This window comes from Lolium rigidum, chromosome 7 (assembly GCF_022539505.1).
Source record: "Lolium rigidum isolate FL_2022 chromosome 7, APGP_CSIRO_Lrig_0.1, whole genome shotgun sequence".
Taxonomy (NCBI): domain Eukaryota; kingdom Viridiplantae; phylum Streptophyta; class Magnoliopsida; order Poales; family Poaceae; genus Lolium; species Lolium rigidum.
Genome location: NC_061514.1, coordinates 109,034,344 through 109,103,885, shown reverse-complemented (window position 1 = coordinate 109,103,885; position 69,542 = coordinate 109,034,344). Strand labels below are relative to the sequence as shown.

General features: G+C 46.4%; 2 protein-coding genes and 2 non-coding genes across 4 annotated transcripts; 1 reads left to right on the top strand and 3 right to left on the bottom strand.

Annotated features, from left to right (window-relative positions):
• Window positions 1-6,577: 6,577 nt before the first annotated feature.
• On the bottom strand, window positions 6,578-6,650 carry TRNAA-UGC. The gene has a single exon. It is a non-coding gene; the product is annotated as a tRNA-Ala (tRNA).
• Window positions 6,651-20,546: 13,896 nt separating this feature from the next.
• TRNAA-UGC lies at window positions 20,547-20,619 on the bottom strand. Its single transcript has one exon. It is a non-coding gene; the product is annotated as a tRNA-Ala (tRNA).
• Window positions 20,620-23,708: 3,089 nt separating this feature from the next.
• On the top strand, window positions 23,709-27,576 carry LOC124676193 (ABSCISIC ACID-INSENSITIVE 5-like protein 2). Its single transcript, XM_047212265.1, has 4 exons — window positions 23,709-23,860; window positions 25,326-26,247; window positions 26,650-26,721; window positions 27,251-27,576. The coding sequence occupies exons 2-4, from the start codon at window positions 25,462-25,464 to the stop codon at window positions 27,332-27,334; spliced, it is 942 nt and encodes a 313-aa protein (XP_047068221.1). The 5' UTR covers window positions 23,709-23,860; window positions 25,326-25,461; the 3' UTR covers window positions 27,335-27,576.
• A 2,811-nt stretch (window positions 27,577-30,387) lies between these two features.
• On the bottom strand, window positions 30,388-36,689 carry LOC124674627 (protein enabled homolog). The gene is made up of 8 exons (XM_047210670.1): window positions 36,598-36,689; window positions 36,293-36,495; window positions 34,406-34,653; window positions 33,919-34,089; window positions 33,651-33,807; window positions 32,826-32,965; window positions 32,687-32,722; window positions 30,388-31,706 (listed from the first exon to the last, which is right to left on the bottom strand). The coding sequence occupies exons 2-8, from the start codon at window positions 36,414-36,416 to the stop codon at window positions 30,819-30,821; spliced, it is 1,764 nt and encodes a 587-aa protein (XP_047066626.1). The 5' UTR covers window positions 36,417-36,495; window positions 36,598-36,689; the 3' UTR covers window positions 30,388-30,818.
• Between the last annotated feature and the right edge of the window lie 32,853 nt (window positions 36,690-69,542).

The following is a 69,542-nucleotide window of genomic DNA, read 5'->3' as shown; positions in this document are numbered from 1 at the left end:
GTACTACCGGGTACTAGTAGCGGTAGTACCGCTACCCCTACTAGTACCGCCCACGGTACCGCTCCGTAGTTCTGCGTCTGGATTTGACCCACGGTACGAGTTACGATACCTCGCGGTACACTGGAGCGGTAGTACCGCTTGCGAGCGGTAGTACCGCCCATGGTACCGCCACTGTGTACCGTAACTAGTTACGGCAGTACCGCTCGCACCGCTCCGGTACCGCTTTGAGTCCAGTAAGGTTTGGACCCTATTGCGGTACCTCGAGCGGTACCGCGAGCGGTAGTACCGCTATGTGTCCACGTGGACAAGATCTGTGGGATTTCGAACTCAGAGCGGTAGTACCGCTTACCCAAAGCGGTAGTATCGCGTAGGCAAAATCTGGACATAACAGTTGGATTTGGAGGAGCCTTTTTAAGAGGCCCTTCTTCCCTCTCGTTTTTATCTCTCCTCCCTCTCTCTCCTCCATTGTTGCTGAGCTTAAACATTGAGAATCTCCCCAACCATCTGATACGTCCATTTTGCATCACTATTTTATATCATAATTTACTGTTATTCATTGATATATTTCATATTTAGAGATGATACTTATGTTATTTCACCTATTTTGCATGTTTCATGATTATTGGAGAATTATTCACCGGAGTCAGAATTCTGCTGGAAAAGGCACCGTCAGGATACAATATTTCTGAAGATCAATAATTGACGGAAAATATACCGAAGCTCCTATTTTCCCAGATGACGGAGCCAGCCAAAAGGGGAGGCCGAGGAGGGCCGCCATGGGCCCTCCCCATAGGCCGGCGCGGCCACCAGGCCTGGCGCGCCGCCACGTGGGGAGGAGGCCCACGACCCCCCTCGGCCATCTCCCTTTCGCGTACTTCATCTACCCGAAACCCTAAGGTGCGACAGAACATCGAGAATAGACACAACCGCCTCTGCGGGGCGGAAAACACCAGAGAGAAAAGAGCTCTCCGGCAGGCTGAAATCTGCCGGGGAAATTCCCTCCCGGAGGGGGAAATCGTCACCATCGTCACCGTCATCGAGCTGGACTTCATTGGGATCATCATCATCATCATCTCCACCACCGACACCGTCATCTCCACCGCTGCACCTCGTCTCCGCTGTAACATCTAGGGTTGAATCTTGATTATTTCATAGGGGAAACTCTCCCGGTATTGATTACTCCTTATTATTGATGCTATTGAGTGAAACCGTTGAATTAAGGTTTATGTTCAGATTGTTATCCATCATCATATCACCTCTGATCATGTACCATATGATGTCTTGTGAGTAGTTCGTTTAGTTCTTGAGGACATGGGTGAAGTCTAAATGTTAGTAGTGAACTATGTTGAGTAATATTTAATGGTTTGATATTTAAGTTGTGGTGTTATTCTTCTAGTGGTGTCATGTGAACGTCGACTACATGATACTTCACCTTTATGGGCCTAGGGGAATGCATCTTGTATTCGTTTGCTAATTGTGGGGTTGCCGGAGTGACAGCAATCTGAACCCCCGTTGGTATATCGATGCATGAGGGATAGCAGGATCTCAGAGTTTAAGGCTGTGGTTAGATTTATCTTAATTACTTTCTTGTATTTGCGGATGCTTGCAAGGGGTTTAATCACAAGTATGTATTAGTCCTAGGAAGGGCGGTGCATTAGCATAGGTTCACCCACACAACACTTATCAAAACAATGAAGATTAATCAACTATATGAAGCGAACGCACTAGACTAAAATCCCGTGTGTCCTCAAGAACGTTTGGTCATCATAAGTAAACAAACCGGCTTGTCCTTTGTGCTAAAAAGGATTGGCCCACTTGCTGCAATTATTATTCTCGCATTTTACTTACTTGTATTTTATTTATCTGCTATATCAAAACCCCCGAAAACTTGTCTCGTGAGCATTTACGATGAATCCTTCATCGAAACTGCTTGTCAACACCTTCTGCTCCTCGTTGGGTTCGACACTCTTATTTATCGAAAGTACTACGATACACCCCCTATACTTGTGGGTCATCACCATCCAACCAATCTTGCCCAAATTTTGAGGAGTGGTGGAGGAGACCCCGATCTATAGTTCTACCAAGAGAGATTTCACCAATACTTGCTACTCCTTAGTGGATCTTGGTGTTAGGGTTCCTATGGTGGGATCTTGGAGAAAGTGCACATATGGAGGCTAGCTTGGTGTTGTGCTAGCCCCATAGGTTGTTGGGAGCCTCCTTGTGGTGTGGAGCTCGCCCCAACCTTGTGTAGGAATCACCGTCTCGACCGGTGTCTTAGTGGAGAAGGGAGAGCCCCTTTGTCGAGCTCTCTTGAGGAAGAAGGTGAGGCCTTCCTTCATGGTGTGGCCGCCTAGTCTCTTGTGTGAGGCTAGCACCTCCTCAACGCAGATGTACTCTCTTTTGTGAGAGGAACTGCAGGAAACAAACCTCGCCTCGTCTCCGCGCCATCCGGTTGTCCCGCTCCTTACTCTTACTATCTTGCTTGTTCCTTTGCTTGTTGCACTTGTTCTAGGATCATTGTAGGAACACCAACACCACTAAAGCAATCACCTTTACCTTCCGCACCGCTAAAATTGAAAAAGATTAAAACTTGACGTAGCAACCATTCACCCCCCCTCTTGTTCGCTACGATCCATTCAAAGAACAAGCTCGGAAGGCTAGAGACTCAAGAAATGACTAGAGAAGAATAAGACCTTGTTGATCCTCAAGATGATATTGAACTTGACGCTCAAAGAAAGCAAAAAAGAAGCTTCAGAGGAAAATCAAGAGGACAAGTCAAAGGATCAAGATAAGCCATTTGACTCTGATGCTGAAATAGTTGATCCAAGATATTACGACCGTTGATGTTTTCATTGTTATATTTGGTTAAACATGTAAACTTTGATTGACTAAATTTATAAGCATTATGTTTTGAAACAGAAGATAATTATGTCGTTACATGGGTACAAAATGATGCTCGGTGACCGAACTTGTCTACATATAACCTGAGAACCAAGTGGCTATAAATTTATAGGTACACAAGAAGTCATGGAATCAACATGATATCTGAAATCGAATATTGGTAAGGATCATAATTTCAACTTATGAGTCGGGAGATAAAACATTAGATCGCAAATTCAATGTTTGCTATTGGATTTAGTTTCGTGGCCCGATGGAATCATCTTCATGGACACAAACTAGACAGGCCAGCAGATCGAAGTACATCATCTCATAATCTGGTTTGGGAACCGGTTTGGAAACTGAAAGTGCCAAGTAAAATTCAAACTTTTGTTTGGCGGGCTTTACATGGGATTGTCCCCGGTATGTCAATTCTTTAATAGACATATCCCAGTTTCAGGAGAATGCCCGGTATGTCACCAAGGAGCGGAAGATATTCTACACCTCATGTTCACATGTGATCGTGCTAGAGAGGTGTGGCGAGCACTTGGCTTAAGGCATGTGATTGAGCCGTCTCTTATTGATTGCTCTGGTTCAGTGGTGCTTGAGGGCCTGCTGTGCGGAGACCTGCAGGTGCCATCACCGATTGGTTATGTGGGGATCAAAGAACTCATTGCATGTGCAGCCTGGTACATATGGTGGCAAAGACGAGAAATTAAGAAGGGAGAGTCAGTAGCTACTCCGGGAAGAACAACTTTTGCTATTGCGGGGTTGGCACAGAATTACTATGGTGTCGAAACATCATCAGAGCCAAGGGTCCTATCCTGAACAAAGCCGGATTCTCACACATGTAAAATTAATGTTGACGCTGCTTTTTTCCCAAATGGTTCAGGTGCTATTGGTGTTATTCTTCGCAATCATAAGGGAGTGGCTTTGGCAGGAAGAAGCAGATTGTTTAATAATGTTCTAAATGCGTCAACTGCTGAAACTTTGGCGCTAAAGGATGGGCTCCAACTGGCTGAAGTTCTGGGTTGTATACATGTTGTTTTGGAATCTGATTGTTTGGAGATAGTCAATTCGTTTAATGATAATGATGATCTTTGGAGTCCATATGCAGCAATATTAACAGACTGTCTCTATCAAGCACAAACTATCACCAGAGTTACTGTTAGGCATTGCTCCAGGGAAGCTAATGAAGTGGCTCACTCCTTAGCTAAGCATTGCTATTTTAATAATTTGTGCTGTAATTGGGACGATGATCCCCCTAGTATTATGTTGGATAGGCTTTCACATGATGTAAGGAACGTTTGATGTCAAGGCGGCAAGTTTCTTACGCACTCTTTTCCTCACCAGGCTACCTACGGGGACTGAGAGGTTTTCAATGAGCCGGCTTGCTGATCTAATATATGATGATTTAAAAAAAAAAATAGTTTCGTGGCCCGATTGATGTGTGCCAAAAAAAACACGTGCTAAAGACTAATTTGACTATTTGAGCATCGATCAACCATGGACGCTATGCAATCCGTCCACATCTGTTCAGTTTCTGTCATCCGTCCATGTCCCGAGTCCAGCTTGACGCACTTAGTCGGCCGTCGACGATTACGATGATACGAATCTTTTGCGTGGCCTAAGATACGTCCTTTCTCCTCGTCGCAGGCGGAAATAAATATTGGACTAGTGAATCCCTCATTAAAAAAAAAAATTGGACTAGTGAATCTAAGGGGCCTCTGCTTAACGCTAAAGCTTGCAATTTGCATCTGGAAGCACGTCGCAAATGTTTGAGTGGCCTCTAGCTTACTTGGCTGTGGAATTAGTAAACGTAACAGAAGTTTAAGATCGAGATTCGTCGCAGGCGGAAATAAATATTGGACTAGTGAATCTCTCAAAAAAAAAAAGGACTAGTGAATCTAAGGGGCCTCTACTTAACGCTAAGGGCATCTCCAACCGCGCGACCCAAACCGCACCCGCGCGTCCGTTTGGGTCGAGCCGGACAAAAACGCGGTCCAGCGCGGGGACGCACCGCAAAAGCGGACGGCCGCGGCGTCCGGAACGACGCAAACCCGGCCCAAATCTGGGCTAGGTTTGCGTGGCCGCGGATGGCACGCGCCGTCCGCTCGCGTCCACGCGCTGGTCGCCTCGTCTCCCTTGGGCCCACTCGTCGGTGACCAGGGGAGACTATTAAATGGGGACCGGAGGGGATCCGGCCCTCCACTCCGGTCCCCACTCCACACCCCGAGCAAAACCGCCGCCATGGCCCCGAAGCGACGGTTCGCTCCCGGAGCGAACGACGACGAGGCGAGCAGCAGCCGGCGCCGTCGTCCGCCGGCGTTGCGGCAATCGGGAGGAAACCAGCGCGGCCTCCACATCGGAGAGGCCGCCGCGGCGGTGCGGCATTGCCGCAACCGCCGCCTCTCCTCCTCGAGCCGAGCCGGAGTCCTCGGAGGAGGACCCGGACCTCCGCGCCGCCCTCATGATCTCGGCGGCGGAGGAGGAGGCGCAATGGCCGCACCTCCATGCGGCCATTCGCACCTCCGAGATGGAGGAGGCGGCGCGGCGGGAGGTAGAGGAGGCGGAGGGCTGGGCGCTCTATGCCCAGGCCAGCCAGGCGGTGCGGGAGGAGGAGGAGGCGGCGCGGCGGGGAGGAGGCCGGGCGCCGCGCCGATGAGGACCGCCGCCGGGAGCAGCGGCGGCGGGGAGGACAGGCGGCGGCGCCAAGAGGCCGAGCGCCGCGCCTGGCGGGGAGAGACGACGAGCGCCTCGGGGAGGAGGCGGCGCTCCGGTGCGCCGGCGCGGCGTCGGGTGGCTCCGGACCCCCACTCGCCGTGGGAGGAGGCCACTGTGGTCTCCGTGGCCGGAGTCCCGGCGCGCTCCCAGCCCACAACAACGCGTCGCCGCCGGGGTGGACGACGACGACGTCGCCGACGACGCCCACAGGGGCTAGGCGGCGCACCGGCGGCCACCGCGCCGCCGACCTAACCCTAATAGAGGGTTTTAAATTTAGTATAAATTTAAAAGCCCATATAGGGGAAACCTTCCACTCAAATCCTTTTTACCAGAAGGGAGCTCGCCTGCCACGACATATAAGGGAAAAGGCAATGTGTGGAACTAGATAAAGTTTGATCTGCCACTTACACTGGAAGGGCAAGAACTAATGCTTATGCGTATTCTTCCACGGCATATAGAAGGTTAACTACTCCAACTCGATGGCTGAGATAGAGTAGGTCGAATCCCCGTGAAAATGTTCCCTTTTGTTAGTTATTTGCCCAAAATAGGGTTATGTATAAATTTGCCCAAAATAGGGCATATGTTTTAATCAAATTTCGTTTAAATTTGCTTTTTTTTTCTTTTGTTTTCGTGTTTATCGGATTATGCGATGCGTCCGCGCGTTGGGCGCAGCGCGCGACCCAAACAGATACGCGGACGCGGACCGCTGTCCGCGTGTCCGGCCGGCGACCCAAACGGTCCAAAACGGACGGCCCAACGCGTCCATTTGGGTCGCGCGGTTGGAGATGCCCTAAAGCTTGCAATTTGCATCTCGAAGCACGTCCCAATTATTTGAGTGACCTCTAGCTTACTTAGCTGTGGAATTATTAAACGTAACAGAATTTTAAGATCGACATCCATTGATTCAGTCGTGCAAGAAAAAACGACAGAATCAGGCCAAAAAGTAATCAGACGTGGCAACCCACAAAATTATAACTGGAGATGCGGGGGATCGAACCCCGTGCCTCCCGCATGCAAAGCGGGCGCTCTACCATTTGAGCTACATCCCCGTTTTGTTTAACAAATGTAGTAACTTCTATATTTCTTCTAAATGCACTGTTGATTCTCTTACGTTACTGCGTACAGATTTGCTCAAAATTAAAATTTATAAAGTTTCATCGAGTATGTGGTTGACTTTTGTTGATTCTATAACGCATGATGATTTGAGATAGACAGTAGTAAAAATACTAGCTTATTGAATACACCAGACCTAACCTCCTCCCGGTTAGTAGAAAGTATGTGTGCATCTCTTGCCTCCCGTCCTACTTAATTTTAGGTATGTTATGTTGGATTATTAGGCAATTTCCGTATGAGATTAATTACCGAAAACAACATTAGAGATGCACAAGCATACTTAACCATACACATCAGACTAAGCACATGCATCAGATCTGAACATGGAACAAGTAGCGGTGCAAGGTAGGAGAGGAAAAACACGTACATCGCGACCGGGAAGGTCGCACCAGCAGCACCACCACCATCATGGGAGTTGTTGATGTCGCCCATGGTGTAGTCGGATCCGTCGATGAAGCAGCCCGAACCGTCGATGAAGAAGACGAACAGCGACGACGGTCCGCGCCGAGACGCTCCCCAAAACCTTATCGCCCGTCTCCCGGTGCAGGATCTCAACGGACGGGGTTTCGGAGGCCTGCTCTCCCGGACGGCTGTGCACGCAATCGCCGGGATGGGGAAGACTAGAGAGTAGCACAGCAAAAGGAACTTCGCGAGAGAGAGATCTAAGAGCACTCTTCTCCAGATCTGATCGGTCTCCTTGTATACCCTGGGAGGAGAGCCGCCCTGACCGCGTTGACACGCGTAGGAAGCCAGGGACACGCGGCGAGCATGCACATGCAGGTCGACACGTACCCAACACAGTTGGTGCACCAAGCAAAAAAAAATTTAGGCTTCCTTGAGTGTGTCTCGAACTCGAACTCGAGTCACGAAACGCGACGTGCGTGACGTGACGTGCCGAGCCGAGACGGGCGGGCGGAGGAGGAGGAGTGCGCGAGGGCTTCTTCTATTCTCACTCACTTGGAATGACTAGAACAGCAGCCCTTATATACCACTCCAACTCTCTCCCAACTAGCAATGTGGGACTAAACTTTGTCCCCAATGCTTGTCCCAAGCTGCCAACGTGATGGGCCTTGAGATTTCGGGAATTGTAGACTATATGGGCTGCCCTTATCGGGCTGCACGCCCATCTACATTCAACAATCCCCCACCAGATCTCATATGCACATCGGATGACACATTAGTTCCATTCATCGTTTGATATACCCGCACTTCGGTGGAGACCTGTTAAGTTGAACTTCCACCTAGGCAAGGTGCTACGCTTGACTACAAGCGAACAATGGACTATGCCTTGAATTGTCGGTCTTTGTGCGGCAAGTTTCGCTCAATGCCGGCACGGTACTAGGCTACCTTAGCCTTCCCCTCGGGTGGAGCTTATAAGTCATACTCCTCGGCCCTTCATGAGCTTACTAGAGATTCACCCAAATCTCCCACACTATGACCAGTAGTGTCACTCATATAGGTGTGTTCTTCAAAAGATCGCCTCGTAGGACGGCGTCTTCGCTCATCAAGAGCCGCTCGTAACACATTAAGACATTGTCAACTCCGCTTTACGCGTAGCTATGAGAGAATTGCAATCGCAAGTGGAGTGGGAGTATTAAATTTTCTCTCAACTCGGTTGCTCCGGTTTGTTTTCCCGGGTCCTACTTCACGGAATTTCCGATCACATAGGTTGGGTTACCCCTCGGCAACTCAAGTGGGTCTCAAACCCATCTCCCTCGATGCTAGGTCTATCATATTTCTTGATAGTCCTTTTGTGAAAGGATCTGCCGCATTTTTAGCACTTTGGACATAATCCAATGCTATCACTCCGGAGTTCTTCGAGTTTTACGACGGACTTCAATCTCCTCTTGATATGTTTGGAACTTTTCATATTATCCTTAGAACTTTTCACTTTGACAATCACAGTTTGATTATCACAGTTCATGAGGATAGCCGGTATTGGTTTTTCAACCATAGGCAAGTCCATCAAGAGCTCACGAAGCCATTCCGCTTCGACGGTAGCTGTATCTAATGCTGTGAGTTCTGCTTCCATAGTTGACCTCGTTAAGATGGTCTGCTTGCAAGACTTCCAGGAAACAGCGCCACCACCAAGAGTGAAAACATATCCACTTGTGGCTTTCATTTTAGCATCAGAAATCCAATTTGAATCACTATACCCTTCAAGTCCTCTTGGATACCCGGTATAATGAATTCCATAACTCATGGTTCCCTTTAGATAGCGCATCACTCTCTCAAGAGCATGCCAATGATCATCTCCCGGGTTGGCCACAAACCGGCTAAGTTTGCACACAGCAAACGAGATATCGAGCCTCGTAGCGCAAGCTAAATACATGAGTGAACCAATGATTTGAGAGTATCTCAATTGATCTTTAGTTGCCTTTTCATTCTTTCGAAGCAAGACACTAGGATCATAAGGTGTGAGAGAAGATTTGCAATCGAGCATATCCAAATCTGCTCAACACCTTCTCAACATAATGAGATTGCACAAGTTTAATCCCATTATTCTCATCTCTCAATAGCTTGATGTTCAATATAACATCAGCTTCCCCAAGATCTTTCATCTCGAAACACCGAGATAAGAAGGTTTTTACCTCCTCAATCACTTTGAGACTTGTCCCAAAAATTAGTATGTCATCCACATACAAGCATAGGACAACTCCCTCACCCCCACCATGGCGGTAATACACACATTTGTCGGCTTCATTAACAACAAAGCCCACAGATGTTCTTTCGAACTTCTCATGCCATTGTTTGGGTGCTTGTTTAAGGCCATACAAAGATTTCTTTAACTTACACACCTTTCTTTCTTGACCTTGCAGTACGAAACCATCAGGCTGTTCCATGTAAATTTCCTCGTCCAACTCTCCATTTAGGAAAGCCGTCTTAACGTCCATTTGATGAACGAGAAGACCGTGTGAGGCAGCCAATGACGATGAGTACTCGAATGGTGGTCAATCTCGCCACAGGTGAGTAGGTATCAAAGAAATCTTCGCCTTCCTTTTGGGTATAGCCTTTGGCTACAAGTCGAGCCTTGTACTTCTCAATAGTACCATCAGCTCGAAGCTTCTTCTTAAATACCCATTTACATCCTACAGGTTTGCACCCATAAGGACGCTCTGATAACTCCCACGTTCCATTAGCTAAGATGGAATCCATCTCGCTTTGAACCGCTTCCTTCCAGTAGTCTGCATCAGGAGATGCAAGAGCTTCTGAAATGGTAGTGGGAGTATCATCCACAAGATACACAATGAAATCATTACCAAAAGACTTTGCAGTCCTTTGTCTCTTACTCCTTGTGGGAGCTTCATTGTTATCTTCATCGAATCTGAACTCTCATCATCGTATTCCTCATCGGACTCCATAGGAGTTTCATGTATTGGATCGGATTCCCAACTAGACATGCCATGCATATCTCTCATAGGAAATATATCCTCAAAGAATGTAGCATCTTTTGATTCAAAGATGGTGCCAACATTCATGTCGTCCACTCTGCATTTCACCACAAGAAATCTATAAGCAATGCTATGGGCAGCATAGCCAAGAAAGACACAATCCACGGTTTTTGGTCCAAGCTTTCGCTTTTTGGTGATTGGCAAATTCACTTTTGCCAAACAGCCCCAAGTTCGTAGGTAGGAGAGTATTGGTCTTTTCTTTTCCCATTCCTCATAAGGGGTAATCTCTTTATTCTTGGTTGGAACACGATTTAGGACATGACACGAAGTCAATATAGCCTCCCCCACCATTCCTTGGATAAACTCGACACGTCTAACATGGCGTTAACCAAATCTGTTAGAGTACGGTTTTTCCTTTCCGCAATCCCATTGGATTGTGGGGAATTGGGAGGCGTCCTCTCATGAATTATACCATGTTCCGCACGTGAATAAATTGAACTCATTAGAAAAGTACTCTCCACCACGATCGGACCGAACCCTTTTTATCTTTCTTTCAAGTTGATTTTCAACTTCAGCCTTATAGATTTTAAAGAAATCAAGAGCCTCATCTTTAGTTTTGAGGAGATACACATAACAGTACCTAGTGGAATCATCAATCAAAGTCATGAAAAATTTCTTTCCACCTTTTGTCAACTCACCATTCATCTCACATAGATCTGAATGTATGAGCTCTAGTGGTGCCAAGTTTCTTTCCTTCGCAGGCTTGTGAGGCTTACGAGGCTGCTTTGCTTGCACACAAGCATGGCACTTAGAGCCTTTGACAAAGGTGAATTTCGGAATTAAACTCATGTCGACAAGCCGCGTCATACAACCGAAATTAACATGACAAAGTCGTGAATGCCAAACATTAGTTTCATTAACACTAGTGCTTACATGGTTCACAACATTATCACGAAGTCTTCTAGAGAGAAACGCAACATTCCCTCACATTCATATCCCTTTCCAACAAAAGTTCCATACTTAGACAAGTACAACTTTATTGGACTCAAACACCAACTTAAACCCATCTTTCATAAGACGGGAGCCACTAACGAGATTCTTCTTGATAGAAGGGACATGCAAGCACGTTCTTCGGCTTGCACGATCTTTCCCGAAGTAAACTTCGCATCTACCGTGCCAACACCACGAACAAGTAGCATGTAACCCATTCCCCATCATTACTCGAGGAACCTCGGGCCCGATAAGAGGTAAACATGGAGATGTCAAGCACACACATGAACATTAGCACCTGTATCAACCCACCATTCCGTGGGCTGAAACACCGAAAGAACAGAGAGGTAACATATTACCATACCCCGTAGTTCCTTCCTCCGTGTTGCCAATGACCATGCCGACAGAATTTGAGTTCTGTCCAATCCCGACATTTCTTTCCTTTGCGTTGTGGACAACGATTGGCCCAAGGGCTGGTCTCGCCACACACCCAAGCAAGGATCTTTCTTCTCCGTTTTCCCCTTCTTCTTGAAGTTGGTAGTCCGGGAGACTCCCTTGTTCTTTCCCTTGGACTTGTGGGCATTTTTCTGTACCATATTGGCAGCAGAACGTCCCTCGGTTCCTCCGAAGGTGTTTGTCTTTTGCCCTCACCTTCTCCTCAACATCCGGAGAGCCCATGATATTCTCAACCGAAAAATCATGCCTCTGATGTTTCAGAGAAGTGGCAAAGTTTCTCCATGAAGGGGGAAGCTTAGCGACAATGCATCCCGCGACAAACTTGTCCAGTAGCACACACTTAAGGAGCTCAAGTTCCTTTGCCATGATCTGTATCTCATGAGCCTATTCTACTACAGATCGGTTCTCAACCATTCTGTAGTCATTGAACCGCTCCATAGCATACGGTTCACCTCCGACATCGGCAAGCACCAAACTTAGCGTCCAGATGCATCCCACGGCTTCCTTCCCATTTCGAATGTGCGGATAAGCATCAACCAACTTGTCTCCAAGCACACTTAGGACGGCACCCACAAAGATTACGGTGGCATCCCCGAACGCTTTATCCTCTTCAGGAGTAAGCGGACCTCTGGGAATACCTTCCGCAACTCGGTGCACACCCATAGAAGTGAGCCACAAGAGGGTCTTACTCTGCCATCTCTTGAAATGAGAACCCGTAAACGGGCTCGGTTTAAGCGCAGCAGCAAAACCAGACGGTGAAAATTTCCTATGCAAATAAGGTTTTTGGATTGTTGGATTATTAGGCAATTTCCGTATGAGATTAATTACCGAAAACAACATTAGAGATGCACAAGCATACTTAACCATACACATCAGACTAAGCACATGCATCGATCCGAACATGGAACAAGTAGCGAGTGCAAGGTAGGAGAGGAAAAGCACGTACATCGCGACCGGGAAGGTCGCACCAGCAGCAGACACCACCACCATGGGAGTTGTTGATGTCGCCCACGGTGTAGTCGGATCCGTCGATGAAGCGACCGAACCGTCGATGAAGAAGACGAACAAGACGGCGAGCGGTCGCGCCGAGACGCTCCCCAAAAACCTTATCGCCCGTCTCCCGGTGCGGGATCTCAACGGACGGGGTTTCGGAGGCTCTGCTCTCCCGGACGGCCGTGCACGCAATCGCCGGGATGGGGAAGACTAGAGAGTAGCACAGCAAAAGGAACTTCGCGAGAGAGAGATCTAAGAGCACTCTTCTCCAGCATCTGATCGGTCTCCTTGTATACCCTGGGAGGAGAGCCGCCCTGACCGCGTTGACACGCGTAGGAAGCCAGGGACACGCGGCGAGCATGCACATGCAGGTCGACACGTACCCAACACAGTTGGTGCACCAAGCAAATAAAAATTTAGGCTTCCTTGAGTGTGTCTCGAACTCGAACTCGAGTCACGAAACGCGACGTGCGTGACGTGACGTGACGTGACGTGCCGAGACGGGCGGGCGGAGGAGGAGGAGTGCGCGAGGGCTTCTTCTATTCTCACTCACTTGGAATGACTAGAACAGCAGCCCTTATATACCACTCCAACTCTCTCCCAACTAGCAATGTGGGACTAAACTTTGTCCCCAATGCTGTCCCAACCTGCCAACGTGATGGGCCTTGAGATTTCAGGAATTGTAGACTATATGGGCTGCCTTACTGGGCTGCAGCCCATCTACATTCAACATGTTAGACATGAGATGTGTTACGGTCTCTCTCTCTCTCTCTTTGCTAGAAGAACAAAGTTCCTATCCATTAGAGAATGACTAGAAGGTCTAGTGGTAGAATTAAACAAATTTTCCTGTAGAATTAAAATAGAAATGACATTGCAACCTACGTATTTTCTATTCCTGCATTTCCAACATTCTATGAAAGAGGCCCTGAATAGTGATGTTAGCTATCTAGCAAAATGACTCGGCGTAAATCGGCGGATAGGGGGTGTAAATAGGTGCATGATCAAGGAAGAAAAACACTCCACATAATATGCAAAGTTATTGATAGTTGAAACTAGCAAAACGCACTAAGCAAACTAGCTTGAAATGGACGTTGTCAGAAAGTTCAATAAGCTAAGAAGACATGAAAAGCCAGATATTGACCGATTCCAGGGTGAAGCAGGGGTATTCTCTTCGTAATTTCATTATCCTTTGTCACCATCCGCTTATAATCTCTACATAGTAAAAAAAATGTTAACCAACCATGGTCTTCATCGTCACAGATGCCCGCATAGTTGGAAAAACGGATGGGAGGATACACGCTATAAGGAACTAGGTGAACATTAGCGAGACACGGTCTGAAGTGGTTCGGGCCACGGCGACAAACCAAGTGTCACACTAGCCTTGAAGGCGAGCCATAATGTTAGTTTTTCAATCAAATACGTAAGATATTTTGGGTTAGTCTTGCTAATTATTCCAAGATTTGGAGTTAATAGCATCCCGCATACACGAACTTGTCTTGAACTTGCAAACACCTCCAAGTACTTGCCAAACTAGGGAAACACCTCCAAGTACGTGCCTAATCGTTCGTTTGCCTGGCTGATGCTTCTGTTGGTGTTTCTTCTATCGGGATGCTGCTTCTTGCTTTGTTGCTTTGTCTGATGTGGATGCACATGCAAGATATTCTGTCTGGCAAACAGATGGTTGACTGTTATTTAGGTACTCTTTTTTTCTACATGGTTCAGTCACTCTGCTTTTTCTCTCGACTTTGTTTTGTGACTTTTTTTTTTTTGAGAACTTCGGAAGGGGTTTCCCCCTACCTAAAAACTTTTATTAAATAAGGGGGAGCTAAGGCAGCTCAAAGTTATACATGCAAGAGATTACAGGGAGAGAGAACATCTAGAGGAAAATCAAAAACACACAGAGAAGGGAAATTAAACAGTCCAATCTGCTAGCCAATGTTGGATAGAAGCCTTCTCCTCATGTTTGGCTCTAAGAGTCCAAAGCTTGCAGGTGTCTATGCATTGCTTGGCAACTATGTGAACTGGAATTTCAACATCATCAAAAACTTTCCGGTTTCTTGCCAACCAAGTACTCCACAAAGCACTCGTAATGACTAAAGTCCAGGCTTTCTTTTTCTGAGGCGGGCACCTCTCTCTTACGGTGTCAAAGATATTTGTAAGCTTCTCGCAGCTGGTTAAATTAATCCCTAAGAGCGCAAGGATTTGAATTGTTCTACCACAATTCAGAGCAAAATGTTCAGTAGTCTCCCTTTCGTTGCAGCCAAAGGGACATCTCTCGTCATCCACAATATTTTGACGGAGTAAAACAACTCTCACTTTGATCCTTCCTTTGATCAGAAGCCGGGCAAAAATTTTACCTTTTTTAGGTGCTGCACATCTCCAAATAGATTCAGCACTTTCCTGCCTGATACCGCCCCAGTTCATGATGTTGTAGAGGTTGCTAACTGAAAAACAGTCTGTCTTGTCTAAGCGCCATCCCCTCTTATCACCTTGCTGGTTTTGCAAATTACACGTGCCCAAGAACCGAAACAACGCTTCCTCTTCATGATCGGCCCGGTCAGAGGTGATGTGGTTAAAAGGGATAGTCCAAACTCCGTCCCTCCAGCAATCCGCAACTGAAATATTTGGCCTAGATGTGTGTGAAAACAAAGCTGGAAATTGGAAGCAAAGAGGGCCATCAGACGTCCATTTGTCTTTCCATAAAGAGGTAGTAATCCCATCACCCAGCTGAACACATGTAGCATTTCTGTAGGTGTCAATCAGCCCCCACATCTGTTTCCACACTCTGGTTTGGGTGGTTGGCCTGTCTCCAAAATCTTTACCTTGCAGGTGTGTAGCCAGCACCCATCTGGCCCAAGGCGAGTTGGGCTGAGTTAAAATTTGGTGGACAAATTTTGTCAGTAAGCAATCATTTTGAATTCGCAAATTCTTGATACCAAGCCCACCTTCTTCATAGCTTCTGCAAACATAGTCCCAGGCAACAAGACAGTCGCTACCACTTACGTAATTTTTTCCTTTCCGAAGAAAGCTCTCATCAATCTTTCAAGCTCATCAATAACCCACTGTGGTAATTTGATACAAGACATGAGGTAGGTGGCAGTGTGCTGACGTAACAGATTTTGTCAAAGTGAGTCTCCCACCACGTGTAATGAAATGAAGTGAGAAGCCAATTCTGCTTTCAACAGCCGAAATATATGGTAGAAAGACCTCTTTTGGGAGCTTAGAGTCAGAGAGTGGAAGGCCCAGGTATACCTGTGGGAAAGAGGCCACATCACGGCTTAGAGCATTAGCAATCTCCTCACTTTCCGAGCACTCGTAAGATTAATTGGAACAAACGTTGATTTACTGAAGTTTATTTTTAGTCCAGTAGTGCTTGCAAAGTCATCTAAGATTTGCTTCAGAATTTTTGCCTGTTCCACGTCCCCTTGTATGACGATCAAAGTATCGTCTGCATATTGTAAAACTGGGCAGGGCTGGTCTTCTAATACTGGGTGTCGAAGAGATCCACTAGCTGCAGATTTCTTTATAGCTTGTTGGAGAACATCAACCACCACAATGAAGAGAAGAGGCGATAAAGGATCCCCTTGCCGCAGCCCCCTTTTGATATTGATCCAGTTCCCTGGAATTCCATTAAGTAAAATTGCTGTTTTAGCCGATGTAAGAAGCTCCTTCATCCATAAGATCCATTTGTTATCAAAACCTCTGATCTGCATGATGGTAAAAAGAGCATCCCAAGAAACCGTGTCGAAAGCTTTGCTTGAAATCTAGTTTGAGAATCATAGCTTTTTTCTTCCTTTTTTACAAGTCCGAACTAAATCCATTGCATACATAAAATTGTCCGCAATGCATCTTGTCTTGACAAAACCCGTCTGGTCCTCATCCACAAGTAGTTTGATCAAAGATTGCAGCCGTGCCGCTAAGATTTTGGTGATCCATTTAACCGTGCAATTAAGGAGAGAAATAGGCCTGTAATTGCTCGGAGAGCTATCATTTTCCTTTTTGCGAAGTAGAATCATATATGATCCGTTAATTCCTTCCAGCTTAGTATTGCCACGGAAGAATTGATCAAAGAATTTCAGAATATCTTCTTTGATAAGAGGCCAAAAATCTTGATAGAATCCCGACCCAAAACCATCCGGTCCAGGACTTTTGTCCCTAGGAATATCTCTAATAGCACTCAAGATTTCCTGTTCACTGAAAGGTAAAGTCAGCCGTGCTAAGTTAATAACGTGGGGGTACAACCCCTGAATATCAATTTGCGGAGTAGTCCTCACTTCCGTTCCCATGATGTTTCTGAAATAATCAGTCATGATTTTTTGTTTCGCCTCCCGGGTGTACTCGCGGATGTCCATCGAGCTGAATCACTTTGATCCGATTAGTTCTCAGCCTTGCCGACGCTCCGGCATGGAAAAATCTAGTATCTTCATCCCCAGGACACACCAGCTTGACTTTTCCTCGTTGCCCGGCTGCCACCGCAATGGAATGAATCAAGGTTTCTATTTTCTCGTTTGACCATTTCTCCGAAGAAACACTCAAGCTTTGTCGGTGGGCGTCCTTCCTCAAGCCAATCTAAAAAGGCCAGGGTGAATTTATTTGCCTCCAACACTACCCTATCAGCTTGAAGGGTTTTTCTCCACGTCCCAATATTTTTCCTCAACAGTTTCAGGTTATGGCAAAGACATTTTGCGGTGTCCCTGTAGGAGGGGAAGTGACTCCAAGCTTCGGTGACCAACCCAGGTGAAGCCAGCTCCGAACTTCCAATTATTTTCATAACGAAAAATCTTGGACTTTGGAATAGTAGTAGATGCTTGAATCTTCAAAGGAAAATGATCAGATGTTACCCTGGGTATAGTATGTAGAGTAGTATCCGGTAAACTGAGATCCCAATCTGCATTTATAAAGGCTCTGTCAATTCTTGTGAGGATGGGCGGATCTTGATTATTAGACCATGTGAAATTCCTGTCCAGCAAAGGCAACTCCTGAACTTGCAAGTCTCTGATCACATCATTGAACCGACTGGTTTCAGATAAGGAAGCTCTACCAGTGCTTCTGTCCTCCCCAGACCGCACAGTGTTGAAATCTCCCGCTATAATCCATGGTCCATCGATAAACGGCTGCAACTGTCTAATATCATCAAAGAACTCATCACGTTCAGAGTCAGCCGTCGGCCCATAAACATTGGTCGCCCAAAGGTGGAATTCTGAAATTTCCGAGTGTAGGTGTACTGTGAGCGATCTGCTTTTGACAATAGTGTTGCTGCATTTGAAGTTCTTCGAGTTCCAAGCAGTTAGGATACCACCTGCAGTACCTATGGCATCAATGTGTTCAAATTTGTCATGCGTGGTAGGGAGGAAAGAGTTCTTTTTGAAATGTGAGATTGACTGTAACTTTGTTTCTTGGAGGAAAATCACGTCAAACATATTTGAGGAGAGTGAGTCCCTGACTAGCTCACATTTCTTATCATCGTTCAGACCTCTTACATTCCAATCCCCCAAACTGAAATTTTTGAAACTAGTTGTCATAATGAAACAAAGGAAACTGCAGTGGAAACAGACTGTTCGACAGGCTGACTGACTAACAAACTAGCTATCATAAGATCTTGCCAGCAGCAATACAGATACTGACCACTAGAAGAAGAAACCTGAAAAAAGCAGACGCAACATGATGGAGCAACAACAACGATGCAAAGGGACACTTGGTTGCTTATACTGCAGGCGCAAGCTCCCCACTGAACCATGGAGTCTCTATTCATCTTCAAACTCTTTTGCAGCATCAGAGATTTTCAGGTTTCTTCAATGCGTGTTATTTGGAGCATGTCGTTCGTTTTGGCACCTTCGATTTATCCGTCAAGGAAAGATCAGGGACAATAGTAGATAAATAGTGATGAGATAGTATGTATTCCTGTTAAGGAGTTTGTGGAGGCATCAGTCTTCCCAGGCTGGTCAGGCTATAAATATTGAGTTAGCAGTCCCATTTGACAAGATCAGGAGTTATCTGGCTGACCTGAAAACATCACAATATGGTGTCAATGTGAAGCAACTACTCAAAGCTAACCTTAAAGGGGGTATTGCTCATGAAAGAAACTCATTGTGTACATATTCTAGGCAACACAAGTGACGATTCTAAGGATAAAAATCAACCAAATTTGAACTCTAATTAATTTTTTTGCTATCCAAAAGTATTTAAGTATCGTACAATTTCTTATTATTTCTCTTCAAATTTGCGTTCCTAACGTCATCATTTTTGATACTGCCACTTACGCATCACAAATGTAAGCAATATCTTGCGGGTGTGGCGTGTCGGGGCGCCACACTTTCTTATACTCCCTCCGGACGGAAAAGATCGACGCGGAGCTACACATCGCTAGCGTATAAAAAGGCACACTCCGGCGTCGATTAAAACCGACCGGAGGTAGTACTTGCCAAAACCTGTAATTTCTCATGGCAGCTCTATGTTGTTGTCTCAAGAATAACATCAAGGAAAGGTTTAAAAATAGTTGCAATAAATAAAAACAGTGGGACAACTGTGGATAGAAGGAACATTTTACAGGTGCAAGTATGTCAAGTTTTTGTTCTTACATACTTTGATATGCATAGAACCCTGATATTATTTCCTACTTTGTTTCTTGCGCGCAATTCAGGGGGGACATCAGGAGGTTTGTGCATCCTTCCACTATGCGATTTATTTTGGTAATATATATGCTACGAAGCTGCATGAATTATGTGTTGTTTGCACTGAAGTTTCATGTAACATTGATAATTAGTCTTTAGGCTTGCCTATAGTTGATCTTGTTGTCTATATGTTTGATAAAACTTCCTCAAATGTTTGGACAACTTGCATCCTATACTAATATCTTTTATAATAACGACAACTGTAGACTCAGCAATTTGCGGTTCATTGACTGATGAAAATCTGCTGCACCCTAATTGACTTAGTAGTGATGTGCTCCGACCACTTTGAAATACATGGTCGAGAAACAGATAGCTTCTGATTATTGACCGACTCTAAATAACATTACTACCGCTCGCTTATCCCAACCAGCTAAGTAGCTAATGGAAGCGGTATGGTTATTAGCATCTAATATCATGGTTCTTAAATGGATGTTAGACTCCTGGGCAACATGGAACTTGATCCGTAATTTCGTTGAGATCTATAAGCAATGATTGCTACTTGTTTCTCATTTTTTTCCTTTTGTCTTCATGGCAGCAACTTTGACATTTCTATTTCTCCTTCAGCAACAACAATATCAGCCTGATGCTAGACCTACCATTCTCTATCATCTATGATCTATGCATGCAAAAGTTGTTCTTTTTATCCTGCCTACATTTATATTGATGTAAGCAATTTCTTCTTATTGAGAGGGTAACGGATATCAATTTATAAGGTTAATTATTTGCCTAAGCTTCGATATATGTACAATATTTGAAACTTGGTTAGTACATCAGAGAACGGTGAAGCAAGCAAGGAGAAGTTACAGAAAATCAAGGAGATTTTAAATGAGTAAGGGTACCTTATTGTACGCTAAAAACAAGACGTGGTTAGCGTACCAGATTATATAAATCCATGTGTGCATTTCTGAAACAATTATCGTATTATAGTAGACTATGTACTGAAAAGTGCTTTTGGCTCCCGAGCTTCAGTGCTCTCGCCATTTTAAAAAATAAAAATTTATAAGATATTAATAAATCTGTAAAATAATCATGGAGATTGTCAATGATACATCTCACAATCATACAAAATTTCAACCCAAAATTATTTTTACTTTGTGCTAGACAAAAATAACAAAATGTGACAAGTTTTTGGAGATTTGAAAATGACTACTTAGATATACACTTTTATCATTTTTGTTTAGCTTAAAATATAAAGTATTTGAAATTGATACACGCCGCGCCATCCATGCTAGTAAGATTAAGATCGAGATCCATTGATTCAGTCGTGCAAGAATTTTTTTATAGAATCAGGCCAAAAAGTAAACAGACGTGGCAAAACCAAGAATAACTGTGGAGATGCGGGGGATCGAACCCCGTGCCTCCCGCATGCAAAGCGGGCGCTCTACCATTTGAGCTACATCCCCGTTTTGTTTAAAAGATGGTACGGAGTAATAAAGAACTGATTACGTATAAATGCACTGTTGGCATGATGGCCGTACTACACGGGCGAGCGGAATCCTCAGGCCGATCTGAATGCTGACGCCACTCAGGCACTCACGGAGAAACCCTCTTCCGTTTGACCGGGCTACTCCTCCGTGCCACACGCAGTGCTACACTGCTACGGGTTGATCGGGCTGTGGCTCACTCTTCCGTTTAATTTGTGGAACCAGATCCTCTGACGTAGAGCCTACTACTGCAGAGGGACGTTGATCATTCTCAGTCGTTCATTCGCATCGCACGGCAACACGTCCAACCTCTGGAAACAGAGTCTACGTCCAGCCCAAAAACCCAGTTCAGCAAATAGAAGATGAATTCAACGCTCTAGTTGAGAGAAAAAAAAGCTCCTATCTAGAATTCCTCTTTGTTCTGTCGACGTTCGTTCGCGAGCGGGATACCTCGGCAACATCGACTATTTCAACCGCGAGCTCACCGTGGACAACGATGACGACGACAACGACGACGGGACGAGGACGAGGACGAGGATGACGACGTCATCGAGGACGACGACGACGGCGGCGACGTGGACGAGGACGACGCCACCGCCGAGGCCGAGTCCGTGGACATTAGAGAGGAGGAGGCTATTGCGATATAGCGAGCTCGACCAGCTTGCCATGTGGGACGACCTCGCCATCCATCTTTGCGAGTCGTCGCTGGCGCAGAGGAGTCCGTTTTGGCGTCCGATTTGCGTTGTCCTGTGGAGACGCCGGCGGCTCCCGTGTTCGACAATGAGGCGGCGGTGGCCACTCAAACGGGAAGTATCGGTCGCCGAGGAAGCACCCGCGTCGTATCGATGGGGAGCGGCCCCTGTTTGGCCGCAGATCCTTTTTCACGCCGCTGTCGAACGCCTCGGAGTCGTGCTTCTTCTTTCTCATGGTGATGCGGCGGTGCGGGGTGGTGACTGGTGAGGGTGGGAGCGGAGGTGTCGATGGTGTAGGGAATGGCAGGGCCGATGCCGTCGCCTTTTAAAGGTTGGGAGCGCGTGGAACACGATGCCATTGATGGCAGCGCAGAAGCCCGGCCGCCGCCCGCCCGCCAGAGGAAGCGACACCATTGATGACGAAGGTTGCGGCACCGACGCGGAAGGGAAGTCCGCCGAAGCAACGCCCGCGGAAGCGATACGCTTGAAACAGGTCGCTGCCAAACGGGCCCGTGGGAAAAGCGTGCTGACACTCGGCGCACAGCATCCGCCGAGACACATCCGAGGCTCAAATATGCGCCGCGTTTACGTCTGCGCGGATGGCTCTATCACTATACGTCGGACCCCGATACTAAACACATTTTTCAACCGTGCGATCGCAAACGGTAGCTTCATGTTCGTGTCGCGGGATGCCCTTAGAAGATCACGCGTCCTTTTTTTCCTCTTCTGCGAGCAATGGATTATTTGCTGAACTGGGCTTTGGGCCGGATAAGCGCTCTGTTTCTAGGTTGGACGTGCTACTGTGCGATGCAAACGAACGAACCAGAATGACAACGTCCCTCTGCAGTAGTTGAGTCTAAGTCAGAGGATTGTGTTCTCCATCGAGCTTTGATTCTCTTACGTTAGTGGCAGATATCTATCTAAAACTACCATGCCATACAGATTTTCTCAAAATTAAATTTTGTTCATTCTGACCAACGCTATAACGCATGATAATTTGAGATAGACACCAGTAGAAAATAGTTTATAGAACACACTATATTGCCAAACCTAGCCTCCTCCCGGTTAGTAGAAAGTATGTGCACATCTCTTGCCTCCTGTCCTTCTTTACTTTAGGCTGTTCGACATGACATGTGTTGCGGTCTCTCTCTCCCTCTCTCTTTTCCACTTTGCTAGAAGATTATAGTTTCTATCTGTTAAAGAATGACTAGAAGGTCTAGTGGCAGAGGATGAACTAAAGTTGGAGCTTGAGTTTGCTGACGAGGAAGGACTGAAGTTTGAGTTTTGATATGAGGAAATTATGAGGGACTCTTTGATTCAAAAAAAAAATCAATGGAGATTTTATAGGACTCAAATCTTTGTAATTTTTTCTACCGTGCATGTTCGGTTGTATGATTGAATACCATTGAATTTTTTCTAAGGAGCCTTTTGCACTATATTTTCATGGGAAATCTAAATTTGTAGGAATCTTTTGTTTTTCCTGTGATGGAATCAAACAAATTTTCATGCATATAAAATTCTGTAGGATTAAAATAGAAATGATATTGCAACCTACGTTTTTCCTATTCACGCTTTCAGGATTCTATGAATCAAAGAGACTCTAATGTTAGCTTGCTAGCAAAAATACTGGACGTAAATCGGCAGATAGGTGTGACCTCAGAAAAAACACTCTCCATAATATGCAAAGTTCTTGACGGTTGAAACTAGCAGAATACACCAAACAAACTGGCTTGAAATAGGTGTTGTCAAAATGTTCAATAAGCTAAGAAGACATGAAAAGCCAGATATTGACGAGTCTAGGGTGAAGCAGGGGTACTCTCTTCCAAATTTCGTTATCCTTCGTCACCTTCTGCTTATAATTTCTACATAGTAAGAAAATGTAATAACCAACCAATGTTCGTCATCGTTACATGCCCCCCAGTTGGCATAGTTGCAGAAACAGATGGGATGCTACGTGCTAGAAGGAACTGGGTGAACATTACGGAAACAAGGTCCGATTCGACCTTCATGATCGAAAGTGGTTCGTGACAAGCCAAATGTTATGCAAGCCTACCAGAATGTTAGTTTTTCAATCAAATCCGTAAGATATTTGGGTTAGTCTTGCTAATTATCCCAAAAAATTGTTGGTCCGTGAAAGTTTGGCCACGAGTTAGGACAAACTGTTATAAAGTGATCTGAAAGAGTGAAAGAAATGCCTATACCCAAAATAGATCAACATTTGTTTGGGCTCTGATCGATCAGGTGACATCAGGCTAGCTAGCAGCCGACCCAGACAAAGCTGGCTTTAGGCCCAAGTAGCACACGTCCACGTCTTGACCTCCCATTAGGCCCGCCATCACTCTCCACCTCCGCCTGTCGTCGTCGTCGTCTGCACGCGAGAAATATTCTCCCCGATGCCGGTGCTTTCCCTTTCCTTCCATCTTTCTCCTCTCTCTGCAGACTCCACAACAAGATTCCACTCTCGATACCTCGGAGATATCGCCGCCGAGCAGCAGATTCCCCCTGCCGGCGCGGCGCTGCTTCTCCAAGTAAGTGTGTCTGATCCCAATCGCAGCTGCGGCTCTGTTTTCTTTCCGTCTCGAGCCAAATTTGTTTTCGGCTGATCCATCAGCCGTGACCTGGTTGATTGGATCAGTTACCCCATTTCCCTTCGAAGCCAGGGCAGGCCATCAGCCCCGGCTCCGGTTTGTCCAGATAATTAAGCGGAATTCACCGATCTCTCTCTCTCTCTCTCTCTCTCTCTCTCTTTTCCCGTTTGCGGGCGTTTTCTTGGGTCTCTGTTTGAGCATTTCGGGGGTACAATAAAATTGGCTGGAGATCCATTAATTTAGGATCTACCGCGTCTCCATTTCATTATGCTCCATATGACTGTCGTCTTGGTTTAGACTTCAGAATTTCGTGTCTAATTTACATATTTCGCTAACAGGTTCTTCCACCGTATTTCCTTTCCACTGCATTTTTCTACTGCTTGACACCTGCCATTTTGGTGGGTGTGTTTATTCTTTTCTTGTAGTTACTATGATCAATGGTTCTTTGATTTTCTTTAATCTTACTCTGTTGGTGAGAATTTATGAAATGTTGGTCCAATACTCAGTTCAGGACATTGAACTGAGGTTTTGGTCCCCGGTGTATGGAAATAGTTTCCTTGGTGCCATACAGGCATGCTTCAAAATGATTTCACAAATTAAAAGGCTCGTAGATGTAACAAAAAATGTGAGATGAAGATGAACCAACAAATTTCAGAGAAAAACATGTCCATTTGTTTTTTACTCAAATATTCCTACGATTGTGATTTTGTATCAGAGAAACACCATATTAACAAAGTAATTGTTGGGAAATGCCTTGTATTAACGAATCAATATACAGCCTACAAAAATAAACGGAGGGAGTTAGACTTTTAAGTATGCACAATTGTATTTTAGGTGTAACACACGCAGATGTGAACATTTTGTGCCCAACATTTCCAGGTTCATACTTCATCCCATGATGTATGTGCCAAAAATCCTTAATTTTTTTGAAGTGTGCAACGCACAATATGAAGAATGGTGCAGTGACATATGATCGAGTTCACACATTTGAAGTATATTTCTAGTATTTGATTACCATGTTTTTTTCTCGTACTGGACCATATATGCCATTGTTTGCTTCATTTTTTTACTTCTTCAAGTCAGTCTGTCGGGATAATGCTGGACCTGCTCTTTGGGTTTGGTTTCAGTTTTGAGTTTCTAGTAGGTGGCTAGTCAGTCAGCATGCACAACTATTGAGATGGTATTTATGCACAATAATTTGAATTGGTGGGTCTCTCCTTCCCTTTTGCTACTTAAATTCCATGTTGAACACTTTTTTATTTAACAAAGATACATATGCTAGTGCGCTTGGAAATATGGTATTCACTAATTGATCATTAAATTCCGTGAGATTGTGCGTGTTAACATCATGAGTTTTTCTCTGTCTGCATATCAAGTCTTATTTAAATATATTTTCTAATTGCAGGAAAGTTGCCTCCTTGAACAAATCAAAACCTGAACAATTTGTGCTCAAGGATTTTACTAAAATCAGAAAGTTTCTCTTTCATGTTATGAATCACTGATCATCAAGATTACAGTCGGTCAATCCTAAATCACGAAAAATGAGCTCCCATGGCGGTGGCACCGCCGTCACGGGCAAGAGGCAGCACAAGGCCCACATTCAGACACTAGCCAGAGAAGGCTCTCTCTACAACCTCACCCTCAGTGAGGTAGAGGGCCACCTCGGTGCACCACTGTTTAGTATGAACCTTGATGACCTTTTGAGGAGTGTGCTTCCAGATGACATGAACCTTCCATTACCAAATGGTGTTGGGAATTCTGGCAGTCAGAGTGCATCAGCTTCTGGTCTGGAGCGTCAGGGCAGCAGTATTACTGTGCCCCGGGAATTGAGCAAGAAGACAGTGGACGAAGTCTGGAGAGACATCCAGCAGGATCAGGAGAGTAGTGACGAGGAAAGGAGTTCAGGTTGTGAGGCACAGATATCGCTTGGGGAGATCACACTTGAGGACTTCTTGCACAGGGCTGGCATTGTTACCGGGCAGTATCAGAAGGATGCTGATAAGTTAGTTGCTCCTGCAAGAACTGGAGAAGGTGCTCATTTGATGACTAGAGTGCAGGATTTCCCACAGGGAACCAGCGCAATTGATGCGTACATTGCACGTCAGTCAATTGCGCAGCCGCTGAGTGTTGCAATCCCTTCAACAATGGATGCCATTTACCCAGATAGTCAAATGAGTATCTCACCATCACTAGAACTTTCTGATCTTCAGACTCCTAGTCGTAAGCGAATGTCTTCGGGTGATGTGGTATACAAGGTTGTTGACAGGAGGCAAAAGAGGATGATCAAGAACCGAGAATCGGCAGCACGTTCAAGAGCTAGGAAACAGGTTATTTGTTTTCGCTGCCTCTTTGCAGTTCAATTCATGGCTATAGAACTTTTTAGCAGTTTGGCATGATCAAAATTTCTTCGATGGGATTTAGAAACATACCAGGAGAAGAAAAACTGAATTAGCTCTCACATTGGGGCAGGATTCAGTTAACAAGGAGCCTAGCAAGCGGTCCTCTGCAAAAGAACAGAACCAACAACCCCTCTTTACTAGATTATAACTCACTACAATAGGCTAGTTCCTATATTACACCTGAATAACACATTTATTGCCCTGATTTACTCATTCTAGGATTACGTTGGTTCTAGCTTCATCTTACTTCACGTCAGCTCTAGTTGATATGTTACTTTGTATAGCTGAGCCAATTTTCTCTTTTGGGAACTCACCTTTAATGAAATTTAGGCCTACACAAGTGAGCTTGAAGGCAAGGTGGCTTGTCTGGAAGAGGAGAACGCGAGGCTGAAGAGGGAGAAGGTAGATCATATTCTCTCTTTTTTGTACAACCCACTTAATTTCCTTTTAGATTGCTTATTAAAACCATGATTTTGTCTGATGTTCTTGGTTCATCTGTATACTTTGCGCTTCTAGTGTCAGGATATACTGTAGTACCTTGTTTTACCAAGTAATTTACTCCTTGAACTGTCCCCTTTTTCCATTTGTGTTCAACAAAATTTGAGCATGGCTTTGCATGTGGTTCGCAAATACCAGTGCAGCGATGGTATTCATGAAGAAATGGCTGCAAGAATAAACAAATAAGTATGATACTGAAAGAAATATTTGTTGAATATTATTGCTTAAGGAATCGTTGTTTTTCCCTGTTCTGTTGACTTGATCTATGTTTCCGTTGCAAGATTACACATGAGTACAGAGTACATACGTACATTATATTTGATACGACATGCATGTACAACAACTGTTGCTGCTTGCTATTGGAAGCCTGAGCTTGTATTTGGTTGGTCACTATTCCCCGCACCTTACTGACGACAGCCACATTCGCTTGCAGGAGTTGGACATGCTATTGAAGTCTGCTGCACCCCCTCCAGAACCAAAAGCGCAACTTCGGAGAACAAGATCAACTTCCTTCTAACTGTGTACATTGTTCTGGTAGATTTGTCTCTACTTTGCTTTCTCTTTTCTCGCATAATTATGCAGTATGTGTAGCTTGCGTGTATGTAATTTGTAAAGGCCTTGGGAGATGGCAATCTTGTGACATATCTTATCCATTAGATTTCAGATTTGTATATTTGGTTGGTTCAACTATTCTTGCAACACAAATCCCAGAGTTTCGTGCTACTCGCTGATGTAACCTGCAGCCAAATGGTGACCTCAGTGAACCTTTGTACCTGAGTCAAGAGTTTCATAGCAGTTTAACTTTAAACTGAACGACAGATCAGCAGATAGCTAGTTCTGTTTACCTAAGAAAACCTCTTTTGCAGTCATCCCCATGCCCCATGTTCCACATGCCATCTACCACAGTGGTCCAAGAGAAGAGGCTAAGTGTGTCCCATTTGATTGATTGAAGAGGAAGAAGCAACTGGGCAGTTAACTTGGCCAATTATTAGCTGGTCAAGCTAGTCTTGTGGACTTACGACTTGAGAGACAGATGGTCCATGGCCAGCCTCTTCCATGTGGAAATCAGGCACTCTGGTCTCCAAGCTAGGACTGCATGAGCATTATTTACTCTCTATACTGCATGGTCTCCAACCAAAAACATGTAATTCTTGCTAGGATCATGTCAATTTTCCCTTTAATTTTTCTGAGCTCATGTCATGGGGATATGAGATCTATCCAATCGGTCGCCTAGTTTGGGATGTGGAAACCTTTCTGGGATCCTGCAGGAATTGAACTGTTTCATGTGAAGTTCATATGAACTTCCTGCGTCTGTAAAATGTTTTGGCATCTATGAACTACATGCACATATATATGTGTGGTTTGGTTAGAACAAAAAAAAAGTCTTACATATCCTCGGTGCAGCACTGAGAACAAGTGTGAATGTCTGATCTGATCACATGCCATGACGCTGCTTACACTAAACTAACTTTAATCAAAACAGTTGTCTGTATATTAGTCAAAGATGAACGTCACATGGTATACACTCAATCAGGGAGTCCAGACTCCGGCTTCACTGAAACCGGCGTGACCAATCCACCACAATCAGATGAGCACAATGCAACAAACAAAAAAGATGCGATATTTTTCTTAGAAGGCAATCATATGCAGGAAAATGTACGTACGGAAGCATACATATGCTTAGTTTCAGTGGAGTGTGCGTACGGGTTAGACGGTGGCCAGCCCACGAAAAGTGGCTCATAGCTCTAGAGGCAGTCATAATAAAAAAATACATTTTAAATATATTCACATAAAGTTTGGCAAAAATAGACATTTTCCTTGGCATCTGTAAATAGACAAAAAAGAACTATCGTGAAAATATATCTCGGAGCACAAAAAAATTTCTTTTTTACGAAGGCCACAATACATGTCTTTTCCGCGAAATTTGGTGTGCCAACATATAATGTGTGGATGCACACCCAAATATCTTCTTTTCCAGATATTTTGAGATACGTACATTTGGCAGCGGCATCTACACCTATAAGCCAAAGTGGATTTCCGGATGTTTGAGGGCTCAACTAAATTTGCCGTAGAGACAGACGAATTTCTGGAGTAGTACTATTATTTACGATCCCCTTGGTTAAGTATTATACTCCCTCCGTTTCTTTCTATAGTGCCTATAGATTTTTGGCATTTGTTTCAGAATATAAGGTTGTAGCTTAGCTTTTTTTTCAATTACCCTCTCCCCGTTCAGCTTCCAAATTTGTTATGGTAAGTTAGGAAGATATGGATTTCCCAAATTTTAGGTTGATCTCAAATCGTTCAACTAGGGATCTTGTGTAAAAAATACTCTTGCGCTAATTTCCGTACCAAAAAACTATGCACTATAGAATGAAACAGAGGGAGTAAGATATTGTAGGTTTTTTCGAAAATGCTATGTCTTCAGTTGTGGCTCACATTTCGGTTTGTATCTATTCTGGAGTATATTGAAATATACTACTGGTAGTAAGTATAAAACATCTTATAATGGTGAACAATGAACGTAGGAGTGTAATTTTAGACGTGAGCCAAAATTTTCCAGATGAACTGTACTAGTTAAGCTGCTTCCTTTGACCAAACGCGGCGCGACAGCCGCACGCCGGACTCGAGTCAGAAAGAGAAGCTACACTAGGTTCCACATAAGATTTTATTCGAGAAACTGGATCCAGACCTCGTGGTGACACGTTTCCATATGCCTCATGACTCCTCCTCCCTCCTCCATTCCGTGGCCAAGAAGAAAAAAGAAAGAGAATGGAGAACATGTTCTCTGCACGTTCCTTCCCGCCAAGTAGCTAGCCGCTACCGAGAGTGTGATGGCCAACGCATAAAGACACACACGACACTCTCATCTATCAACTCCAACTCGTAGATCATAATGGCTCCACGCAGCGCGCTCCTCCTCCTCCTCTCTACCATCTTCTTGCTCCAGCTCCTCCTTCCGGGCACCAACGCCGCAGCCGCATCAGCGCCGACGACGACCGGCATTGCTGCAGCAGAAGTCCCCATGCGTCGTCGTCCCACGGCCAGGAGATTGCTGCTGCAGCCGAGCGGCGCCACCGCCACCAACTCCTTCGATGTTCGTCGTGCGGTGGCCGCGGCGGCTAAAGCCAAGCCGAATGTGGAGTTCAACGCCGGCAACAAGCCGGTGCCTAAGCAGATACCTAATCCCGGGAAGAATTAGTTAGTCGATCATCAGATAGCTAGCTAGCTATGTCATCAGCCTTTTGTATAGCTACTAACTAGGTATGAGCAAGTTTTGTATTTTCTGTTTAGCTCAAAGTTCAGCATGTAAATCTTGGGTTTTCTAGATTTCCTACAACAATGAAACTGTTCCCCCATGGATTTTCTGCGCTCCTAAGTCTTCCCAATTTTAACTCTCTTGAATCATTGCTCTTTCACCATGTTTTGCTAATTTCAGCTCTCTTGAATTGCCATTACCTTCAGTTGGCAGCGCATCCACAACCTCAAAACGAAGCAACCTATGTAAGATAAACAGAAAACTTGTACGAGAAACAATATATTAAATGAAATATTATATCAAATCAATAAATGTAAATCAAATGCAAATACTTATATTAAACAAAAAATGATGATCTATCATGGATCTATGAGAACTATATGTCTATAACATCTGTATCAAACCACTGCTAAGTTCTCAAGTTGAGGAGCCCAATGTTCCATCATCTGGGCAACTCTTCAAGTAACAATATTTGTTTGCCGCAAGACTAATTAAGGAGCTACTATATGGAACAACGAAGAAGAGTCTAACTACTACTCCATATGACCAACCTCCCCATACAAAAAGAACAGTTATTAGTTATACATCACACAAACCACAAAGCCTATTCTACAAATCTTTCGAATTCTAGGCATTGATGTTCCTGCTTGCCTCCGGACCTGCCAACTAACACTCTGCAACTATTGCTTAATATACAAAATTAGCACAAAGGTGCCACCTTTTTGACCTGACGATTCCTATGTGATCATTGCCTCTGGACTGAAGGCGATTGCTGCATCTGAACTGGAGGGAAGAACCCCATGCCTGGTGATGGAAAGAAACCGCTTGATGTTGGAGATTGCTGCGGTGCCTGTGGAGACTGCTGCTGCTGGCTCTGGCTCTGGCTCTGATTCTGAGCTGGTGAAAGAGGAGGTGGAGGCAGCATGTTGGGCAGTGGAGGTGGCATGTTGGGCAGTGGAGGTGGCATAGAGCTAGCCATCATCCCGAAAGCTCCCCCCATTCCAAACATTCCTCCAGCATTTTGACTGAACTGCTGCAGAAGTGACGGCAGGGCAGGTGGCAGTGGAGGGGGAGGTGGTACAAATGAACCTGGTGCTTGATTTATCTGCGCCAATGGCTGCATGCCTGCAAGAGAAGTAGGTGGTGCTCCATTCTGTTGTGCCTGTTGCAATTGCCCATAGAAAGTGGGAGCACCCATATCACCGGCCTCCGTGTGATTCTCGATTCTAGGCCTCTTTGGTGTCGGGAAGCCTGGAGGCGCTTCAGAGAGCTCTACAGAAGGCGAGCCACCACTCATGGAAGCAGCTTGTTCAGCAGCAAAGGAGGCCAAAATGGAGGAGAGCACCTGCTCTGGAGATGACAAAGATGCAAGTTTATCTGCCATTGCTGCTGCTGTTTTCTTGGGCTCATCGCCTGCAGCACTGGCTGTAGCAGAGAGTGAGGTTGCCAGATGCGGTAGTTGATACTGGGGAGATATTGGGCTTATTACTGCATTCTGCATCATCGCTGCAGTTTGCTCTGTAGGAGTTGTAGTCATGAGTGTACTAGAAGTAGACCATGCCCCACTAGTGACATGAGCACTACCAAATCGTTGTCTTAGTTGCACGGCATGTTCAGCCTCTGCTCGAGCAACCTGTGTCAATTAACTCTGATTAGCCGCAAGCAATGCTGAAGAAAGTTAACTGTAACTACATAGAAAAACTCCACCAATAACTGAAAAGAATAGAAATGGATACAACATACGTAGAGAAGGTACATGTTTGGATTGTGAACATTTAAGCATATACCGCCCAAGAGAACCACTGAGCTGTCTAATACAAGCTGGTCAGCTTCGCAGCTCATAAGAACCCGTAACTGGTACAGCAAATATGACTACGGCCCCATTTTTCTATGGCACATGTCCATTAAATTGTTGGAACGGGAAGCAATCTAATGGGAAGTGGCTTGTTGTATTGAAAAAAAAGCCTTAGGGTGACAATGGGAGCTTAAGAGCTGTAAGAGGCAGATTTACAGGTGGGACACTAAATATGTCAGTCAACTTTTGTACGCACTTGCACAATCAGGCCATGGTTAGCCCACTCCCTTCCATTATAAGGCTGAACTCTACGGCAGATTCAGTAGTTGCTACCTAACTTATTAGAGAGTTCAACGCTTTAAGCAATACAATTATATCAGAGGATTCACCTTTGCACATGTACATGTGCTGTGCGTCTACACTCTAAATGTGTTTCCTATGTTCATTTATCAGTCAACTCAATACTCATCCAGAAATCTGTAAACAACTTCAACTCTGAAATGTCAATCATACAGGAAAAGGCTAGATATATTCACTATCATGGGGCTCTTAGACAGCATCAAGTTTCAAGAATGGCGCCCAGATTATCACAAGATGGAGAAATGGCTCGAACCATAATGAGGATCTGATGAAACCAATAAAATGCACAACACAATCATGTATTTAACCTAACAAACATCTCGCTTCTATTTGGGCAATAACAGCAAAAGCATCAGAGAAAATACCTACCTTGGATGTCATTTCCTAGGGAAGATCAAGAGTTCATGACAGAAAAAAAAGGACAATAACAAGTAAGAGGGTATGAGAATATTACTTACTTGCAACTGATTGCGGATAAGCTCTGACTTTATTTCCTGTTACAAATAAACAAAAAAGAATATAAAGCTTTGTTTGTAAGCTAGATAATTTGCATTCAGGATAGAATATTTGGAAGATGATAAGAAAGGTGCTAAGGACCTGTTCACTAAGAGCTTCTTTTAGGTGATTGATCAGGGTTATTCTAGCCGCATCAACACTTTCAAGTTGCTCAATGCACTGCTTCAGATTTGCTTCCTGTTCTTGAAGCTTGGAAACCAGTGACGGCGCTTGCTGGATATCTATGGGAAAAATAACTTGAGCATTAGTACTACATATCAGATACTTAAGCTCAGGAGATCAGGTGGAATCGTTTTATAATGCCACATTGTATTATAATGTCAAAAGCATCAGAACCTTTTCATGTCCATTTTCTTCTTACTTTGGAGACATAGAAATCCAGTGTAAATTTGGGTTCCAAATTTTCAGAGATGAATAGCTCCAAAACATGGTAGGTAACTATTAATATGAGCATAATTTTGTATGCTAAAATATGAGAAAGATATTTTGAATCTGATATTAGCATGCAACCATAATTATGACAGAATAGACAACTATTATTTTGATGCATAACAGCATGCAAAGCGCCTGGATGTGATGTAATAAAGGAATACAGATGCATGGACCATCACTTATGACATCAGATAATGTATGTCTGATATTGTTTCTTCCATTTAATGTGCCCACGTGATCATGACATTATGATGACTCATCAATGGACAGATTCTCTCAGTTCCTCTTTTTTTTCTCAAGAACACCTACTAAATAGCTTAAAATAATGCTGGAACTGGATGCCAAACGTACTGTAACAACTATGACACAAGACACAACAAGATAACAGAGCGCAAGAAATAAAATAGAAACATTCCACAATGGCAGTCGGTTGTCCCTGATATTCGGAACTAGTGAAGCAAGCAAAATCCTTACCATTAGTACAAGCCTCATCTACATCTTTATCCATCTTCTCCAAAGCACTCACGGTAGTCTTGCATTTGTTTAAAGCCGTGTCTTCGTCAAAATATTGATCAAATACAGATTGGTACGCAGTTATTATCTTTTCAGGCATCCCGCTAACAGTTAGTTTCTACAGTGAAAAACAAACAACAAGAAGAGCTGTCACTCTCAAATTCATCCCAACATACTGAATCAATGTAAGAACAAGGAACAAAAAATCTGTCACTGGAGGGCAATTTACTTTTATTATTGGACTTGGATCCTTCTGAGCACAATTTGAAACTGAAGAGGGCTTGGAGGTAGGATTTGAACTTGTGTCGTTTTTATTCAATATGGGGGGGTTATCACTAAGAATGTCTTTCAGACTTTCACTGCGCGTTCCAAAAACTTTCCGCTCATCCCAAATCCCTATCTGTAGATACAAACCAACAAAATTGAGAAGTTACTTTATGGCCTTGCACTCACATTAATGAATTCATTTCTTAAATTCACCACAAAAGGTAATTTTGGCCACTTAGTCAGAATATAAGGATAATAGACGAATTACATAACATAAAACAACAGCAGGATATGCATTATAATACTTCGCCAAAACATGTAAGTCATGGTAACTGTAGCACGATGATGGCACCAACACATTTTCACCCCTCAGTGTTCCTGGACAAACCTAGAGAACAGATAGGCTTTCTGGATTGAAGGAAATTAATTATGAAAGAAAAGCAACTTACTAGTCTTGCCACCACTTTCTTTCCATTTTGTCCCCCATTTTCATAGAAATCTTTCAGTAACCCAGGAAGAACCCTCCAGAACTCATTCACAAATTCACTTCCCTTGCGTTTGCTATTTTGCAGGATGTCATTTGACAGATACAGGAAAGACACTTTCTTATCAGTTGTTGCATTATTAAACTGCTTCTCCCATGTATCGACAACCCTTTTGGCTCTCCTCCGATGAAATATGCACCAATTTGAAAGTGCTGCTTTGAATAAAGGAATACAATAGACAACCAAAGGCAGTATATATTGTACGGCCATAGTATAAGAGGAAGCAAATAAATTAAGTTGACATTTGATACTCCAGAAAGGAAGCGATCAAACAATGTGATATGAAGACATGATAAGAGCACACAATGTACATAAATCCAAGCTGAATATACAATCATATAAGAAAGTGGGACATATACTCATACATCCACATGTTAATATAGGCTAGATCTGCAACCCAGCCAATCACATGTTAATATACTGCAATTTAATCACTCAGTTTGACTTTGATAATTAATGTTCTTGCATATTTAATACCTGAGGACCTAAAAGGAGGGGATATTATGCTTAAGAAAGTGATTGAAGCATTTGCAAGAAACACACTTTGGTAACTTCACAAGATTTTATTACAAGATTGATATTGATAGACAAATATTAACTTGAGTATAACGTAGCATATAGCATATCATGCCAACCCTTCCTTATATAAGAAACAAGCACAAAGCCATGCAAACAATCTTATGATCCACATTTTTATAGTCCATATGGGAAAGCATCTGCATGATGAATGCTCTCTTCTTACTCAAACTCCAATTATTCCTTTTCCAACAATTTTCTATTGTAGTTTGTGTAATTGAGATATAATTCACCGAACTGGTTCATTCATCAACAACATTAAAGAATGTTGAGATGCTTTGCCAATAGAATGGATCAGTGCAGTAAAATGCAACTTCTAATCTGTTTTTGACACAATATAGATACATACCATCAGAAAAAACACCACAAAGATTGTTCAAGCAACTAACCAAGTGGGGTGGGGTAGGTCGACTGGCAAGCAGAAGGAACTAGTTTGATCTTTCGAACCAGATTTGTACTTTAATCCCATATTAAAGGAAGTGACAACGTATCAATAATTGCGCTGGCTTAATTTGCTAACCAAGCTACGACAAGCCCAGGTAACCTAGAGTACTGCACAGCAATTTAGAGTCCTAGGAGTTCCTGCCATCCCATGTCATTTCGTGTAGAAACCATCATTAAAGGCAGAGTGCCAAATATCTTTATCCCGGGACTAAAAACAATAGCGGAAAAAAACATTGACTGTGCAAACACAAGTAGTCAACAAACCGAAAATATAACACAAACTTTTTCCAGACCAAAAAATCTGACACAAACTTGATACACCACAAAACTCACTGGACAAACAAAACGTGTGCCCAGGCTCATTTAAATACATTTCAAATAGACAAATACACGGAACTAATTCTCCTATAAGAAGCCCGAGAAGATACATGACCGAGCTACAGCAATATTAGTCAGGTAACCTAATACACATGTGCAGTCTTATGAGTTCCACTCGTGCACACCAACAAGCAAATAATACTATACAAATTTGTGGGGAAAAGAAGACCCCGCAAATTAACCAATAAAATGGTGCAGGGAACGGTAGATGGAACACCAAACGGGACATTCCAGGTTAGTTTGTTTGCTACTCTTCCACATTGCAGTTTAGGGCTCTATTTCACCAGAATACTGAATCAAGCAAGACTACAAGCAGGAGAAACCACGAGCTGCGCTGCTGAATTTCCTAGCGTGCGATAAAATACGTTCCAAAATAGATTGAAAGAAGGATACTCTGGATGCTCGCAGCGGAGCTGCTGAGCTTATCAAGCTTATCGGAGAGCCTCTCCTCCGTGAACGAGCCGCCGCCGCCGCCGCCAGTCGGCTCCGCCTTAGCATCCGCCTTCGTGGCCGCCATCACGGCGGGTCCGCTCCGTCGCGGACCCGATAAACCCTAGAGGAATATGTACTACCTCGGCGGGCAAGATCGAGCCAATCTTGGCGCAGAAAAAATCGCGGAAAAAAATACATATCAGAAATCCCGGAAAGCTGAGGTGAAGGAGGAGCTTATCGGAGATCCTAGGGAGAGAGGTGCGCACCACGGTTGCGAGCTCCGGAGCTTGAATTTGCCGGCGAAGGGGAAGAGATGGGGCGGGGAAGGGGGAAGGGCGGGGCTGGGCGAGACGAAAGGGTTTCCTCTGGTTTTGGGGTGGTTTCTCTGTGGGTGTGTGTATTTCTTCCCCTTTTGGGGAGTTTTTCTGCCTTTTCTTTGCTGATGATGATGATGAAGCTGCTATAAAATTCAGGATTTAAGGTTTTTTATTTATTAAAATAACGAGCAAATAATTGCAAAAGTGTACTAAGGAGATAGACATGATTAATCTTGTGAACTATGGAAACACGTCCACGACACTATTTAGAACCGTCTACTTTTGGTACGGGTTTTTGTCTAGATACCAATTGCGTGATAAGAGTTGACTCGTGAACTATGGAAATATGCCTGGAACAAGTTGACGGTGTTTGCATACACGTTACGGGTAATATTTTATACTTCCTATAATTCTTAATAATTGTTGTGGCTTTGGTTCAAACAAAATTATTTAAGTTAAATTAAACTCACGATATTATGAATCAGAGGGAGTAACTATTTTCTTCAAAGCTCTGGGAGATGATCATTATCTTTGTTACTAGCATCACACCAAGATCTCTCTTCCATTGCTCGAAGAGATTAGCCATCACAACCAAACAATACTTAACTCAATAAGGTTTTACATACATGGTTAACAAAGACTGGTTAATTCCTCATCGTAGCTAGGCTAAAAATTCGGCCATCCATAAGAAAACAAACCATACCGGGTAGCAGAATAAAAGAGGGCACATAGATATGGAGATGTTGGATATATTATCAGTTTTATCCATGATTTAATCCATGGAATCAGTAGATAAAACATGACTAAATTCGTTGAGATTAAATTAATCATGCAAATCATCATGGAATAGATAAGCAGCAAATCCAAACAGATTGCAACACGATCAAGTCACAAAAGTTCACGTTGCAATATTTATGAAAGTGTAGTGACCTAATCCTTAGACCGTGAGATCATATCTAATCTCCATCACCGGAGGCTGCTCTGAGTGCATCAACCCTCACACCATAACTGGGAGATCATAAAAGTGTTCCCGGGTATTTTGAAGGGGTAGGTTAAGGCATACGTGTCAAGATCGGAATTTGTTCATCCGCGTGATGGATAGATACTCTGGGTCCACTCGGTGAGATTACATCCATGAAGCTACGTAGCGTATGGCTAGGTCATGAGGATGGAATATCATGGGACCGAGTTGAATTGTCTTGTCGGTAACGAGATCGAACTATAGGTATTATCATACCGCCGATCATATCGCGGACGACTCCTGGTATTGAAGTAAGAAAGGGAATAGAACTCAACAAAATGGTTCAAACAACGATATTCTTCGTGGAATTCACAGGGGTCATTATGGGCGTCCCGGTCCCGCTATTGATCATTGATCTGAGAGGTGTCTCGATCATGTCTGAGGATTCCCTAATCGCTAGAGTAACACACTTAAGGGTTGGTGATGCATAGAGATCAATCTAGATATTTGGAAATCACTGGAGTAAAGATAGAGAGAACCGAAAAGGGTTCCAGGAGAATCCGAAAGGTGTTCGAAGTGATTTGGGAGGTGTCTCCAATCATCATATATTAAATAATATGTATTATATATTAATTAAGTGAATTAATATTAAATATATTGATTTAATTAATAATAAAAGGATGGGGGTGCCCATTAAGTGGGCTAGCCGGACACCCCATGGGCCAAGACGGGCATGCTGGGCTAGGGTTTGGGAGCAAATGTGGGCAACCTAGGCCGGCCGCACCACCCCCGCCTTTTGTCCCACTTTGGTTGGCCACCACGTCCTTTCCCTCCCCATCTCCCTTTATAAGGTGGAGGGATGTGGAGGACGGGTGCACATAATTCCCCTCGAGGGGAAAGGAGATCCCCCTTGAGGCGCCTCTCCGCTCCCTCTCTCTCCCATTTTATCTCTCGCGCGCGGTTCCTCGAAGAGCTGCTGATGCCCATAAGTATAGGGGATCGTTGAAATCTTCGATCGGAAGTATTACCCAAATTTATAGTTCAACTCAAGGGGAACACAAGAATGCCAAGAAGACCTTAGCAATTGAGACATCACTCTCAATCGCACTTGCATATCAATAAACTCACAAAGCAAGTGGTGATTTTATATCAGTTGATTCAAAGCAGTAAATAAAACCAGCTGATTTCCAATGTTCACCGGAATAAATAATGCGAAACTTTCAGTGGCTAAAAGCGTAGGCATGAGGCAACAATGGGGTAATGTATGGATGATATTGATGATGTAATGTCATCCAACTAACATAGCATTCATCTCTAATTCAGTTGTGTGTAGGTGTGTGATCCTAATATAGTTATGTGTACTAATTAACTAAGAGAATTGGCATAACATCTTTTATCTTGCTTGCCCATTTTACCAGGGCCAACTTGGAACTACAAGCAATTAAGGTCTACCCTTTCGAATAGACCAGAACAAAACATTAAGATTCATGAATACACATAATCCTCGAACTACCACATCTTCCCCTTAGTTTTCCCTATCTGTCACCTTAGGGATTCACGGGGTCAACATTGAAAGGACACGGATGTCGCCTAGAGGGTGGGGTGAATAGGCGATTTAAAACTTTTGCGAGATGGGCTTAACAAATGCGGAATAAAACTAGCGTTTACTTTGTCAAGCCCAAAGCCTATATACTATTGTTCACCTATGTGCACCAACAACTTATTCTAAGCAATGGTTCACCTATGTGCACCAACAACTTATGCTTAAGCAATACAAGCAAGTATGTGATAGCAAGATATATATAACTTCAAGCACGATGGCTATCACAAGGTAAAGTGCATAAGTAAAGAGCTCGGGTATAGAGATAACCGAGGCACGCGGGAGACGATGATTTATCCCGGAGTTCACACTCTTGCGAGTGCTATTCTCCGGTGGAGAGGTGCGGTTGCTTAGTGCTCCCGAACGCCACAAGAGGCTCACCTTGAGGTGTGGTTGCTCGATGCACACCAACGCCACAAAGGCCTCACCCCAAGATGCGGTACTCACACCACACACCGAACGCCACAAAGGCGCCTCACCTAAATCTCCGGTGACCCTCGCCACAAAGGCCTAGGTCACGGTTCCACTAAGGGATTTCCTTCGAGGCGGAAACCGAGCCTTACACAAAGCTTGGGGCACGCATCCACAACTTAATTGGAGGCTCCCAAGAAATCGCCACAAAGGCCTCAAATCCGTCTAGGGTTCCAAGAACCCAAGAGTAACAACTTTCTTGCTTTCACTTCCACGAATCACCATGGAGAACTCAAACCGATGCACCAAATGCAATGGCAAGAACACCACAAAGATGCTCAAGTCCTTCTCTCTCAAATTCCAACAAAGCTACAAAAGCTATTGGGGGAATAAGAGAGGAAGAACAAATAGGAGGAGGAACACCAAATTTCTCCAAGATCTAGATCTAGTGGATTCCCCTCACAAAGAGAGGGATTTGATTGGTGAAGATGTAGATCTAGATCTCCTCTATCTATCTCTCAAATAGATGCAAGATTCATGGGAGGGAGAGGGAGATAGCAAGCTCAAAGAGGGTCAACAATGGGGGCAAAAACGAGCTCAAACTGTTGGAAAACTTTGGGGAAGAAGACCCCCTTAAATAGGGCAAGAGAAATCTGCCCGTTATGCACAAAACTCGTCAAAACCGGAACTTCCGGTCATTTGGGGCGGAACTTCCGCCCCCCGGAAGTACCGGCCAACTTCCGGGTGAAGTCGGGCGTCCCCGGAATGCTTACAGTATAGTTTCTGCGTGCAGATTCGTCATTTCCGGAAGTTCACCGGAAGTAGGGCGAAAGTTCCGGTCACGGCCAACTTCCGGCCAAAAAACTGCTTCACGAAAACTTCAATAACTTTTGCATCCGGACTCCGATTTTGATGATCTTGGGCTCGTTTCGAAGCTAGTAAAAAGCTCTACAAGATCATGCAGGGAACCATCATAGTCCAGTAAGGTAGGATAGAAATAAATGATGAAAGGTTTGACCTATCTAAAAATACATGCTTGGTAAAACCTCCAACCTCGAAAATGCAACAACTTGAGTTAGGAAACTCGGATTTAGGTGAAACCAATTTTTTTGTAAAGAAGATGACAAGAACTACCCCACAAAGAGTGAAAAGCTTAAGAACAAGTGGGGTAGGTTTTTCTATGTATTTTAGAGTGAAACCTCTCAATACGAGAAACCGAGAAAAACTCCAATATCGAAAACGCAACAATTGATTCATGCGGAATCCGGTTTCGATGAACTAGAGCTTGTCATGAGAATAAGCACAAGCTCTAAAACACCATATGGATAAGATCCAAATAACAACCAAGAAAGATGATGCAAGGATGCAAAGGTTTGAGCTCTCCGAAGGATACGATTGAGTTACTCACTCGAGAGCCCTCTTGATAGTACGACAACTAAACTATAAACCGGTCTCCAACTACACCATGAGACCGGTGAGAAAGAAACCCTATTGTTCGACGTGTTTTTGTACACCATGGTAGCTCACGACAAAGTTCTGAGTCCGAGAATAAAACAGTACTCAGCAAGTAAAGCTGCCATACATGGTGAAGCTAATCGTTCAATTGATTAATTCAACCTGCAAGCATTGAGCTTGTAAATCAATCGATCCAAGCTATATATGAGCATGGCACGCTCAGGCAGCTAGCACTATCACGTGCACGAGCGCCAAAGCAAGTTCAAGATTGAGAAGGCAGATAATTAATTAGGGTATTTTGCAGCTGTATGTGTATATAAGCTGACCAAGTACGTACATGTGTGTGTACATGGCGTCGGTCGGCCCGTTCGCGCATACACGCGAGAAGCTGTATACGAGCTGATCAGTTTGCCTCAAGTACACAATATATTTTGGCTAGCTGACCCGAACGATCGGATAAGCATCACATGTTCGTACGGGTGAGATTCTTCTGGAGGCTTAGCGCGTTCCAGCGTTGAGATAAACATCGCTGCCGGCTTCATCGCTAACCAACCCAGCGTCGCCCCGGCCGGTGTCTATAAAAGGAGGCAGAAGAGAGATCGATTAAAAAAGGACGAAGACACAGGAGACGAACACGGAGGCCTCACGCACACTCTCGTCCCCAAAGAACAGCAACCAGCCAAGCTCACGGAGTGAACTCACGGCAAGAGACGCAGAACACCCGGCCGGCCGCGGGGATCTCACGCGAAGAGGCGCACGCACGGCTCTCAGCGGGTGGACGCCAGAGGCCCTCGTCCACCGACGCCGAACGCCGACCAGGAACAAGAAGTGGAGACCATGGCCGCCAATGGTGAGAACAGTGGTTGATTCTCTCTCTTTCTCTCTCTTAACATGCATACCACACCGTGGAGCACGGAGCTCGCGACGACGGCGTTCGAGTTGCTGGCCGGCGGGACGCGACGGCGGGCAGCCTGACGCCTCTACTCCTGCAAGCCATCGCCAAGGCGCGTGTGACGGGCATGCCAGCGTCCAACGCGGCGTCCTCACCACCACTTGAGAGTCGTGACAACGACGCCCATGTCGGGGCTGCAGGTGTGCACCCGGCGTCATCTCCAACTCCGTGAGTGACGCCCAACGAGACGGCGTCATGGTGATGGGGCTGCCGGCGTGCAGCCCAGCAACATCTTCACCGCCCCCGAGACGTGACGACGACGACCTTGACGAGGCTGCCGGCGTGCGGCGCGGCGCCACCTCCATGGCACCCGTGAGGCGCGACGACGCCGACCTTGACAAGGCCAACGGCGTGCGGTGCGACGCCATCTCTACGACGTCCGCGAGGAGGCTGCTGGCGTGCAGCGCGGCGCCATCAACACCACCACAAGCCGCGACGACGACGTCCGCGAGGAGGCTGCCAGCGTGCAGCGCGGCGCCATCAACACCACCACAAGCCGCGACGACGACGTCCGCGAGGAGGCTGCCAGCGTGCAGCACGGCGCCATCAACACACCCACGAGCCGCGACGACGGCGTTCGTGACGAGGCTGCCGGCGTGCAGCACGGCGCCATCAACACACCCACGAGCCGCGACGACGGCGTTCGTGACGAGGCTGCCGGCGTGCAGCGCGACGCCATCAACACCACCACAAGCCGCGACGACGACGTCCGCGAGGAGGCTGCCGGCGTGCAGTGCGGCGCCATCAACACACCCACGAGGCGGGACGACGCCAACCTTGACAAGGCCAACGAAGTGCAGTGCGACGCCATCTCCATGGCGCCTACGAGGCGCGACGGCGCGGCGCCATCTCCACCACACCTATGGGGCGTGACGACAACGTCCACACCACCGGCAGCGCGACGTCATCTTCAACTCTACACCATGTCACCGACAACGATGTCAGGGCTGCCGGCGTACAGTCTGGCGCCATCCGCCATAACGAGGACGACGCCGACCTTGACGAGGCTGCCATCGTGCAGCACGGTGCCATCTCCACCACCAGCGAGGCGCGATGATGACGAGTCCGTGACAGGCCGCAGGCGTGCAGCGCGGCGCCATCTCCACCCGCAAGGCGCGACGACGACGAGTCCGCGCCGAGGCTGCTGGCGTACAGCGCGGCGCCATCTTCACCACACCACGAGACATTGCGACAACGTCCTTCACGAGGCTGCTGGCGTGCAGCAGGGCGACGACATCCGTGTAAGGGCTGCCGGCGTGTAGCCCGGTGTCATCTCCAACTCTGCAAGTGACGTCCAAGGAAACGGCATCATGGCGGCGGGGCTGCAGCCGCGTAGCCCAGCGACATCTTCACCGCCCGCGAGACGCGGCAATGACGTCCTTGACGAGGCAGCCTGCGTGCAGCGCGGCGCCATCTCCACTACCTATGGGACGCGATAACGACGTCCGTTCCATGGCCGCCGTCGTGCAGCGTGGCGCCATCTTCACCACCGATGAGGCGGGACGACAACAAGTCCGTGCCACCGCAGCCGGTGTGCAGCGCGGCGCCATCTCCATCATACCACGAGGCGCGATGATGACGAGTCCGTGCCCAGCATGTCGGCATGCAGCCTGGCATCATCTCCACTACCAAGACGGCGCCAAAAGGATGGCGCGGCATGATGAGCTGCCAGCTTGCAGCTCTCTACCTTCTTCACCATGGCGAAACGGGCTAAGGACATGGGCACGTACGTTGTTGCCACACGAATCCTGACCACCACATCTACACATAAAGCTATGCATGTTTGTATTAGTACGTATGTGCATGGAAGGTTATATACATTAACCATGTATGGCCGGCCAAGCCATGGTCATGTGCCACAACATCCACTTATCTAGAAGCCATCGGAGTCCAGCCAAGAACCAACGTTCACACTGTTGGCCACACGGAGATGGCCCTTGACGGGCGGGTACTCTCTCCGAGGCGCGACGATGCTTTCGGCGCGCCATCGACTCCACTCCATCGGCGGCCGTACCTTCCGACACGCGACGGTTCCTTCGGCGCGCCATCGACTCCACTTCCCCGCGAGCCCGTGAGACGGCGTCCTTGACTACACCGACAGCCATAAACTTGGCGTCAGGCTAAGGACGAGGCGCCGACCACATCGGCTACACCAACTTACGTGCGTGCGTTGGTTTTCACACCAACGCCGGTTTCCTCCATCATTTTACTCCCGCGAGGCATACCCCTTGCGCACCCCGACGAGGCTGCTGGTCGTCGAGAAGTCCCAGCTGAGCGGACCCATGCTACTTCAACTCCAACTACATCAACATCGTCAAGACCGACGAGGCGCGACAGCGAGGGCGGGCGTGGCCGGAGCAAAGGCCACGCTACATGCGGCGCGTGTACCGACGAGGACACGGGCTCCGCCGCCGCCCATACACACCACCATCACATCATGCATGGAGAACGCGAAGCGAAGACGACGAAGACGACCACACGGCTTAATCGGAGGTGTCTCGCGGCGTAACCCGCGGGAGTAATTAACCGGGTGCCTTCCGAGGCCCCGGGAACCAGGAGATCACAATCGCCATAGTCACGCCGGCCGCGCGAGCAGGCCACGAGCGCTTTGTATTCGGGAACTTGTACTTTGTTTCTCCAAGAGAGATTAATGAAATGCATGCTTCCCTATCTTTTTCTTGTGTACTACGGTACACTGGCACGCCCGCATCTTTTATTTTACCCCGGCGCATGAGAGAAACACGCTACCATCCTTCCCCTCAACGTAGCCCATCTGTCCTTCCGCGGACGTTTTTCTCGTGTCAAACAAATTGGCACGCCCGGTGGGACCTGGTTCTCCTCCCATCTTTGCTTCGCTGTGGTCGTCAAAGTCGTCTTCGCCGGTTCATCCAATCCACACAGCATCCTGCATGAGAAGCCACTAGCGTGGATCTCCGCTGATCAAGGATCGTCTTCATCCATGAGGACTCTCCCGCGCCAACGCCTCGGAGCCTTGGGTGATCCACTTTGGAGCCATGTTGCTGCCCATGGTCGTCATCACGCATGACGCCAAGACATACATGCACCAGGCCCAGGAGCCAGCGCAGTTCCAAGCCGTGCGATCCAAGAAGGCACAAAGGCGGGTATCCGCCATGGCACTGAAGGAGCTCCGCGAGCTAATGCTCGAGGCACGCGCCCTCTGTTGAAGGAGTCAACGAGGGCCAACATCAAGGGAGACGCGGAGGACTCCCAACACCTCCAAGCTAAGGCCGAAAGCAAGAAGGCGGGTGCGGCGTCATTTAGCGCTCCTACGCCGACTTGGCGCACCGAAGTGGAGCTCCTCCAAGACTTGGAGGATGCTTCGTGGGATTTATGGAGGCTTGCAACGAACACACGTTCGTCTGATAGCCCACATCCACTACGCAACTACAAGAGGAAGTACCTCAAGGTACAACGACTCCACCAACAAATGAGCTCTCGCATCACTCAGAACACGATGCTAGAGGAGGATTGGTCCTTCGGCGCTAAGGACCTCGCGGACAAGGTGTTCGCGCATAACTTGCCTCCCGGCGATGGGGGCGAGTGGGTCATCAAGAGAAAAGGAGGTGGTGAGACGAGTCGTCATGAAGGAGTTCTGGAAACGGCGCTCCCTCAAAGAGCCTGTTATGACAGGCTATACGGTTTCCACCAACTCCGAAGATGCTCGGAGAGGCATGTGTGCACCATGCTTCCACACTTCGGAGGTAGGCGGACGTTCCATCCGCAACGACAACAGGTTCGCCGTTCATCAGAGCGAGGTGCCCGCACCACGCGGAGAGGACTTGCGACAGGAGTTCCGTCAGCTACAGGAGCATATGAACCATATCCAAAGGCGGCTCCGCGAGCAAGTAGCGCCAAGTTCTTCATCAGCGGAAGCGGGGGGAAGGATGAGGCACCAGTTCCCTAACCATCATCCTCGGCACGAGCGCCAAACATGGAGGGTCTCGACGACAAGCTTCACCCACTCGACACGTTCAGCGGGGGCATCCTTACATGCCCCCACGTTGGAACCGGTGGTCACGTCACCAAGAGGACGGGAGGAACCCTTGTCCCACTCTACGTGGAGACCCCGGGATCCTCCACAAGCTCCACTTCCTCCTCGACCTTCATCACCTGCTAGGCGTGGCGACCGACTTCAGGTGCAACCTTTGAGGGTAGCACCCACCTCATCCATGAGGGAACTACACCGCCGCATCCACCTACGACGTTGGTGCTTCCAAGAACCCATGGGGTTCCCATGCGCTGAAGAAACCGCCGAGTTCTATACAAAGAACTTGAGGACTTGGTGCTTTTGGAGCCGCGAGAACGTCGTGCATAGAAGATCTTCCTCGACTACGCAAGAAAACTACAAGCCCTCCTTCCTGGTAGGGATGGGGAGTTCTGCTCCAATCTCGCCGGGGCAGCTCTTCTACGCCCGCCCCAACAGCCACATTGCTTCTGAAGGCGAGGTTCCCACCGTCAACGCAAATCACGTTGAGGTGTCCCGGAAGGTCCGAAGACGTTGATCGGCAGTAATAAAGCGCCATCAACCATCACGCTACGGGTACGCAACGCTCCAAAGGAGGAATGTGTACCCGCACAAGGTGGCGTGGTTAGAAGAAGAATCAAGGAGATAGAAGAGGCCGCAAGGGGAGCTCGAGACATGCAGCCCCCACCCCTCTACGTATCGGTGGCTTCTCCATTGGAGAAGAGGCTTCGTCAACAATGAAGGCCGAGCCCAAGGTGGCTCGCCTGCTGGAGAAGGCTGGGTTTACCCTTCAGCGAAACAACAGAATCCCTCCGCCCCCGCAGTGTGCGAGGCGTGGTGGAGGCAATCCGAGGATCTCATCAAGAAGAGGTACAAGGCTCGGCCCAAGTTCGGGCTCGGTTACATCGACCTTGGCGGCTCCGATGATGAAGAGGAGGGGCCATCCTACGTCCCACGAGCTACGTGCCATGCTACGTATGTCTCTTCAGGAGACGACACCGAACCTTCACGTCGCGGTCTTCATCGACGAAACTACAACGACAACGACCTAACCGAGGTGGGGGAGCTTGACTCGACATCAGCCCCACAAGAGCTAGAAGACGGTGGGCAGCCCACAATCGACGAGCTCGTGGAGGTCAACCTTGGGATAGAGGATGATCCACGCCCCACTTCCGTTAGCGCCACGCTGATGGAAGAGGAGCGCGAAGGCTATCGAAGCTTCCTGATGGAGTATCGAGATTGCTTTGCCTGGAACTACAAGGAGATGCCGGGGATGGACCCTCGTGTGGCCACTCACAAGCTGGCGATTGATCCACATCAGCGCCGGTCAAGCAGCCTCCACGACGCTTAGGCCCTGAATTTGAAGACCAAGTCATCGACGAGGTAGATAAACTTATCCTTGCAGGTTTCATCAAGGAGGCCAAATACACTCGGTGGCTCGCAAACATCGTGCCCGTAGAGAAGAAGAACGACCAGGTGCGAGTCTGCCAGGACTTTCGCGACCTAAACCGAGCATGCCCCAAGGACGATTTTCCCTTGCCGATCACGGAGATGGTCGTCGACTCCACCACGGGTCATGGCGCACTGTCCTTCATGGATGGTTCGTCCGGCTACAACCAAATCAAGATGGACCCAGATGACGCCATCGACACCGCCTTTAGGACCCCGAAGGGCATCTTCTACTACACCGTCATGGCGTTCGGCTTGAAGAATGCTGGTGCAACGTACCAACGGGCCATGACGTACATACTCGGAGACCTCATCCATCATTCGGTGGAATGCTACGTCGACGACATGGTGGTCAAGACCAAAGAGCGCCAAGATCACAAGGAGGACCTGCGGGTTGTCTTTGAGCGTCTACGTCAACACCAGCTCAAGATGAACCCGTTGAAATGTGCCTTCGCCGTTCAATCAGGGCTCTTCCTCGGCTTTGTCGTGCACCACCGAGGCATAGAGATCGAGCCCAAGAAGATCAAGGCCATCCTCAACATGCCACCACCCTGCAATCTCAAGGAGTTGCGGGCCTTGCAGGGGAAGCTAGCATACATTCGCCGTTTCATCAACCTCTCCGGACGCATTCAGCCCTTCTCAAGCCTTATGAAGAAAGGAGCTCCGTTCGTATGGGATGAGGCTTATCAAATAGGCTTCGACGACATCAAGAGCGTAGCCTGCTTCGATAGGCGCTCTACTCGCTCAGCACAATGATGAAGGGAAGGAGGTGGCTTGCTACTACCTAAGCCGCACCATGGTGGGTACTGAGCGGAACTACTCTCCAATAGAGAAGTTATGCTTGGCGCTAATTTTATCCTTGAAGAAGTTGAGACACTACATGCTAGCGCTACAAATCCAGCTCGTTGCAAGAGCGGACCCTATAAGGTACGTACTAAGCCAGCTTGCGTTGATGGGGAGACTAGGAAAATGGGCACTCCTCATGATGGAGTTTGACCTAACCTTTGTCCCCCAGAAAGCGATCAAGGGGCAAGCCTTGGCAGATTTCCTTGCAGCGCACCCCATCCCCGAGGACTCTCCACTCATCACCAACCTCCCCGATGAGGAGGTGTTCACCGCTGAGCTCGAAGGTCCATGGGAACTCTACTTCAATGGTGCTTCCCGCACGGAGGTCGACCCCGATGGAACTCCTAGGCGGAGAGTGGGGGCAGGACTGGTGTTCAAGACACCACAAGGAGGGGTGATGTACCACTCATTCTCCCTCCTCAAGGAAGAGTGCTCCAACAACGAGGCGGAGTACGAGGCACTCATCTTCGGCCTTCTCCTAGCGCTCTCCATGGAAGTCCGTTCCTTACGGGCCTATGGGCATTCTCAACTCATCGTTCGGCAAGTCAACGACATCTACGAGGAATGCACCTGCCGATGCATTGGCGAAACTGGCATCAGCGCTGGTTCTCCCAAGTGACAAATCCACGCATGTGATGGTTGAAGAACGGTGGCTTCTTCCCGCTGTCTTGGAGCTCGTCCCGGAGGAAGCTGAAGTCAATACCATCGCGACAAACGCCGTGGAGGAGGACGAGTGGCTGCAACCCTTCCTCGACTACTTCAAGCACGGCAGCCTCCCCGACGACCCCGTCAAGAGGCGCCAACTGCAACAACGACTCCCATCCTATGTCTATAAGGCCGGCGTCTTGTACGGGACGGTCTCATGGGCAGGAGATTTTACTTCGGTGCGTAAACCGAGGTGAAGCTGAGAAGATCCTGCGAGGAGATGCACCACGGAGTCTGCGGTGGCCACCAAGGCGGGGCCAAAATGTACCATGGCATACGCCTAGCTGGGTACTATTGGCCCGGCATCATGACCGACCTGTCTCCGGGTGGCCAAGTCATGCCACGGTTGCCAAATCCATGGCGACTTCAAGCATTAGCCGCCGGCGCCTCTACACCCCACCATTCCCGCATGGCCATTCGATGCTTGGGGCATCGACGTCATCGGCCCTATTGACCCACCATCTTCCGGGGACATCGCTTCATCCTTGCAGCGACCGACTACTTCTCCAAGTGGGCGAGAGGCTGTCCCAGCTGCGGGAGGTGAAGAGCGACAACGTCATCAACTTCCTAGAGCGAAATATCATATATCGCTTTGGGATTCCACACCGCATCACCTCCGACAATGCCAAGGCTTTCAAGTCCAATAAGATGCACGGAGTTCATGGCGAAGTACAAGATCAAGTGGAACTACTCCACCGGCTACTACCCTCAAGCAAACGGAGCCATTGAAGCCTTCAACAAGACGCTTGGCAAGATACTCAAGAAGACGGTGACAAGACATAGAAGAGGCTGGCACGACCGTCTCTTCGGGTCTTTATGGGCGTACCGCGTTACGGTCCGTACCCCAACTCAAGCTACTCCCTACTCCCTGGTCTATGGGAGTGAAGCGGTTCTTCCATTGGAGGTCCAGCTACCCTCTCTACGGGTGGCTATCCAGGACGAACTCACCAAAGACGAACAGGTACACTTGCGGTTTCGGGAGCTTGACGCCCGGAAGAGGAGCGACTTCATGCCCTACAAAATCTGGAACTTTATCGCCGGAACATGGTGAGAGCTTATGACAAGCTCGTCAAGCGGCGCGTCTTCCGGAAAGGCGAGCTGGTCCTTGTGCTCGGGCGCCCCATCGTCGTCACACACAAGACGAAGGGGAAGTTCGAACCGAAGTGGGAAGGACCATACGCCATCGAGCAAGTCTACGACGGGGGTGCATACCAGCTGGTCGATCCCCAGGGAGCCCGGCCCATGCCTCCAATCAATGGAAGGTTCCTCAAAAAAATATTTCTACTAAACATTTGCCTCTTTCATTGCCTTTTTTTTTTGTTTTTTTTAATAATGGGGAATCCTCTGTCGGCTCGATCTATGGTGCATTCTTATATGCATGGCGTGGATATTTATTTTCCCCATTTTAAAACGGACCATGTCCAACAACAACAAAAAGCTGGCTTTCCCCCAACACACCATGCTTGTGATTGAAGATTTGGCCACCACAGGGCTTGTCGGAGGGTGGCACAATGTGTCAAGCTGCAAGTTGAGCGGCTCTTACACCCATAAAGCACGGCACGTACCAAGTGTATGCTTCCGGAGGCAGCGGAGAAGATTACTTGGGCACTTCATCGTTCTGAGGCTCCACGCCCCGTGCTTCCCGGCGTGCCACTCTCTCACAGAGGCTCACGCTCCGGGGAAGACCTTAGGAGAAAGATCATGAAAGGCCTGCCCAACCCAGCACAAGTTGGACTAGGTGTGGAGCCACGTGACAACCCTGGGGCGTGCTACCATAAGCTCCAGATAAAGTGCCTGAGGGTTTTGTAGTCCACCAAGGTGAACGGTTGCCTTCCAAGTTCTCAAGATGGGTCCCCAAGAAAGCGAAGAAGAGCCCCAAAAGTTCAAGCAAAGAAGAATTATAACGAAGCTCAAGCAAGCAAAAAATCCAAAATAAGTACAAGCAATCTCATGAAGTCCATGGTCATTCAAATGGCCCGTACAAGCAGCCCTCACAAGATGGCAAACATCCAGAAAATCCAAGAATCAAGTATAAAAGGTCCTGAAGATCGAGGGAACCATTGGAAAGAAGGCGGAAGGTAGCTGTTCACCACCCCTCGAGAAGGCACGGAAACTCTCAAGTAATTGTCCCAAAGCCATTCAGCCCCGTCCTACCATGCCCAAGTCTCTGGTCCGTGGGGCATCATGCAGGGGGCATGCTGAGCTGTGGGGTTCCTCGGTATCATGATGGGCTAGGGTATGAATCTCTACTGCCTCTCGAAAGCATCTCCGAATACGGCGCCTCCACACACACTTACACGCAAGGACAAGATATAATCGTCATGGTCTTTCGACGGTTCCCAATGACAAGTCCTTCGGCGGCCTTCTTGGATATCACACATATAGCTAGTGTATAACGGGAAAGCCAACATTTTAAAAAATCCCAAACCAAAACCATGTTTTTTTGTTACTCTCAACCTTGCTTCGTGTTTCCTTGCTCTTGTTTCCTCGAACCCGAGAAAGTACAGGAATACGCTTTTACAAGTTGAGTTACGACTCGGCGCCCACGATGATGGGCTTGCCACAACCTTCAAATGTCTACACCGACCTACTTCGGCAATACCGGGACGGTGTTGACGCCGATGACTTTCCGGCGGCACATCTACATCAACACATGAAGATACGGGAGCAGTGCAGCGCGCCAGTGCGGCTAGCGCGAATCTGTGAAACCCTTCAATCTAGCTGGCTGGCACCATGATGGCTACATGGTCCCGGCTGGATTGATAAAATTTCTCCACGACACGGCATGTTATTTCGCCGTGGAATGAAGATGAAGGAAGACTAACCGGTTGGCTGGCATCACACACGATCCCAACCGGTCTTCTTCAAAACGCGTATGCGGACGTACCTTCCCGCACAAATCTACATCAACGCTTGGCACTCGCGACATTGCCTCTTCATCGACGCTCGGCACTCGTGACACTGCCTCTACATCAACACTTGGCACTCGCGACACCGCCTCTACATCAACACTTGGCAGCTCCACATCAAAGCTTGGCACTCGCGACATTGCCTTTACATCAACGCTCGGCACTCGCGACACTACCTCTACATCAGCACTCGAACCTCCAACAAGTCGCTCAAACTCCAAAGATCATCTACATCAACAACGTCCTAGGGTGCCTCCTAAGATGCGAAGGCACAGGCTGCACATGTACTGGTTGCGCCGGACGTTTCGCCAAGCTGAGGCCAATTTGCTTCGCACCCGGCCTCACCTTGACGAGGGGGATTTGTTCGACGTGTTTTTGTACACCATGGTAGCTCACGACAAAGTTCTGAGTCCGAGAATAAAACAGTACTCAGCAAGTAAAGCTGCCATACATGGTGAAGCTAATCGTTCAATTGATTAATTCAACCTGCAAGCATTGAGCTTGTAAATCAATCGATCCAAGCTATATATGAGCATGGCACGCTCAGGCAGCTAGCACTATCACGTGCACGAGCGCCAAAGCAAGTTCAAGATTGAGAAGGCAGATAATTAATTAGGGTATTTTGCAGCTGTATGTGTATATAAGCTGACCAAGTACGTACATGTGTGTGTACATGGCGTCGGTCGGCCCGTTCGCGCATACACGCGAGAAGCTGTATACGAGCTGATCAGTTTGCCTCAAGTACACAATATATTTTGGCTAGCTGACCCGAACGATCGGATAAGCATCACATGTTCGTACGGGTGAGATTCTTCTGGAGGCTTAGCGCGTTCCAGCGTTGAGATAAACATCGCTGCCGGCTTCATCGCTAACCAACCCAGCGTCGCCCCGGCCGGTGTCTATAAAAGGAGGCAGAAGAGAGATCGATTAAAAAAGGACGAAGACACAGGAGACGAACACGGAGGCCTCACGCACACTCTCGTCCCCAAAGAACAGCAACCAGCCAAGCTCACGGAGTGAACTCACGGCAAGAGACGCAGAACACCCGGCCGGCCGCGGGGATCTCACGCGAAGAGGCGCACGCACGGCTCTCAGCGGGTGGACGCCAGAGGCCCTCGTCCACCGACGCCGAACGCCGACCAGGAACAAGAAGTGGAGACCATGGCCGCCAATGGTGAGAACAGTGGTTGATTCTCTCTCTTTCTCTCTCTTAACATGCATACCACACCGTGGAGCACGGAGCTCGCGACGACGGCGTTCGAGTTGCTGGCCGGCGGGACGCGACGGCGGGCAGCCTGACGCCTCTACTCCTGCAAGCCATCGCCAAGGCGCGTGTGACGGGCATGCCAGCGTCCAACGCGGCGTCCTCACCACCACTTGAGAGTCGTGACAACGACGCCCATGTCGGGGCTGCAGGTGTGCACCCGGCGTCATCTCCAACTCCGTGAGTGACGCCCAACGAGACGGCGTCATGGTGATGGGGCTGCCGGCGTGCAGCCCAGCAACATCTTCACCGCCCCCGAGACGTGACGACGACGACCTTGACGAGGCTGCCGGCGTGCGGCGCGGCGCCACCTCCATGGCACCCGTGAGGCGCGACGACGCCGACCTTGACAAGGCCAACGGCGTGCGGTGCGACGCCATCTCTACGACGTCCGCGAGGAGGCTGCTGGCGTGCAGCGCGGCGCCATCAACACCACCACAAGCCGCGACGACGACGTCCGCGAGGAGGCTGCCAGCGTGCAGCGCGGCGCCATCAACACCACCACAAGCCGCGACGACGACGTCCGCGAGGAGGCTGCCAGCGTGCAGCACGGCGCCATCAACACACCCACGAGCCGCGACGACGGCGTTCGTGGACGAGGCTGCCGGCGTGCAGCACGGCGCCATCAACACACCCACGAGCCGCGACGACGGCGTTCGTGACGAGGCTGCCGGCGTGCAGCGCGACGCCATCAACACCACCACAAGCCGCGACGACGACGTCCGCGAGGAGGCTGCCGGCGTGCAGTGCGGCGCCATCAACACACCCACGAGGCGGGACGACGCCAACCTTGACAAGGCCAACGAAGTGCAGTGCGACGCCATCTCCATGGCGCCTACGAGGCGCGACGGCGCGGCGCCATCTCCACCACACCTATGGGGCGTGACGACAACGTCCACACCACCGGCAGCGCGACGTCATCTTCAACTCTACACCATGTCACCGACAACGATGTCAGGGCTGCCGGCGTACAGTCCGGCGCCATCCGCCATAACGAGGACGACGCCGACCTTGACGAGGCTGCCATCGTGCAGCACGGTGCCATCTCCACCACCAGCGAGGCGCGATGATGACGAGTCCGTGACAGGCCGCAGGCGTGCAGCGCGGCGCCATCTCCACCCGCAAGGCGCGACGACGACGAGTCCGCGCCGAGGCTGCTGGCGTACAGCGCGGCGCCATCTTCACCACACCACGAGACATTGCGACAACGTCCTTCACGAGGCTGCTGGCGTGCAGCAGGGCGACGACATCCGTGTAAGGGCTGCCGGCGTGTAGCCCGGTGTCATCTCCAACTCTGCAAGTGACGTCCAAGGAAACGGCATCATGGCGGCGGGGCTGCAGCCGCGTAGCCCAGCGACATCTTCACCGCCCGCGAGACGCGGCAATGACGTCCTTGACGAGGCAGCCTGCGTGCAGCGCGGCGCCATCTCCACTACCTATGGGACGCGATAACGACGTCCGTTCCATGGCCGCCGTCGTGCAGCGTGGCGCCATCTTCACCACCGATGAGGCGGGACGACAACAAGTCCGTGCCACCGCAGCCGGTGTGCAGCGCGGCGCCATCTCCATCATACCACGAGGCGCGATGATGACGAGTCCGTGCCCAGCATGTCGGCATGCAGCCTGGCATCATCTCCACTACCAAGACGGCGCCAAAAGGATGGCGCGGCATGATGAGCTGCCAGCTTGCAGCTCTCTACCTTCTTCACCATGGCGAAACGGGCTAAGGACATGGGCACGTACGTTGTTGCCACACGAATCCTGACCACCACATCTACACATAAAGCTATGCATGTTTGTATTAGTACGTATGTGCATGGAAGGTTATATACATTAACCATGTATGGCCGGCCAAGCCATGGTCATGTGCCACAACATCCACTTATCTAGAAGCCATCGGAGTCCAGCCAAGAACCAACGTTCACACTGTTGGCCACACGGAGATGGCCCTTGACGGGCGGGTACTCTCTCCGAGGCGCGACGATGCTTTCGGCGCGCCATCGACTCCACTCCATCGGCGGCCGTACCTTCCGACACGCGACGGTTCCTTCGGCGCGCCATCGACTCCACTTCCCCGCGAGCCCGTGAGACGGCGTCCTTGACTACACCGACAGCCATAAACTTGGCGTCAGGCTAAGGACGAGGCGCCGACCACATCGGCTACACCAACTTACGTGCGTGCGTTGGTTTTCACACCAACGCCGGTTTCCTCCATCATTTTACTCCCGCGAGGCATACCCCTTGCGCACCCCGACGAGGCTGCTGGTCGTCGAGAAGTCCCAGCTGAGCGGACCCATGCTACTTCAACTCCAACTACATCAACATCGTCAAGACCGACGAGGCGCGACAGCGAGGGCGGGCGTGGCCGGAGCAAAGGCCACGCTACATGCGGCGCGTGTACCGACGAGGACACGGGCTCTGCCGCCGCCCATACACACCACCATCACATCATGCATGGAGAACGCGAAGCGAAGACGACGAAGACGACCACACGGCTTAATCGGAGGTGTCTCGCGGCGTAACCCGCGGGAGTAATTAACCGGGTGCCTTCCGAGGCCCCGGGAACCAGGAGATCACAATCGCCATAGTCACGCTGGCCGCGCGAGCAGGCCACAGAGCGCTTTGTATTCGGGAACTTGTACTTTGTTTCTCCAAGAGAGATTAATGAAATGCATGCTTCCCTATCTTTTTCTTGTGTACTACGGTACACTGGCACGCCCGCATCTTTTATTTTACCCCGGCGCATGAGAGAAACACGCTACCATCCTTCCCCTCAACGTAGCCCATCTGTCCTTCCGCGGACGTTTTTCTCGTGTCAAACACCTATCAAGAGCAAACCTTATACTTGCGCATTCCACTTGAGCTCGATGATGATGATCTTGATCGCAACAAGATGGAACGCCTTTCTTGATTGTGCTTGCTTGACGAAGTCTTGTGGATTGCTCCCCCATAATCCACCATGAGAGAGCTTCTTATTCGGTGCAACTTCACATATCTATGAACACCATATGGATGGCAAGAGTTAAACAAAGGATCTCTTCGAGATGGCTCATCTTGAACTTGCACTTCATTTCTTCATGGCAAGCTTCAAGCTTATGATCTCTTCGTGTTGGCTCATCTTGAACTTGCACTTCATTTCGTTGATGTCTTGAAGTTAACCTTGAGAGCTCACTTCATCTTCATCTTCAAGACATAATTGACACTTGATCTTCTTCATTTGCTCCTTATTGCAATCTTGAAGCCAACATATGGTTCAAGCATTGCCTATGGACAACTCCTACAAATATAACTCAATGCAAACATTAGTCCATAGGGATTGTCATTAATTACCAAAACCACACATGGGAGCTCCATGCACTTTCAATCTCCCCCATTTTGGTAATTGATGACAATCTCTTTGAGAGGGTTTATATAAGGAATTTAAGTAACAAACAAGTTGAATATATAGAGCAAACTCCCCATAATGTATGCATGTGTGAATGATCTAGACTTTCATTGCATATATTGGCATTCAAAGCCTAGTGGAGTTTTCTCTAAATATTCAACTATGCAAAGCAACAAGATGCAATGCAATAAAGGCACATGCTTAAGCACAAAGCAAAGACATAACCAAATTCCCTTAAACCCTCCAAACTTCTCCCCCATTGGCACCAATTGCCGAAATGGGTGAAAATTTTAGAAGGCCAAAATAGTGAGACTTCCTTCATAGCGTGTGCATTTCTCATAATTTGAGTGGAATCAAATGCACGTATCCAATGATGAATATTCGGAAGGAATCACACTATAGATAGGATCAAAGATTGCAAAAAGATAGCAAAGTCAATAGGCTTCAACAAATGAAGCAAGCAACCAAATGAACCATAAATAAGATACCAAAAGAAAGATAGGTATTATGATAAGATCAATCAAGAAGATTGCTCTAAATAATATGAGGAAGCTCCCCAAGGTTTGTGCACAAAACTAGACAATTTGCATTGGAGTATAAAGTGCACAAACATGGAATCATCACTCCCATAATATCATTCAAAAACAAAAGATACCAACTGAATCAAACTCTAATGATCACCACAAGATAGTGTTCTAAATCAAATGAGGAAGCTCCCCAAGGTACATGCATAAAATAAAATGTTGCATTTGAATACAATATGCATAACATGGAATCCTCACTCCCTCATTTAAAACACAAACATTTGTAATAGATCATAGATAGAAAAGTAAGCTAAACACTTGCAACAAACAAATAGTTGAGCAACAAGTAAGAGGCACCATAATAAAAGGCTCAACCAAGAGGATATGTGAAAGGCATGATAAAGCATATTATAAGAATATTACAAGGATGAGCAAAAAGCATCATCATAGTCTTCAATGAATTATATTGCTTAGCATGACCAATCAACACACAATAAATAAATAAGATATCAAAAGGAGATGTATCATCTCTTATGTGTATAAGTTTCTCTAAGTGGGCAATATCACAAAGATATTTATCCACAAAGAAACATGCACACATAAAATAGATACGCAAGAAAACTAGTATGATATCCAAGACGAAGTCATGCAATATACCAATAAGAATTTTTGCTTAATAGCATGGCCAAAGGCTCAATTTTATCTTATTGTACATTCATGAACTTCAACCATAAACAACTAAAATACATCACAAATATCAACAAGGGATAGAAGATAGTTGGGATGCATTTGAGAAAGGCAACAAGCATCACAAAACAAGTAACTAAATTTGCACTTTCATCTATATTGCACATGTGAGAGCCTTGAGGAATTGATATGCAACAAAATTGCTAGATAGGCATAGTTGGGATGGATGAATCATGAGCATGATTTAAAATACTTCCCAACAAATGCACTCATCTCAAATTACTCACATTCACAATAAAGAGGTTTCATTAAGACTTTTGCAAGAAGCACAACATTTGCAAATCAAGAGATTCATGCCAAGATGCAACCATAAGGTTGGATACAAGAAAAGTATGCATGAGAAGATACTTGTTACCAAGATAGCATTGGTGTGGATGTAGTAGATATGTGTTCGTTGACCATCCTAGCTTGCCTCAAGTTACCATTGAGTCACCACTTCTTTCCAAGAGTGAGACAAGCATTCAATGCATATCCATTGTACCTAACACAAAGGTAAGAAAAAAATGGTCCCCAAGCTAATTGGGTCCGAAGTAGTTAGACACACTACAACATATAGGACAAACTCCACAATTCTATGTGCATATAGATATGAAATTGAATTTCATGCACATCTTAACCAAATTAGGATTTGATGGAGTTTACCCTATATATTGGATCAAAGAAAGTGACACATGCCATAAGATATACATATATTAAATATGCATGCACAATACTTTCAAGAACCAAAGGAAGATACAATTTGGACAAAACACTAAATAAATCAAGAGACAATGGTTGCCCAAATTATATCAAAGAATCAAATCAACACAAGATTGACTCCAAAGAATTATCTCATTATAAGAAGCTAATTAAACCTAAACACAAAGGAATGAGATAACCAACTCCCAAGAGAGCAAGGTTCCAACAAATAAACCAAACCCTCGAAACTTTTTATGATGGTACAAAGTACCAAAAAGAAAATTTATGTCTCCCAAAACCAAATTTTTGATAATGATCAAGAGAAGTTTAAGCATTATAACAAATATAGGAGAGCTCCCCCAAGATTAGTGCATTATCTAGGATTTAGAATATGGATACAAAATGCACAAAACTAGCATCATCACGCTACCTATATCTACTAAAAATGCTAAGAAAGTTTGAATAGACAAATTAGATCCATAAGATGCAAGGAAGACACATGGAGTCAAAGCACAAAACATTCATGGCAATAAATAAGACAATTTAAACACAAGAGCCAATGTAAATATGATCAATAAATTTCTACCTCATAATAGATTGCCAATTGTCCTAGGACAAGAGATATTAGAAAATATTTCCCGGTGGTAGTTTGTAAGTATATGTAAGATCATATTTACACCAAATAAAGCATATGGTAAAAGATAAGAGTTAACCATCATGCAAAGAGAGTTTCTTGATAGCTTCAATTAGTCATACCAACATGCAAAGCAATTAATAGTATTCATACCAACATGCAAAGCAATTAATAGTATTCATACCAACATGCAAAGCAATTAATAGTATTCATACCAACATGCAAAGCAATTAATAGTATTCATACCAACATGCAAAGCAATTAATAGTATGACTTGAAGCATATGGTTTTCCAAAAATGTATTGAGGGACACATTGTGAAAAACCATGCCAAGAAAAACTTTCACAAATAAGATCCACAAAGATATTAGCAATGAAGCCATTTAAGCAAATTGGAACTTGTTTGAGAAAACATGCCACATATGAGAGATAATTTACAATATCAATTCTATGTGACACAACCTCAAATGTTCACATTTCCTAGGCTTGTAATATGCACAAAGCTTATTACTCCCCCACAATGTGATAAGGAATTTAATTTCACAAGAGGCAAATAAGATCCAACTAGAGATATTAATGGACATTGGAATTTGAATTTCTCATGAAGATGACATACCACATAGAGACTAGATAATCTTGCAATATCAATTCTAAGTGATATTCCTCATGTACACACATTGTTAGGATCATGAAATTCCCAAAGACATATCACTCCCCCAAAATGGGATAGTCCATTAATCGCTCATAAGAGCCATATAAGATACAACAAGATGCAAAGAGGCTCCAACACAAGCACAAATACATGGTGTGCAACCTAACATTCATAGACTTGATATCTCAAGAAAAACAAGTAGGATGCACAACATATACAAACACATGTTAGGAACAAAACTAACACATGCAAAGGAGCGAGTAACTTTCAATATAAATGAGTTGAGCACATGTTACCGCAAGGAGGAACATTGGGTATATGATAGAAGTAAGATAACCAAAAGACTTGGCTTGAGATAATATAAAATATGAAGATCCCTTAATTCTTCATGATGTAGCCAAGTCTCCAATGCCCTCCAACAAGCACCTATTGATCAAATTTTGGATTGTTGGTCCCCAACTAAGTTGGGTCCTAAGAGGTTAGTCACAATAGGCTTGGCAACCCAAATGGTTCTTTTCTTGACACCACTTTGAGCACCAACATATTTGGCAAACACATTGCCACCCTCATCCTTACGAAGAGAATAAACATCATCAATGGTGATAGAGTTGGATGAGGTACCAATAGTGCACAAGGAGGAGATGTGGCCCTTCTCACGGCATATGTAGCAAGTTCTTTTCTTCTCCTTCTTCTCACTAGGTTTCTCCACAATGGGAACATTGGCTTGTTTCTTCTTGGGAAGTGGCATTTCTTCAACTTGAGGTTGAATATGAGTTTGAGCTTGAGGCCGCTTCCCTTTTTGCTTCTTATTCAAAGGGCAAGATCTAACATGGTGCCCTTCAATATTGCACTTGAAGCAAACAATCTTGGCCGGGTCTTTGACTTGTACTTGGCCCTTCTTCTTGTTGTTGTTCTTGGACTTGTTCTTGTTGTTGGATTTGAATCCAAGTCCACTCTTGTCATTGGGGGATTGTTTCATACTCAACATCGTGTCAAGTTTGCATTTCCCTTCATGACCCTTTACCAAGTCATTCTTCAAAGAAGTGACTTGGGCCTTGAGCTCTTTGATTTCCTCTACATGGTTAGTAACAACACAAGTACTAGAGGAAGTAGAATCTTCATTGTTAGAGCAACAAGGCAAGGAAGATAATTCATCACAAGATTTAGCAATATTATGAGTGGATGAATTACTAGGACTAGCACATGGCAATATAGCATTTTGAGTAGTAGTGCTAGTATCCACATGAGGCTCACAAGGTGTTGCCTTAGATATGATAGCCTCATGAGCTAACTTTAGCCTATCATGAGAGGCTAGAAGATCCTCATGGGAGCGAGAAAGCTTTCCATGATTTTCTTCCAATTTCCCATAATTGCAAGTTAGCAAATCAAGTTGAGCCCTTAGCTCAACATTCTCCTTCAAGATAGATGCTTCATAAGAAGTAGAGTTAGTAGCACAAGCATCATTATTAGTAGTAATAGGAGAAGGCAAGTTGGCATGCTCTTTTAGATAAGAAGCTTTAAGTTGCTCATGCGACTCGGTGAGTTTGGCGAGCGCACTCTCAATGACCCTTGAGCCCTTTTTGAGTTGCTCAAAATCCTCAAGGAGTTTAGCATTAACAAACACAAGCTTATCATTTTTTAGCTTTAGTTCATTTGCCATCTCAAGAACTCTATCATGGTTTTCCTTTTCTCTAGACAATTCTAGAGCAAAGGTCTCCTCAAGAGCTTCCTTGGTGGTTTGTTCTTCTTCAAGTTCATTCTTTAAAGATGCTACATCATCGGCATACTCTCGTTCAAGAGCACCCTTTTTATCAATGGTGTTCTCATGCATCCAAATAAGTTTTTGGCTCTCAATAGCGGTAGTCAAGATTTCAAAGAAGTGAGAGCAAGCAATTTTATCTTTGCAAATAACCTTGAAAACACTCTTACCCTTATCGCGTAGAGAGACAACCCAATCATCTTCTTCATATTCATCCTCATCCTTATCCCCACGAGAAATATTAGGTTCCATGGTAGGAGGTACCGTGGAACCCTTGGCCATAAGGCATATATGAGAACCGTGAGATAAAGATGAGGAGTTACTTGAGGCTCCTTTCAAGATCTTGTCTTGACCAATAGAATCTTTGGTTTCCTCTACATTGTTAGCCACACAACAACTAGAGGAAATAGAAGCATTTTTATCATGGCCACAAGACAAATCAAGCATATCATCATGAGATTTATTCAAGCAACTTACACATGATATGCAAGGACTATCAACACAAGCATGTAAATCATCTCTAGTGCTAGATGTGTTTAAGTCCGAAGATGAAGCATTGCAATGAGATAGAGATGAAGAATCATCAATAGTAAGCTCAATATCAACATTGCAATTTTCATCACCACTCACCATATCATTACCTTGTGTCTTACCACACTTTGGTGAAGTGGATGAATATGAGAACTCATCACGGCCGGAAGTGGAAGCAATACAATCATACTCAATAATATTGGACACATCATATTTATCTTGAAGCTTTGTCCATAATTCATGAGCGCTCCCAAAAGGCATGATTGATGAAGTAACTACATTGCTCACAACAATGGAAAACACATGAGAAGCAAGAGCATCGAGACAAGAGTTTTTCTTCTCCTCATAAGATAAATTTTGGGGATCCTTAGGAGAAGAAAAACCTATGTCAAGAAATTGCTCCATGTTCGGGGAAATACCCCTCAAAATATTAAGCACATAAACTTTCCAAAGATCATAATTTGTGCCATCAAATATAAACAAGTTATTGTGATCTAATCCCCTAACCGACATCCTTACTCTCAAGGCGGTGAAGCCTAAGAATGAGAGACCTTGCTCTGATACCAATTGAAAGGACACGGATGTCGCCTAGAGGGGGGGGGTGAATAGGCGATTTAAAACTTTTTTGAGATGGGCTTAACAAATGCGGAATAAAACTAGCGTTTACTTTGTCAAGCCCAAAGCCTATATACTATTGTTCACCTATGTGCACCAACAACTTATTCTAAGCAATGGTTCACCTATGTGCACCAACAACTTATGCTTAAGCAATACAAGCAAGTATGTGATAGCAAGATATATATAACTTCAAGCACGATGGCTATCACAAGGTAAAGTGCATAAGTAAAGAGCTCGGGTATAGAGATAACCGAGGCACGCGGGAGACGATGATTTATCCCGGAGTTCACACTCTTGCGAGTGCTATTCTCCGGTGGAGAGGTGCGGTTGCTTAGTGCTCCCGAACGCCACAAGAGGCTCACCTTGAGGTGTGGTTGCTCGATGCACACCAACGCCACAAAGGCCTCACCCCAAGATGCGGTACTCACACCACACACCGAACGCCACAAAGGCGCCTCACCTAAATCTCCGGTGACCCTCGCCACAAAGGCCTAGGTCACGGTTCCACTAAGGGATTTCCTTCGAGGCGGAAACCGAGCCTTACACAAAGCTTGGGGCACGCATCCACAACTTAATTGGAGGCTCCCAAGAAATCGCCACAAAGGCCTCAAATCCGTCTAGGGTTCCAAGAACCCAAGAGTAACAACTTTCTTGCTTTCACTTCCACGAATCACCGTGGAGAACTCAAACCGATGCACCAAATGCAATGGAAAGAACACCACAAAGATGCTCAAGTCCTTCTCTCTCAAATTCCAACAAAGCTACAAAAGCTATTGGGGGAATAAGAGAGGAAGAACAAATAGGAGGAGGAACACCAAATTTCTCCAAGATCTAGATCTAGTGGATTCCCCTCACAAAGAGAGGGATTTGATTGGTGAAGATGTAGATCTAGATCTCCTCTATCTATCTCTCAAATAGATGCAAGATTCATGGGAGGGAGAGGGAGATAGCAAGCTCAAAGAGGGTCAACAATGGGGGCAAAAACGAGCTCAAACTGTTGGAAAACTTTGGGGAAGAAGACCCCCTTAAATAGGGCAAGAGAAATCTGCCCGTTATGCACAAAACTCGTCAAAACCGGAACTTCCGGTCATTTGGGGCGGAACTTCCGCCCCCCGGAAGTACCGGCCAACTTCCGGGTGAAGTCGGGCGTCCCCGGAATGCTTACAGTATAGTTTCTGCGTGCAGATTCGTCATTTCCGGAAGTTCACCGGAAGTAGGGCGGAAGTTCCGGTCACGGCCAACTTCCGGCCAAAAAACTGCTTCACGAAAACTTCAATAACTTTTGCATCCGGACTCCGATTTTGATGATCTTGGGCTCGTTTCGAAGCTAGTAAAAAGCTCTACAAGATCATGCAGGGAACCATCATAGTCCAGTAAGGTAGGATAGAAATAAATGATGAAAGGTTTGACCTATCTAAAAATACATGCTGGTAAAACCTCCAACCTCGAAAATGCAACAACTTGAGTTAGGAAACTCGGATTTAGGTGAAACCAATTTTTTTGTAAAGAAGATGACAAGAACTACCCCACAAAGAGTGAAAAGATTAAGAACAAGTGGGGTAGGTTTTTCTATGTATTTTAGAGTGAAACCTCTCAATACGAGAAACCGAGAAAAACTCCAATATCGAAAACGCAACAATTGATTCATGCGGAATCCGGTTTCGATGAACTAGAGCTTGTCATGAGAATAAGCACAAGCTCTAAAACACCATATGGATAAGATCCAAATAACAACCAAGAAAGATGATGCAATGATGCAAAGGTTTGAGCTCTCCGAAGGATACGATTGAGTTACTCACTCGAGAGCCCTCTTGATAGTACGACAACTAAACTATAAACCGGTCTCCAACTACACCATGAGACCGGTGAGAAAGAAACCCTATCAAGAGCAAACCTTATACTTGCGCATTCCACTTGAGCTCGATGATGATGATCTTGATCGCAACAAGATGGAACGCCTTTCTTGATTGTGCTTGCTTGACGAAGTCTTGTGGATTGCTCCCCCATAATCCACCATGAGAGAGCTTCTTATTCGGTGCAACTTCACATATCTATGAACACCATATGGATGGCAAGAGTTAAACAAAGGATCTCTTCGAGATGGCTCATCTTGAACTTGCACTTCATTTCTTCATGGCAAGCTTCAAGCTTATGATCTCTTCGTGTTGGCTCATCTTGAACTTGCACTTCATTTCGTTGATGTCTTGAAGTTAACCTTGAGAGCTCACTTCATCTTCATCTTCAAGACATAGTTGACACTTGATCTTCTTCATTTGCTCCTTATTGCAATCTTGAAGCCAACATATGGTTCAAGCATTGCCTATGGACAACTCCTACAAATATAACTCAATGCAAACATTAGTCCATAGGGATTGTCATTAATTACCAAAACCACACATGGGAGCTCCATGCAATTTCAAACATAACAACAAGTAACACACTTTGCAGATAAATATCAACCTCATATATATGATAAATCAATATAGGTTCAGTACTGAAATCATGTCACCCGGACCCTAGTAACAAGAATTAAACATAGCAAAGGTGTACTAACACTCATACATAAATATCTTCAAGACAAACACCTCAGATCTCGATACATATGGAGGATTAAATGATCGATCTCATCCAAAACCCATCCACCTCTTAAGCCTATAGAGAAGTACTCACTCACGGTGATGGAGAGTGAGTCCATTATGGTTGGTGATGATGTCGGTGGTGATGCGTGCAGTTAACACACGTCCGTTGGGAACCCCAAGAGGAAGGTGTGATGCGTACAGTAGCAAGTTTTCCCTCAGTAAGAAACCAAGGTTTATCGAACCAAAGAGGAGTCAAGGAACACGTGAAGGTTGTTGGTGACGGAGTGTAGTGCGGCGCAACACTAGGGATTCCGGCGCCAACGTGGAACCTGCACAACACAATCAAAGTACTTTGCCCCAACGTAACAGGTGAGGTTGTCAATCTCACCGGCTTGCTCGAAAACAAAGGATTAACCGTATAGTGTGGAAGATGATGTTTGTTTGCGAAGAACAAGAAAGAACAAGTATTGCAGTAGATTGTATTTCAGTATGTAAAGAATGGACCGGGGTCCACAGTTCACTAGTGGTGTCTCTCCCATAAGATAAATAGCATGTTGGGTGAACGAATTACAGTTGAGCAATTGACAAATAAAGAAGGCATAACAATGCACATACATATATCATGATGAGCGAATAAGGAGCAAGGCGCCGCGGAGGGGAGCGGCCTATCGGCGAAGATGAAGGAGCGCCGAACCAAAGCCGCTCGGGATCATGCTCACCCCCTCAACCCCGAAACGCCGGTCGAGGGGACGCCGTCGACCGAAGCGATGGTGCAGGGGGGCGGGACGCACGAGTCGCGTCGACCTCCGCTGTCATCTCTATCCTTCACCGAGCTTCATACGGCGCTCAGTGAAGTCCATGTGGTAAGTTACCCTAATTGTGGTCCGGTCTCCCCCAGTCCCCGAGGGTCGACTCGGGCTGAAGGGGCGAGTCAAGTCTTCTCAGTTGTTATTTGGACCCGGACTACAACCTTTTGCTCGCTTTGTTTGTGCAGGCGGAGGTGAGGCGACTGACGGCGCTTGTGGAGGAGGCATATCCCCATCACAACCTATCGATATAAGTGACTAGGAACTTCCCCAGAAGAGACTAGTTTACCGCTCTACAGGCTGCTCATTAGGGTTTTGGTGCTTTGCATACTTTCTTGGCCGTGTATCAAGGAGTTGTGTAAAAAAAAAGACAATAGAAAAGAAGCAAAAAGAGCTACATAGCTGCGTGTGTTACAAAAAGAAAATCCAAAAAGAAAAAGTGTGAAGTGCTAGTAAGATCAAGTGAAGGGCTAGTTTACTTTTCTGCACCTGTAGTTGAGCAATCGTGTGCCTGTTTCATTGAGCTTTGCTAGTGTCTCTCGAGAGCATTGTAACCTTTCATCCATATAGTTGCATTGCCATATTTATCGCCTTGTGTGAGTATCTTTGGTTGTCTACTATCAGCGCTAGAGTTTGTTATTGGTGCAAATAGGTAGCCTACCTACAGCCCCACATATATCATGCTTTGTTGTGTGATTGTTCTTATACCCTTGATATTCGCTTCGCTACATCCGTGCACTAGGTGTTACTACAAGTGGTAAGCAACACTAATTTACTTTGGAACGGTAACATCTCCTTTTCTTATCAGTTTTTGAGTGAGTTGTGAGAGTACCACTGATACGTCTCCGACGTATCGATAATTTCTTATGTTCCATGCCACATTATTGATGATATCTACATGTTTTATACATACTTTATGTCATATTTATGCATTTTCCTAAGACTAACCTATCAACGAGATGCCGAAGAGCCAGCTTGCCGTTTTCTCGCTGTTTTTGGTTTCGTAAATCCTACAAAGGAAATATTCTCGAATTGGACGAAATCAACGCCTGTGGGCCTATTTTTGCACGAAGCTTCCGTAAGACCGAAAGGATCACGAAGTGAGGCGACGAGGCGGCGACACGCCGAGCGCGGCGCGGCCCACCTCCTGGCTGCGCGGCCCTGTTGTGTGGGCCCCTCGCGTCGCCTCCTGACCTGCCCTTCCGCCTACTTAAAGCCTCCGTCGCGAAACCCCCAGTACCGAGAGCCACGATACGAAAAACCTTACAGAGACGTCGCCGCCGCCAATCCCATCTCGGGGGATTCAGGAAATCGCCTCCGGCACCCTGCCGGAGAGGGGAATCATCTCCCGGAGGACTCTTCATCGCCATGGTCACCTCCGGAGTGATGAGTGAGTAGTTCACCCCTGGACTATGGGTCCATAGCAGTAGCTAGATGGTCGTCTTCTCCTTATGAGCTTCATTGTTGGATCTTGTGAGCTGCCTAACATGATCAAGATCATCTATCTGTAATGCTATATGTTGTATTTGTCGGGATCCGATGGATAGAGAATACTATGTTATGTTGATTATCAATCTATTACTTATGTGTTGTTTATGATCTTGCATGCTCTCCGTTATTAGTAGAGGCTCGGCCAAGTTTTTACTCTTAACTCCAAGAGGGAGTATTTATGCTCGATAGTGGGTTCATGCCTCCATTAAATGCTGGGGACAGTGACAGAAAGTTCTAAGGTTGTGGATGTGTTGTTGCCACTAGGGATAAAACATTGATGCTATGTCCGAGGATGTAGTTATTGATTACATTACGCACCATACTTAATGCAATTGTCCAGTTGTTTGCAACTATCGATATAAGTGACTAGGAACTTCCCTGAAGAGACTAGTTTTATGCATCGACATGCTGCTCATTAGGGTCTATTTACTTTGCATATTTTGTTGGCCGTGTTAAATCTCACAGGAGTTGTGTCATATCATATAAAAATTGGAAAATAGCCAACAAGAAGTCAAAAGAGCTACATAGCTGCGTTCACACAACATGCAAAATATCAAAAGAAAAAGTGACAGTGTTAGTTGACACAAGTGAAGGCCTAAGTCTTTCTTTTACATTAATACCATCGTAGTTGAGCAATCTTGTGCTTGTTCCGTTGAGCTTTGCTAGCAGTCATCTCGGTGCACTATGACTAATCCTTCCTCCATATAGTTGCATTGCCACATTTATCGCCTTGTGTGCAGTATCTTTGGTTGTGTTGCACGGTCGCACGCTAGAGCTTGATTATTGGTGCAAATAGGTAGCCTACCTACCGCCCCACATCATATCCGTTTTGTCGTGTGATTGTTCTTATACCCTTGATATTCGCTTCGCTACATCCGTGCACTAGTTGTTACTACAAGTGGTAAGCAACACTAATTTACTTTGGAACGGTAAGATCTCCTTTTCTTATCAATTTTGAGTGAGTTGTGAGAGTGCCACCATATATTTTTGATTTAGTGCACTAACCTACTAATCATGTCTGCTAGTGATCATAAGCTTGTTAACCAGGAAAACAAGGATTCCGCAGATATCATCACATGGAGGGAGTATGAAGCTCTTCGTAATGAGATGCGACGTGAATTCCGCACTCAGGATGATGAGCTTAGGGGAAAAGTCGAAGAGATCTCCCAGAAGTTGGATACTACTAATGCGACCGTCACTACAATGCAAGATCAAATGACGGATATCCAACGCACTCTTCGAACTTTAACAATGTCTGTTGAGAATCTTACAAACAACAGCAACAACAAGGTCAAGACGCTGATGATGTACCTGGTCGTGGTGATCGTCCTCGTGGTTGGGCGCCACTTGGCCGCCATGGTCGTGGGCTTGATGAGGAAGATGGATTGGGTAAGCCTAAGTTCTCCATACCCAAGTTTGAAGGAGGAGCTGATGTTGAAGAATACCTCACTTGGGAGCTCAAGATTGAGAAGTTATGGAACTTACATCCGAACTACACTGAAGATAGGAAGATCAAGCTTGCTTCTTCCGAATTTGATGGCTATGCATTGCGTTGGTGGGATGCACTTGTTCGTAATCGACGGGAGGATGGTGAGCCACCTATTATCACATGGCGTGCTATGAAGGAGGCGATGAATTCTCGTTTTGTGCCCACTAATTATTTGCGTACAATATATGATAAGTTGACCCTATTGAGGCAAGGCGTGAAGACTGTGGATGAATACTACATGGAGATGGAGTTGCTTATGCAACGTGGCCGTGTCCGTGAGTCTCTAGAGATGACAATGCAGCGTTTCCTCAATGGATTGAAGTATGATATCAAAGGCATTGTTCGTCACTACAGTTACACCAATATGAATCAATTGCTACATCATGCAAGAGAAGCTGAATCACAAATGGCTGAAGAAGCCAAGGTTAAAGGTCGTGCTACGGGAGCTGGGCGCTTTACGCCTCG

Excerpts from the sequence above, each read along its gene's own strand:
- LOC124676193 (XM_047212265.1), top strand. The coding sequence starts at position 25,462 with ATGAGCTCCCATGGCGGTGGCACCGCCGTCACGGGCAAGAGGCAGCAC. Across the intron at positions 26,248-26,649 it reads GTTCAAGAGCTAGGAAACAG|GCCTACACAAGTGAGCTTGA; the intron begins GTTATTTGTTTT and ends AATGAAATTTAG. Across the intron at positions 26,722-27,250 it reads CGAGGCTGAAGAGGGAGAAG|GAGTTGGACATGCTATTGAA; the intron begins GTAGATCATATT and ends ATTCGCTTGCAG.
- LOC124674627 (XM_047210670.1), bottom strand. The coding sequence starts at position 36,416 with ATGGCGGCCACGAAGGCGGATGCTAAGGCGGAGCCGACTGGCGGCGGC. Across the intron at positions 34,090-34,405 it reads AGAAAGTGGTGGCAAGACTA|ATAGGGATTTGGGATGAGCG; the intron begins GTAAGTTGCTTT and ends TTGTATCTACAG. Across the intron at positions 33,808-33,918 it reads ATCCAAGTCCAATAATAAAA|AAACTAACTGTTAGCGGGAT; the intron begins GTAAATTGCCCT and ends TTTTCACTGTAG.